Here is a 53,446-nt window from a genome sequence, read left to right on the forward strand (position 1 = left end):
AGATGTATGTCATACAACTCACCTCTTTTCCAACAACTCCGAGACACCGGTTACCAGCAACGAGCAAAGTAAATAAATGTTAATCAGCTTTCCCATCTACGGTTCAGAGACAGACTGAAGTCCCGGAGTTAACAAGACGAAATGCCAATTAAAACCTGAAACATACGTTCACCTGCATTTCTACAGGATTTACATCACAGGAGCAAGAGCAAAATACAAACAAAAATAACCCGTATCTCACCAACACAAGAACTCAGGCCAGGCACCTCCGGTTTACTCTATTAAACATCTGCACTAACAAACTATCGCGAGACCTCAAAGCGGGTGCAGTATTACAACCTGTGGAGGCAGAGAAGCACTGTGCCTCATCGATGCCCACGTTAATCAGCGTTAGACCTTAGTACGCATGCACCAACCTGCAAAACGTAATTTCAAGTAAACGGTCTCTCTCTCGCCCTGCGATTGACTGGCTACCAGTCCAGGGTGTACCCTGCCTCTTGCCCAATGATTGCTGGGATAGGCTCCAGCCACCCGCGACCCTAAACAGGATAAGCGGTATAGAAAATGGATGGATGGATGGATGGTCTCTCTCTCTCTCTGAGTCTCTGCCTCCAACGCACATTACAAGCATGAAGCCAGCGTGAAACGCTGTCCGTCCCCCTCTGTTAGCCTCCCTCTTATTGACAAATCAGCAATTTCCTTTTTTTATTTTTTAATTATGACAAATTGTATACCAACAACTGAAAGAAAAATATCTTTATAAATTTATATATACCTTAAAAATATATATATATATATATATATATATATATATATATATATATATATATATATATATATATATATATATATATATATATATATATATATACTCAATTTATCTTTTTTTTTTTTACAGCATTTTTCATTTGACATTTACATTTTCCCTTTCAAAAAGTATGACAAAATCATCACTAGTTTGGAGTGTCAAAAATTGCTCCACCAGATAAATGCAAGCCAATAAAGGACTATTAATGCTATATATTTTTCTGTCAATGTAACCATAACTCATTCAGTAGTGTCATGTGCTGACTCACCTAGCCCTCTGCTGAGTTGTGTCTTTAATCTGCTGACACCTCCCCCTGGCGCGCCGTCACACCCATCTCTGCGGAGACGGTCTACCAAATTGCCAAATTGGCAGCGCACGGCGGTGCCAATTGCACACTCCCTCAATGCTTGCCACATCTGTGGCATTTTGCTGTGAGACAAAACTGCACACTTCAGAGTGGCCTTTAATTGTGGACAGTCCAAGGCACACCTGTGCACTAATCATGGTGTCAGATCAGCATCTTGATGTGGCACACCTGTGAGGTGGGATGGATTATCTCAGCAAAGCAGAAGTGCTCACTATCACACATTTAGGCAGATTTGTGAACAACATTTGAAAGAAATGGTAGTATTGTTTATCTGGAATTAATTTTAGATCTTTGAGTACATTTCATGAAAAATGGGAGCCAAAACAAAAGTGTTGCGTTTATATTTTTGTTGAGTGTAGTTTGCTTGTCAAGTTTCAAAGCATGGCTCTACCCAACTGTTGATGAAAACCTTACCTCAGCGCATTGCATACATTAAAAAGTTGTCTTTCTTGAACCAACAATTTGTTGGTCTTTTTATTTTATTTTATTTTTATTCCCAAGATGGAGGAATGCCACAAAAATCAGTGGAATGCACCTTTAAAGTGCAAATTAACATTAATTGTATTTACCCTAGTTTCTTTTTCCCAGTTTGCTCTGTTGTCACTCTGACCTGAACCCAGTGTTTGTTGCTCTCTGTGGGTTATATAACCCAACAGTGGCTCAGCCTGGGTACAGGTCCTCTGACGAACGTCTCCAGAAACTCCAGGGTTTTGTTTGAAGGACAAACTCTGCACTCTGGGAAATGACCTCCAAAGAAACATCAACACAAGCAGCAAAACTATGAAAATAGAACATTAAGATTCAGATACTGTGGGTTGGAAACCAACACACAAGTGAAGGCTGCATGCTGTGAAGGCCTCTTGGTTTCAGAAGAGCCTTAACACCTTGATTTGTTTATCTGCTCTTACACGAAACAAGACAGCAGCCCCCTGAAAAACACCGCCCAGAAAACAAAGTTAGTTTAAGAACAACAAAAACACACAGTTTATAAAATTCAGACATCTGTGAGCACAGACAGCAGGAAATATCCCAGCTGGTAGTGATAGAATGTGTAAACTAAACATTTTCCTGCCTGGGCTCTTCGACTACGTGTCCATATTTTAAAAGAGCAGACAAAACAGAGCTCTGTTTGCTTTTCAAACGAGACAAAAGCCAGAATATTCCCTCATTACCTTCAACACAGCTTACACAACATGAGGAAACATGAGGAGCAGCAACCTGCTCCAGTCTGTTCAGTGTGTTGTTGAAGGAGCGATCACTGTGAGACAGTCCTCAAACCGTGTTCCACTGAATCTGTGGAAAGTTATTAAAAACATGTTGTAGTGTCCTGAGCCCCTCTTTTGGGAAAACATCCCGCCAGAAAATGTGATGAGTAATGACTAGAGCATGGATCAGAGTGTTTGCTCCCATTTCAAGGAGGTCTGTCTCTCTCTCTCTCTTGGCTTAAAACCGAACAGAGTCACTGCAAGTGACCCAGAATCTGGAGTTCAGGCATGCGTCACTGTCACTCTGCTCTGCACTCTGTGGCTTCTGTTCCAAAAACCAATTCTGGAGGATTCAGTGAGGTGGATCAGTTTTTAGTCGGCCTTGGTGGAAATTATTACCCCAGATAGTAATCACCAGTAAAGGAGTAGTCCGTGTAGATGACAGTGAATTGTATAAAAACTAACTTTCAGTTCAGGGAATGTTATTTTTTTATTTTACACTTTCAAACAATAGAGAATGATTACTCCAAGGATTTCTCTCATCTGTAGAATGAACAGCAGTCTGTTTCCGGAAACATCTGGACTACATTTGGACTGGCTACTGTCGAAAAAATTATTCGACAGAATTTCAGGCTAATTGTTGGGAAATGAAAGACAAAGTGTTGGGCCTTCTTTTAACAGACGAAATAGGTTTAATAATTTTATTATGAATACAGAAAATATAGAACACAGATCTATAGAGAAATTATCAGTCTATGTCATCATAAAGCTGCACACTCATCTTGACCGCAGCAGGAGTGTTCAGCTCCATTAATTCAGACAAGTTAGCATTTTTCATTCATTCATTCATTTTCCAAACCGTCTATCCTGTTCAGGGTGGCTGAACAGGATAGACGGGGTGGCTAGAGCCTATCCCAGCTGTCATTGGGCAAGAGGTGGGGTACACCCTGGACTGGTCGCCAGTCAGTCACAGGGCTGACATATGGAGACAGACAACCATTCACACACACACACTCACACCTGCGGACAATTTAGAATGACCAGTTAACCTGATGAGCATGTTTTTGGATTGTGGAAGGAAGCTGGAGTACCCAGAGGGAACCCACCATAGACTGTATCAAACATGGACATGGTCTCCCCGTCTGTCTCTGAAACGGTAAATGAAGCACATCCATCGGCCATAGCGACCATATTGGTAAGGGCAAGGGCTTTGTGTACAGTTATAGGGTACCTGTAGGTCATGTGACCCTGAACTGTGCCTCTGATTGGGCGAGCTTGTGATCTTAATATCCTCTGAACGGCCAAGTTAGTTACTTATTAAACACGGCCACAAAAACAATCATTCAATTAGTCGGTCCCAACTCAACTCGAACAATCAATAAAAAAAACATTATTAGATTTCCCATAATAAACACATAGGGCTCTAATTTGGTGGCGCAGTGCAGGGGGCGCAAGCCTGGCGCACTCTGTGCAGTGTTAATTTCGTGCTGCGCACCGCCGTGTGCTGCCAGTTTGACAATTTGGTAGACCGTCTGCGCAGAGATGGGTGTGACGGCGCACCAGGGGGAGGTGTCGGCAGATTCATGTTGGCGAAGTGATAATTTCGTGCCAAAAAAGTGCGCTGAAAGCTCGCCAGTTCCAACCTGGTCTATTCTAGGCGCAAAGCGGAGCGCACCCCACGCAGCTGTAATTTGGTGACAGGCGCACATGTGAGCACATGTCAACAAAGCCTCAGAGGCAGGTTTCCAGAGTGTCAGGCCCATTTTAATGCAATAAACAATCACAGCAATCACTATTTAATGTAACTGTCTGAACCAGCATATACATTTGTATCTATATTAACTGTCCCGTCACATCTGATGTCAGATTAAAGCCGTTTGTCATAATGGAAAGTTAACCTGACGGCAGCTGGAAGTTTGATGCACATCTTACAATTAAACAATAAACAGCCTTAACATCTGATACTGAGTATATATCTGACTTCTCTCATTTCATTTAATTCCATTAACTTTCACTGCTATGCAGATGACACTCAGCTTTACTTGTCAATGAAGCCTGAAGAAACCAACCGCCTATCTAAACTTGAAGCATGTCTCAAAGAAGTAAGGTCCTGGATGAGCAGAAACTTCTTACTGCTGAACTCAGAGAAGACTGAAGTCATTGTTCTTGGACCTAAACATCTCAGAGAAGCTTTCTTGAACAACATCGCCGCCTCTGACGACATCAGCTTGGCTTCCAGCACCACTGTCAGGAACCTGGGAGTTCTTTTGGATCAGGACCTGTCCTTTAACTCTCACATCCAACAGGTCTCAAAGATGGCATTTTTTCATCTTCGTAATATCAAGAGAATTAGACACATCTTGTCTCGGAGCGACGCTGAGAAACTGGTCCATCCTTTCGTTTCTTCTAGGCTGGACTACTGTAACTCTCTTTTATCCGGCTGTCCTAATAAGTCTATTAGGACTCTTCAGCTGGTTCAGAATGCTGCCGCTCGGGTACTGACTTGGACTGGGAGGAGAGAGCACATCTCTCCAGTGTTAGCGTCTCTACTGGTTACACTGGTTACACTGATAGAGTTGAAAATTCTTCTTTTGACTTACAAAGCGCTTAATGGCATCGGGCCATCGTATCTTAAAGACTTAATTGTTCCGTATAATCCGTCTAGGTCTTTGCGTTCTCAACATGCTGGTCTGCTTGTTGTACCTAGGGTCTCTAAAAGTAGTATGGGAGGTCGGGCCTTTAGTTATCAGGCTCCTCTTCTTTGGAATAACTTACCGGTTGAGGTCAGGGGGGCAGACACGGTCTCAACCTTTAAGAATAGACTTAAAACTTTCCTTTTTGATAAAGCTTACAGTTAGAGCTGGATCAGGTCTGAACCAGCTCTTAGTCATGCTGCTATAGGTTTAGACTGCTGGGGGGAACTGACACACAGGACTCCTGTTTCCCTCTCTATCTGTCAGTCTAACGTCTAGTCTTAATGTCCTGTTATAGTTACTGACCATACACCTCTCTGGGAGGCTCTGAGTTTGTCTTGTAGGTTCCTGGGGATCGGTGAAGAAGACGGCCTGCTGCTGTGCTCCTGTCCGACACCAGCTACTACAGCTTTGGATTTGGCCTGCTGGTTTCACCTTAACTGTCGCCACAGCGCCAAACTTCAGACTGCGTCTGTTTCTCTCTCTCTCTCTTTCTGTGTGTGTGTGTGTGTGTCTGTGTGCGTGTGTGTGTATCCCTATCCCCCCCCCCCCATTCTCTCTCTCCTCTATCTGTCTGTCTAACATGAGTCTGGTTCTGTCCGAGGTTTCTGCCTGTTAAAGGGAAGTTGTTCCTCTCCATTGTAGCTTGCTAAATGCTGCAAAGTCCTGTACTCATGGTGGATTAAGATAAGATAAGACTCCTTATCTTGTCTTGATGTTGGGTTTCTGCTAATAAAATTTTATTAACATTTACGGGTCTAGACCTGTAGATGTTTTTGTAAAGTGTCTTGAAATAACATTTGTTATGATTTGGCGCTATATAAATAAAGATTGATTGATTGATTAAAAGAAAAGAGGGAGAGAAAAGAAGAAGAAAAAGAGAAAAAATAAATGTATGTCACTCAGAATTTACCTGTGATTTCCCATATTTCTCTGTTTTAGTCTTTATTTTTAACTTGATCTAAAAAGATGGAGTACATTATTGAAAGGAGGATGAGGTGGTGACACTGGGAGAGTATACAGTATATCACCAAATGTTCTGCTATTTGGTGATGACAAACCAGGAGTGCAGGGGGATCAAAAGTATTCTGAATGGATAGGCCAGCTGTGTAACTGTCTCTTCATTTTGTACTCCTATTAATGACAAAGGAACAGATTACATCTGTCCCGGGAGCTGGCCCACACTGTGACGCTCTTCTTGTCCTCCGATGCGCCCCGCTGTCCATTCTCCTGCTGCAGGGACAGCGGCTCTGACTGTCTCCGCTACCAGGTCTTTCCAGTACACTGTTTCCGGGGTGCTGGGGATCACTCAGACCAATCAGAAGCTGCGCCTCGGCCGCAGGGCATTTAAAGGAAAGGAGAGGCGCTCATTTGATTGGGGAAAACAGCGCTCGGCTGTGTTAAACCCACTCACTGCTTTTCTCCTCCCTCTCTGCCATTTGCGCGGAGGGAGGCGTGGACGCGCTCCTCTGCGCCTTGACTGCGCTTCTCTTGGCACTGCCGGTAACTTGCAAAGTGCGCCGGTCACACCTTGTCTGTGTGGCGAAGGCCGGCGCAGATCAGGTGGGCCTGCGCTTGCGCCTGGTCTATGAAATTAGAGCCCATAAGGATAAACAACCAACAACATGTAATAATTGGGAACATCCATTCAACACACCGGACTGTCAGCTGCACTTAATATAGACAGCTACTAGACTACTTACAGTAGTCGCTACTTACGTCGTTAGCCGACGGGCTGCTAATAATGTTACATAAAGCCGGCTACCAACATACGGTACAAACTTAGGTTTGCTTGTTGTCACGTTTCAAACAACGAGGCCATGTAACTGTACCAAGAAATACCTTACCTGGTGGCATTGTATCCCGTAAAAAGTTGACTAAACTTAGAAAATTTGTTCAAGAATCCGGGCCAGAAGGTGACGAGGCACAGTTAAAACATATCCTCCCTACAGCATCTTTATGCAAACAGTATCACAAAATATTAACATTATACTGCTCTACCAAGTTGGAATATATCGGATGTAATTTTATGCAGTGATATGTCATCAACACAGGAACAATAATCCAGCAATAGATGAAAAACGCCTTGAACAGATATTTGAGAAAGATCTCTGATGTAACAAATAAAAAGGCTCAATTTGAATGTTGTCGCTCCCTGCGTCTAATCATGCATGTAAGTGTGAAGTTAAGTGCTCTGTGCTGATGCCCACAGATGTCCACTCACAGTGTCTGTGGGGAGATGAGCTTATTGAAAAGATGCGTGGTCCAGAACACATGGGGCATTAGCTCATATCCTGTCTCCCCTCTCTGGCGTAGTGTTCCTCCATAATTTTATTTATGACTTGGATATTTGGGATGATTTGTCTCTCTTGTGCCCAAACGGAGATTTAATGGGAAGATGTTAATGCTGTTGACAAGCTGAAGCACATTTTTTCACATCTTTTCTCAATCATCTCCTGCACTTTAGTGGTTTAAATTCAGGTTGTATTGAGAAAAGACTGTCTCCGTACCTATTTGACGTTATTCTGCCTCTTTTGAAGTCTTTGATTATAATCTCACACAAATCCTGAGGGATTGTGTTTGTTCTTCTGTTAAATCCAGAGGTAATTTGGCAAACTTCAGCTCATTAACCCACAACAACAACCATAACTCACTGCGGTTAAACTGCACAGACCTGCTACGTCAAGGGAAAAAAATAAATTCTTGGAAAGAAATATGAAAAAACAAAAGGAAAGAATTTGTATTTGGCTCCTGTTCAGGTCAAAGCTGTTCCTCTTACTCACTCCCTTCCTTTTCACTCTCGCCTGTTTCCCTTCCTTTCCTAACTTTCCCTCTCCCACTCCCACTGTCCCTCACACATCTGGAGGGTAGCTACAGTGGATGTGCGACTTCTCAACTGCTATGGGACAGTGTGTGTTCGGACTGGACGTCAGACTTCAGTGCCTTTCAGCAAACGTCGGACAGAAGGGGTAAAGTAGCAAACCAGAATGTTGCTTTTGCAGGAATTTTACTGCTGCATGTTTGTGGGTAGCTGTAACATTTTGTGGAGATTTGAGGGAGCTTTAAGTGTCAGCGTCATTCATCCCTGCATGATAACCCTTCAGACAAGCCAGACCACTAAACAGAGCTGTAAAGCTACTTGATGACCTCTGCTCGGCTGAGAGAGAGCAGAAACAAAAATGATGACTGTCAACAGGCTCACCATCTCTGCCAACAAACACTATCCCTCATGTTGGAGCAGTTCATGAGAGTGCTGCTGATTTTGTGTCGGTCCTCTGCAACCTCTTGATTGTATGTTTTTACTCCAGCCAGGGTCAACAACGTACAACAAGGGCTTGAAGTTGCTCAAGCTTTTATTTTTCATTTGCTGTGTTTGGATTTTCTCTGTGTGAGTGTTTGCTGAAGACTCTGTGGTGTTACAGAGGTTGGACCACCTGGAAAGCTCAGTTGATGGTGGGCTTTTAGTCTGCCTTGAGTTTGACCTTGAGGGCTTCTGTCAATAACTGCTCCCCCTGTTGGGATTGCAGATCTTTTGCTAAAGTCAGGTGGTTGCAAACAGCTGAACTGATCGTTTTTCTGTGTCTAGAGTTTCTTCTGTCTTGAGGTTACACATGTTTGTGAATGCATGTGAACAAATGATTTAAAGGTCCCATATTATGCAAAAATCACTTTATTAAGTCTTTTAGTTACACTTTTGGGTCTTTGTCTTTCCTCCCAGCCCACAAAAGGTGATATTTAATGACAAAACCTGTACTTAGTAGTGCTTGTGAATATGAAATCCTGACCTAGAACAAGCTGTTTGGAATTTCCGGGGTTTGCCGACGTCAGCGAGTCCCTTTTTTGAATAATCAGGAGCAAGTCTGACCTGATTGGTCCACCGGAGCAGATACCCCCGCCCACTCCTCTCCCCACATCTGGAGAGAAATCTCTCCAGCAGCTAGTATGGCTGTTTTTGGCTGTAAACAACCACATAGTTCCATGCATAAGCTTCCCATCTCAGAAGAAGAAAGGCTAGAGGCTAGAGTTCATTTATAAAGGGAATGTACCAGCTACACTCAGTAAAACTGTGCATGTGTGTGCTAGTCACTTCACGGCTGCCTGCTTTTCCAACTTTGGACAGTACAACAGAGGGCTAGAGAATAGACTGGTCCTGAATCCAGGCGCATTACCAACCATCCACCAACAATCCCCGAACCCTGGAAATGTGAGTATTTTAAATGCTGTGTGCTGTGGAGCAGATGTAAGAGCTTTTCCTCAGTGTCCCCCCTGTCTCTGTGTTAGCTTCAGGATGCTAACTTTAGCTGCAGTTAGCCTGTTGTTTTATCCTGTAATGTTACAGTAAACAAGCTTCGCTGTTTTCTAAACTTTGTGCACTCAGTGACGCAGAAGAGCAGGGCGGTATCAGCGGTGGCTCATTTACATATGAAGGCCACGCCCACTAAATCAGAGCGTTCTGAACAGAGGGGCTATGAGAGCCTGGAAACAATGCTGCTGTGCTTGATTTATTGGCTTTTTGGACTAAAACATGTTACTACCATTACATGAAGACATCAATGATTCATATTAAACTGCAGAAAAGGAGCAGAATATGGGACCTTTAAAACCACAGAGAGCTGGCTGTAAGAGTGATGCTAATTGTATGTTTTCTGTTTTATCAGCCCTCACAGTTGGTAAGACCTGACGCTTTACACTCAGCAAAGAGAAAGGACGGAGAGCCAGCTGAACTTGGCTTTTGTTTTGGTAGGTAAAATTTTTTTTTTAATTATTTATTCCAGTTACCTGTTTGGAGACAGCTGGGTGAAGGGTGTCATCCCTTCAGACATATTTTCCTTTATTTTTATGTGATTATATCGCAAAAACTCAACAAAAACATTACCTTTTTTATAGTCTTAAGCCCCAAAGTCCGTAGTGTCATCAATAGCTGATCTATGGTTAAGCCACGCCCCCTCCACTCACTCTGACAAACATTCAGTAACAGGCGCTATGGCAGGTGTCACAGTAGGACACATTTCACAGAATGATGTTGGGGATTTCTCCAGACAGAATGATCACAGATCATCTAAAAGTCACCAAAAGGCTCTAAAGTCCACCTTGGAGGGATAGATGAATCATTTTATTGTTGAGAAGGTCGATAAAAAGCTTCAGTTACAGACTAAATTTACAGCTCCCAGAGCAAACCTGATAAACAGCATCTGGTTAGCATCAGCATCTCAGACAACAAGATCGAGGATCAGCATTGGTCAGGACAAAAATACAACCTGTTTTATATTTTAACCATCTTTACCAAGAGTGAGTCTCTGTTAGTTTGGAGCTACAGTATTTACACTGAATCATTCAGCAGTTTGGCAACTTTTGTCATCTCAGCTTTTACTGATAAGCTAATAAAGCAAAGCTCCAGAAGCTAATGTAAATTTAACTGGAGCCTTTTGGACAACAGCTAACAATGATATACAATCACAAAAGAACAAAAATCTAGAACAAAACAGGCCAATGAATGCCCAACAAACAAAGAGACATGATGAACATCGCAGGTAGGAGCTAACGCTTGGCTAACGCTTGGCTAACGCTTGGCTAACTTTAGCTAACGCTAGAGAAAATCCCAAAGCATCCATCAGACTGCAGTGGTGGTTCAAATCTTAAAGATAACTTTATATTTCTTCACGGTGAAGTCACAATCTGATGCCTCAGATATAATGTCAGCTTACTTAGAACTGAAGAAGACATCCTCCTCCATTTGATTCACACAGAGCTGATGTTGTGGTCTACTGCACAACTTTATCCAAAGAAGACACTTTTCTCTGTTGAGATGTGTCTTAGGAAAGGGTAAAAAATACACTTCGTCACCCAGCCTCTCAGGATACTTTGTGTCACAGTTGCATATTCCCCATGAACACTGTTTGACCATTTATTAACTTAAAGTCCCAGAAAAGCCTCATAAACTGAACAAAATCTGACTTTCTGTAATGCATTTCAATGGGCGTCCAGGCAGACACTGTCTGAGTGTATGGGAATGGCTATATGGACTGTGATTGGCTCATTGCCTTGGGTCAATAATAGCTTTTTAAATCCTTTTTAGCTTTAACCAGGTTACACATACTGTATTTAAATGAATATAACTTTAACTGTCCATCTAAAAAAATAGCACAAGACCTTAAAGAGATCTTCTCAAATGACTAAAGCATTACATAAGGATTTTCTTTTTTCTTTTTATTTTATTTTTATTTTTATTAAATTAATAACCCAAAAGCTTGAGCAAAAACGTATTTCAGGGATCCTTCAGAGGATTGGTAAGTCCTCTGAATCACTGAATATCTCTGGAAGTTTCTGTGAGACTGAACTTGGCCTGCAAACACAAAAAGTCTGAACAAATAGGAAAATTCTTGTCAGTGTGTCCCATATTCAGAACAACAATGCAGACTGTCAGGGAAAAAGTCTAGTTTACGACCTGCTGAGCTGACATACTTGAGGTCAAACTGTGAGTAAATGATGTTTTATTGGTCAGAGAGATTTTATAAACTCACTCTTCGTTTGGGTCTTTTGCTAATTGTAATGAGACAACAGGATGTGACTGTTGCTGTATTCGTGGAGTGACCTAGATTAGATGATGAACACTGAGGCTGAAAAAACAAGTTTCCAGTTTGAGAAACTGGATCGTCTGGGAAGTTTGTGAAATCAGGTCTTCTAAACTCAGCGCTGGTGTCAGCTTGCTCACATTCTCCCACAGACAGTGTTATTAATAAGGAGATAACATGCTCAGTAGGACTCTCTGATCATTTGGGCTGCAAACATTTTCTTATCATCTTTGAAAACAGGTTGCAGCTGAGGCTGGAGGGATTGTCTTTAAGTATTTCACTATCTCATCAAGCAAACAAAGCTTCACAAAATATTTATTCAAAGATGACATTAAAGATATCAAACTATCGATAACCTTCTCATTGTTCATGCCTTTTCAACTTTATCAATGTGTTTGCCTACCGTTTAGAAAAATTAAACACTGTAGTTGTTTTGACCAATCAGAATTTTGGGCCTCATTAAAATATTGTGCTACTTTTGCGCCTGCTACCCCAGGCACTGACAACCCCAAGCAGATAAAAGAAAGTATTTACCATCTGCTGAAAGGGACAGTGATTCTAACAGCATTTTGACCTCTGGAGGACTTAAACAAATACTATATCTGTACAAAAAGTCAGTTTTTATTACTTTGACAAGCTGTCATTACAATAATCAGGGGTCAAATCAGCCTGAGGCTTATCCCCTGCACACATAAGTTGTATCCATATCCTTAGTGAATCAGCTCGACATATCACTGTAACAAATTACCATAGATTTACAAGGAAACGACAATAGTTAAATCCTGTCATGTTTGATAGTAATAGTAATAGAATAGTAATAGAACTTTATTTGTCATTGCATCAAGTACAACAAAATTGCAAAAGCCCTTTAGTCAGCGCAAAACAGTGCAAAGTGCAAAATAGCTGCCATGTTCAGGTGCATTGATGACGTAGAGGTAGTTGTTATATTGTAATTATATGACGACAAATGAGGAAGTGATTTGAGTCTTTGTTCAGGACCCTTACTCAGTAAAGTGCGGTGAGGTGTATAACGAGGGAGGCAGGCAGCCAGCTAAAGTTGAAGTTTCTATATGTGTGTGTTATATATACAGTGCACTGCTCACATTTGCTAATACAAACTGTTACTGGCCAGCCCTGCCCCTTTAACGCGGTGACAGTCTGTGCTGTGAGTGTGTGTGTGTGTGTGTGTGTGTGTGTGTGTGTGTGTGTGTGTGTGTGTGTGTGTGTGTGTGTGTGTGTGTGTGTGTGTGTGTGTGTGTGTGTGTGTGTGCATGTGACATAGCAGAAGAAGAGACGGTCTGAGTGCATGCATGGTGTGTGTGGGGTGGGAGTACATTATTTTGGTCTTTGTTTCCTCAATAAATGTGCGGTTGTGCACAAGGTGCTTCTTTTTTTCCTCCTCTTTAGTCTTTTCCTTCACTTTGGCCCGGACTCCTAGACACCAGTTACCAGCAACGAGCCAAGTAAATAAATGTTTATCAGCTTTCCCATCTACGGTTCAGAGACAGACTGAAGTCCCGGAGTTAACGAGACGAAATACCAATTAAAACCTGAAACATACGTTCACCTGCATTTCTACAGGATTTACATCACAGGAGCAAGAGCAAAATGCAAACAAAAATAACCCGTATCTCACCAACACAAGAACTCAGGCCAGGCACCTCCGGTATACTCTATTAAACGTCTGCACTAACAAACTATCGCGAGACCTCAAAGAGGGTGGGGCATTACAACCTGCGGAGGCAGAGAAGCGCTGTGCCTCATTGATGCCCATGTTAATCAGCGTGAGACCTTAGTATGCATGTGCCAACCTGCAAAACGTTGTGATTTCAAGTAAACGGTCTCTCTCTCTCTCGGAGTCTCTGCCTCCAACGCACATTACAAGCATGTAGCCAGCGCGAAACGCTGTCTGTCCCCTCTGTTAGCCTCCCTCTTATTGACAAATCAGCAATTTCCTTTTTTTTATTTTTTAATTATGACAAATTGTATACGAACAACTGAATAAAATATTTTCATAAAAATGTATGTAAATATATATATATATATATATATATATATATATATATATATATATATATATATATATATATATATATATATACATATATTTTCTTGTTAGCCAAGGGGAGGCACTGCCTCCCCTGCCTCCCCTGACCGCACACCACTGCCCTTACTGCTGTTGGGTAGAAACTGTCTCTGAACCTGTTTGTCCTTGTGATGATTGACCTGTACTGCCTGCCTGACGGTAACAGATTACACATGTGGTGTCCGGGGTGAGAGGGGTCCTTGGTTATTTTTCCCGCCTTTTGGAGGCAACAGGAATGGTGCAGTTCTCCCAGTGTGAGGAGAGGGCAGTCGGTGATGTTTGAATTTAATTTAACATTGTAAAAAAAAAAATTGTTGCTGTCTGTGCTTCACGTGGCACAGACTACCTGTCTTTGCTCCACATGGCATAGACCAGCTGTCCAAGGCACGGACCAGCTGTCTACTCAACAGCATGGACAGGCTGTCTGTGTTTCACCCCACATGGCACAAACTGGTTATGTGGGGTTCGTTGATAAATGAATTGCGTTGATAGGTTAGGGTTAGAAAAGGCAGCAGGTCAACGCCTTGGAGCACATACAGTCAGTCCCCCTGCTCAACACCTCAGTGTTCAGCAGGGTCTCATATACACCGTGTTTCCTCCTCACTCATGGTTACAAAACCCTGTCACAACAAAATTACTTTGCTCTAAAAGAGTGGTAAAACACTGATAGCAGGGTCACCAGTATTTAACAATTAATTCACATTCATATCCTCTAACCCAGTATACAGTATTATACCGTCAAGATAAATTACAGCACATGCTCTGTAAAATAACAGGAAATAACCATCCCAGCTGCCTGTATTTGACTGTTATCTTACTGTCATCTTACAGCGACAGTTTTTACATTTGGGTAGGGACTTACCTTTCTGTGAATCTATCATAGACAATATGCAGAGAGCACACAGCTCAACTCTGCCCCACACAGAGAAGAGATGCTAACAGCTCATCTCGATCAACATCAGGTGAAAACTGGAGTAAACTGCACAGATCTGCAGAGCTTTGTCAACGTTTTCAGTGCTTGTGTTACGTCAGGAGTTAGATGGTGATAACGTGAAAGTGATGCACAGTATTAAGTACTATTAGCACAGTTTGATAACTGGTCATGAATTGCCTTAAATCCAACATACTATTTGTTTATCTCTTGTTTTGAGATCTCCTTTTTTTCAAATAATTTTTTACCTTTGAACTCAAAACAAGGAACAGTTTGTTCTGTGATATTTGTAAAGATTAAAACCAATGGTTTTGTGTAGTAAAGTACAAAAAAATGGATAGACCAGACTGCATAGTCAGAGAAACCAAGGTGGAACGACAAATAATAAGTCTTCTCTTCAAATGTCTTATGACAAAGTCTGAGCCACTCTGAACTGCACAGAGATCCCTAAATTAAATCATCACTTCAGCCACCTTAACCTTTGTGTGAGTCAAATCCCTTAAAAGGCGTTTGTTAATGTGCGGTTTCACTATCATCTGATGATTTTTGAAAGTTCAGCTTCTCATTTGATTCTGAATCCCAGACACATCTTTTAGAACTGACTTTGGACTTAGAAAGTTTTTAAGTACTTCACTGTCCCTCTGGACTCCAGCTCTAATCCACAAATTTCCATTTGCCAATATTTTTCTACCAGTTCATCCGTGCTGGGCTCAGAGCAGGATTAGTTTCCTCACCCTCCAGGGTCTGGATTAGAAGGAGTCAGCCTCCAGCCACAGACCAGCCCACCATAAAGGAGAGATGTCTCTGAATTAGTTTCAGACTGAGGCTGAGGGAGGAGACTGCTTTCTGTGAATAAAGAGAACAAAACATGAACAAGTCCAGCTCTGGTTTAAAAAATCATCTTTTCTGGTTTTGTCTCAAGCAGCTGCTTGTTCGTCTGAGTCTTAGGTGTAAAATAAATTGAGCTTCAGAGCGAGGCAAGGGAGCTGGCAGAAAAAGAGACACTGTGGGGTGTTATAATAGAATCAGAGACTGTTATTTAGAACTGTTGGTTGAGGAATTTCAGACTTATAGCTGCAGTGGGCAGGCTGACCTGCTTTGAACTTTGATTGATGTCCTGAGCCTTGACAATAATAACTTGCCTCCTTAAACAATTGCTTTCATTTTTTCCACTTTGACTGATCACAAACAGATGTGAGAGGATGTAGACTTACTTCCTCTTCGGTCAGTCAGCTGAGTCAGCTCATGTCTTGATTGGCTTTGCTCCGGTACACAGGACTTAGGATGTTTTCACACCTACAGTGTTAGGTCGACCCAAATTTAGATCGACCTATATTTGGTCCCGTTTGGGTCGGTGTGAAACCAAAATCGGACTCTGGTGCGCACCAAACCGGTGCGGCCAGGGGAGGTGATCTTGGTTCAGCTCTGGCCGCACTCTGGTGCGCACCAGCTGTGGTGTGAAAGCAGCCGCACTGTGGTGCGATGCAACTGTCAGGCGAACTCGGTGAGTTTGACATTAGAGGGCTCCCGTGGAGTTTTGTTTGTGATGCAGGACAGCTGCGCACTCCAACATCCTTAACTACCCTTATATACTCATCTAAAAAGCAGGGCTCTCCCCTGACTCCTCACGTCAAAAACACATCGTTTTATATGGCCTATCATATAACAGGCATTAATTACCTTGTTGGTCGTCTGTATCTGTGTCTGATGAGGATCTCACGGTACATGGTAAGAATCATTATTTCTGACTTTCCTCTCGGGGATAAAAAAAAAAGTATCGGCGTCTCCAGTGCATCTGTATGCTTTTTTCAAGCCGCAGCTGCGCTTCATTTTCAAACACTTTCGTTTGCAGATGGTTATACACACAAACAATATAGAAATGAATTTTAAGCACTATAAAAACTTGGCATAGGCCTATTTGACTCTCCATCATCTCTGATTTAAGCAAACAGTTCTCTCGGCGCTTCCAGCTTCCAACTGAAAGTACGCTACACGCGCTCTAGCCGTTGTCTTCATGGAAACATGATGCTCTCAAAATACTGCGGCGTTTGGTCCCGAGTGACAAAAAGCAGTAGTGAAAGGAACCGCGCTAACTGCAAAATTGCAACAAAGTATCATTATGACATTCCAAGCCGCACCAGGGTGCGCACTATCAGGTGTGAAAACACCCTTAAACACTGCCAAGATCCTCTCGGAGTGCCCCACACTCTACAGGATTTACAAAATCACTCTTTACACATCCACAGGAAAATCAGACTTGGCATTGTTTGCAGACAGACATTGGGACTTTGCTGGCTTTGATCGTAAGGAGGAGATCAGGACAAAAATCAGCCCAATTATCCTGTAGTGTGTACCCACCTTCACACGCCGTCTACCAAAGAAGGACACATTTGGCTGTGGAAACGCAAACAGGATCAGGCTTCACTGAACTGTATCAAACTGTACTGATCCATACCATACTCCAGCTTCCTCCCACAGTCCAAAAACATGCTCATCAGGTTAATTGGTCACTCTAAGTCCATAGGTGTGAGTGTGTGTGTGAATGGTTGTCTGTCTCTGTGTCAGCCCTGTGATTGACAGGTGACCATAGGATAGGATAGGCTCCAGTCACCTGCGACCCCGAACAGGATAAGGAGTTCAGAAAATGAATGAATGAGTGTTTTTACCCCAGAGTCTCAGCTGCCCATGCTGTGATATCACAGGGCTGCAGTGTCAAGGGAATGAAAGTATAATGATTAGGGCTATGACTTTAACGCGTTAATTAGATTCATTAATCACACCACACATTGACGCATTATAAAAATCAACGCAAGATTAACTCATTGGCTGCCAGCCATTTTCAGAGCATCTTGAACGATATTTTAAGACCCAAATAATAATGTTTTCTCTGACCATGTAAACACCAAAGTTACTTAAGAAGAGTGGACTCTCTTCTTTTATGTCTTTCTTCCTGTTTTTGGTCCAAAAAATAGAAATATCAAACTTTTTTGATCGTGTTCATTTCTCCATCCTTTGATTCTCTCCATGATCTCCGTCGTTTTTACTCACGATGGCGCCGCTCTTTCTCTCTGAACTACAGCAACACATCCTCAGTTGGAGCGTGAGCTGCCCGAACTTTTCTGACTCGCAGCGTCTCTCTATGTCTCTGTCATCTACATTTCTCCTCATATCCATGCTGAGCTCTCGTCTAAAGAGCGCACCATCCACAGTAGTTTACGAGCAGGATTTTGATTGACAAGCTCCACCAGACCCCGCCTCCCTCCACTGAAAAATATAATTTACTTCTATAGACGCAGTAAACAGTAATCGAATCTCAATGGCAGGGAACACAGACATTTTAATTAATATTGTCCAGTTGAAAAAATAAAGGATTTACAAATCTTCTCTATTTCGTGTATTCATTCCATTAGTCACTCACTATAATTTTGTAATGCTCTAAATTCAAATTCTTTATGTGGGGACCTCAAGCAGATACAAGATTAAAATGTGATTAATTAGATTAATTAATTACAAATCCTGTAGATAATTAGATTATTTTTTAATCTGTGCACAAAAAAAACATCTTCTAACCAAAATAAACAGGATTTTGTTGTTTCAACTTGTGTATGAGAATATTCAATGATTTAGTCTTCTACAAAATCTGTTTCAATTGAAAAGTATTGCTTCTGATGTTGAATATTGATGTGATTAAAATGCGATTAATTACGATTAATTATTTACAAATGGCACAATTAATTAGATTAATTTTTTTAATCAAGTCCCACCACTAATAATGATACAAGGAGAAAAGTTGTAACATTGGGAGGAAAGACTTTAACATGAGAAAGGAAAGACATCTAATACTCAAGAAGAAGGATTTATGATGATGAGAAAAAAAAAGTATTTTTATCAGAAGGTTTCAATAAAAAGTTGTATGATTTTTGCTTCTTGTTAGCCTGAATGATAGACCCAAGAGGAATACCAGTGTAGAGACCAGCCTGCAGCTCAAAAAGCATTATTATTGAAACATTAAAGCTTAGTTTTGTTGATATTACACTAATATCTGGGAAAGCTCACATCTTGTTTCTTTAAGTAGCACGATCTGATCTGGTGAGCAGATTACATGAGAGTCTGTGACCATGTTGTTTCCTGCTTTCTTTGGGATATTTATCACCGTTCATGTCATTCTAACCTTTATATTTTGGCCATTTTGTGATTAGCAGTGGTACATTGTCCATCTTACTCTCCTGTTTAAAAATGAAGTCTAAATACTGGAGAAGCCCCTTCCTACATAAAGGATGCAGAGTTGTAGAGTTGGTAGTCTTTCTAGGAACTGCGTTTTCTGTGCTTCAAGTGTTTCTCTCCGCTGTCCTAATGCAGGAGACCTCCATGCTGAACATGGCCTTTCCCAAGCATTCCACCCTACGGGCCCTGAGTCTGCTGCTCTTGGCTGGGCTGTTGGTGCGCTGCCAGGCCCCTTTTGATCCAGAGGAAGAGGAGGAGGAAGAGACCAACATCACAACAATCGTGTCGAAATCGGAGGAGTTTGAGTGTCCGGCAGAGTGCAGCTGTACAGCAGAGGGGGCGGTGGACTGCGCTGGAGTGGACCTCACAGAGTTTCCCCCGGAGCTGTCGGAGAGAACTCGCCAGCTGTCTTTGCAGGTCAGAACTACACACACAGTTATAAACACTTATCTGTTTAACCATTGTGCTCAGGAATTAAACACTAAACTCTGTGTGTGTTTGCTCTTTGATGCCAGAACAACAAAATTGAGGAGATCACAGTGGAGCACATTTCTCATCTACATCAGCTTGAGACTCTGAACCTCCAGAACAACTGGCTCACATCAGATGGTAAACACTGAAACTATCTAAACATTTAAGCAGGAAGCTGTGGTTTTGTTACCTCACTCTGCTTCTTCTTTAAAATCAGACTGAGGAGTCAAACTGAAGTAATCTCTGTATGGGAAAAAGTTTTTCTGACTCAGGAATGCTTTTGAAATGGGAGCTCATGTTTGGTCAGTATCAAAAATGACCTCTGTATTATTCCACCAGCAAATCTTCCAAAAAGTTCCACCTCTGGCAGAGCAGATGCAGTTTGTTTGGCTTACTTTTAAATATTGCCCAATTCAGCGGCTCCCATTCCACCAGCCTTCGCTCTCAGCCGAGGCTCATCCAGGAAGAGTTGGGAAATCGATGGGGACGTCAGAATCAATTTACAAACCTCCAGTGATGGGAACATTTGTAATGTGGTGTTTTGTTCTAGATTAAGATCTGCCTCATACTGTGGTCTGGCACCCAAAGCTCTGTCTCAATCAGCACTAAATGAGAGTTCTCTTGATAACAGCTGTTTATCAGGTCTGAATGGTGCCAGTTGGCCATTTCCATCCGTTCACCGATACGAGCAGCTGTGGCCTCCTCTGGCTTTTGTTTATGTTGCTAATTCACTTTATTATACTCCTCAAATCTTTGAGGAAAAGGCATCCTGTCTTAGTCAAGTCCCTAATAGAGCAATTTAAGGCGTCAGTGCCTCACTGAAAAAGATGTTGGACAAGAAAACTCGAAGTGGTTCATTTGTTAATTTACAATGTTCATGTGGCAGTAAAAGACTGGACCACACACACTGCGTCACACTGCTACACCACACACTTGATGATTTACCGGACGCATCATTGGTTATAGACACTCTGAATGAAGTCACACTGCAACAATCATTGAGGAGGCAAACTGGTCCCCAAATTTGGTTTAAAATCATCCGGTTAATGCATGACCAAGGTGTTCCCATTAACAGTTAACAAGCAGAACATTTATAGGTTACTTTAACGGTTAATAAATATGTCAGTAAGAGTTGCTGATTCTTGGTCATTCTCCCCATCTAAGTGTGACATTTAACTGTAGTAACTTCTCTTTTTCTGTTGAGATGGGTCAAAGCCAATGGCAAACCGTGGCCCCAGCCACTGGGCCTTCAGTAGGACCATGGGACCACACGTGGCAATAAACAATCAAACAAAGAAATAAAAACAATAGCCAGAATCATGTGACATGGAAGTTCAGGATATTGATAGTTTTGCGGGATTACAAATTTATCATGTGCCTGAACACTGCAATACCTAACACAACTTCAAACAATTAAAAAATTAAGATATCAAATTAAAAAAACTCAACTTAAAATCAATCACTGTGCTCACAATGGGCCGCATTCACCAACAGTGTGTACGCACAAATTTGTGCTTAAATCAGTACCTTTAGTGATATACTGTATACTCTCCCTGTGTCACCTCCTCATCCTCCTTACAATAATGTACTCCATCTTTTTAGACCACGTTAAAAATAAAGACTAAAACAGAGAAATATGGGAAATAACAGGTACATCCAGAGTAACATACTTTTTTTCCCTCTCTTTTTTCTCCGTCTCTTTTCTCCTTTTTTTCTTTGAATTAAATGAAATGAGAGAAGCCAGATATAAACTCAGTATCAGATGTTAAGGCTGTTTATTGTTTAATTGTAAGATGTGCATCAAACTTCCAGCTGCCGTCAGGTTAACTTTCCATTATGACAAACGGCTTTAATCTGACATCAGATGTGACGGGACAGTTAATATAGATACAAATGTTGAGCTGGTTCAGACAGTTACATTAAATAGCGATTGCTGTGATTGTTTGTTGCATTAAAATGGGCCTGACACCCTGGAAACCTGCCTCTGAGGCTTTGTTGACATGTGCGCACATGTGCGCCTGTCACCAAATTACAGCTGCGGAGGGTGCGCTCCGCCCTGCGCCGAGGCTAGACCAGGTTGGAGCTGGTGAGCTTTCAGCGCAATTTCAAGCTTTTCTTGAAAAGACAGCCTTGAAAACAGAGTTTCAAGTAATCCAGCAACCACACAGTCTTCTCCGCTACTTTCCACCATTTCTCTTCACGTTCTGCCAACTAGATCTTCTCTTTTCTCCTCACTCACTCACTCACAGCTACAGTTAGGCGCTTATCCATTAAGTATTCCCGAATCCCCGGAAGATGACTAGAAATGATCCCGCCCACAACTTAACAAAATATGATTGGCTAAGACAGCTGTCATTGTCAAATTGTGTCCACATTCGCTTGAGTTACACAGGCATTCGTTGCAGTTACTGAAGGCCCTGCCTGCCAGAAGGTGTCGCTGATTTACCCAGATACCATCAAAAGAAAAATTGTGATTGGTCCATTTTCCATTTAGTTATATTAACCCATTGTTTGCCAGGACAAGTTTATAAAAATAATATAAAACTCATTGCTATGATTTCATCGAGTAAAATAAATAAATAAAAACAAAAACAAAATAAATCAAAATAAAATGATTATTTGGGAGTACAAAAATTCTTTTAATATTTTTTATTAGGCCTTCACTGAATACCTTGAAGGCCCAGAGGGTTCCCCTCTGGTCAAAGCCAAAGGTCCAAACTTGTAATGGTCCATTTTTTTGTTATCTGCAGCAACGAGAGACATACTAATAAAACTTTAATGACTGACACATCTGACTGACTTTACAGCAGGCATATTTCACATGAAAGGGGAACAAAACCTACAGATATCTGTCTTACTCTCCTGGACCTTGGCTCAGCATTGATACTGTTCACCATGATCTTTGAATTAGGGCTCCAGCTAACAATTAATTTAGTAATCCATGTCTCTGACAATTATATTTATATTAAAACTGATGAATTGGAAAAAAAAGGATGAGAATGCATAAAAGTAAAATTTGCAAAACCAAACATACGTTGTTGTTTTAGTTGATGACTATTGTTTGCATATTAATATAAACAAAGAAACAACATATTTGAACATAATTAAACTAACCAGATGCTACATTTATAAAGTAAATAGTAGCTGTGACATGCAAAGTAATTTTTGTCAATTAACACGCTATGTGCTTTTTCTCAGCGTGAAATACTCCCAAACTCGAGTTTTCTTTTCGCCTTTGGCCTTTCTCCAGCTCTGCCATTATTTACGTGTTAACTTGTTTCCCTCACCTGCCAGCTCGGCTTCTCCTCCGCCACGCTGATCTGTTTACGTGTGACGCATACAGCCCCGCAGCCCAGGTAATCTACACTCCAGTCAAGTAGGTGGCTAGTTACCAGCTGCTAAATAATCCAACAAAAGGGAAGAAGACAAATAAACTAAAGAGAAACTAATACAGTAATGGTGCAGCACAGTGCATAGATTATGGAGAAATGTTGTTGGTGCTTTTACTAATTGATTTTTATCGATTCCTCGTTGCAGCCCTACTTTGAATTGTTAGACTCACTGGTCGGATGACGTATCACTGTTTTTTTACATGCAGCTCAAGAAATTAGACTATGAGCTTAGTCAGCATGAGATCGGACTGTCAAAATACATGTAAGCAGCTTCGTTAAACCAAGAATGGACGAAGCATAGCTTGATTAACACACCTAGATTATGCTGTTGGATGTAGCAGGACTCGACAGGTCTCGGTACGCCTCAACTGTTTTCTCTTTGAGTGAACTGAAACCAATCGGATACACACGCAGCTTTGCTTATCAAAAAAGGACACAGCGCTACCTGTTGTAGTGGAGTGAGACGTTCTCGTAGTTTCTCCACCTACTGGGGTTGGTTCCGTGTGTCTGCCATCCCAACACAAGGCTAACAAAAAGTGGGACGGTACGGGTTGGTAATTTGGGGACCTGTCTCAGTTTTACTTGCCATATCAAGACGAACTAAAGTGAACTGCTTGGTGGAACAGGGCTTGTATTGAACCCAGTTTGGACAAACCATAGCTTGACTGACCTTGGCGGAAGTAGATGACCATGACAAATAGGATCACTGCATTCACACAATCCATGGCTCCAACAAAAAACAAACATGGCAAATATAAAATCATGAAGCGCTACAGCTGCATCCATCTTTACCATCTTCATTTGAATGTTGTTTCAAAGCAGAGTGAGAGGTTCTTGGCCAGAAATCTGGTTCCCTTTATTGCATGTATATGCAGACAAGTTAAGATCCCCTGCTGGGACTTTACGATACAGCTGTAACCTTAGTCTAAATGCTGTGTGCATGTAAATGTACTGGGTCTTAGCTTATCTCTTGGATAGAGGTTTCTCTGAGTCTGGTCTTCACATGTTTCAGACAGCTGTTCTGTCATGTGCTATGCCTCAGGGCTCTGTCCTCAGACCTGTATTATTTTCCCCACAGACAGTATAATGCCATGTGGCCATGTGTTCAAACAGTTTGAGAGGGTCTCCTTCAATCATATGTTTCTTTTTGGCCTGATAAAACTGAAACAGCTTCTCACCTGTCTGACAGCTGTACAGGACTGTATGGATAACAACTTCCTCCAGATAAACGCGGATATAACAGAGCTTCTCATTATTGCCTAAACTAAAACAAAAAAAATGTTTTTGAGGAGAGCACTCTGTACTTTTACTGAAGTATTATTTTAACACTAGTACTTTCACTTGTAATTGAGTACAATCTTACCAATGTAACAGTATTTGTACTTGGGTAAAAACTTTTAGTATTCCTTCCACCTCTGATTCCACAGGATGTAATGAACCAAGGAAGGGGAGTCTTGGCAGCTTTGTCGTTGTAACTGCTGGCTGCACCAGAATGACTAAAAAGTAGACATCTGTTCCCAGCCTTTGTAAAGCCATCTTCACCACTTAGAGCAATGTTCCCAAAAGCTTCTTAAAAACACTGGCATCAACCATGCCCAAACACATTTTTGAAGTGATTGACAAGAATGGCGGAGCTACTCATTACTGAGATTTTTTTTTCTGGTTTGGAGAGTTTTTTTTTTTTGTGTAATTTTTGGAGCAATGGTCTTAAACTTTTCATCAGATGATAAACAGCCCATTTTAGTTAACTTGATGTTTTTTTTTAATAAATTACCTTTTCAAAGTACTTTTTGTCACACTCCCCCTTATTGCTTTTGCATGTTGTAGCTCTACTTGAAGCCTCATTAAGATCCAAATGTGCAAAAGGCCAATTCTAGCAATTTTTCAACTAGTCTTAAGGTTTTGATCAGGTCTGTATATTGGCACAACAACTATACATGCATTCAATAAATAAACATCAAAAAAAAAAAAAAAACACACACCAAAAAACAGAACAAGTGGAATTATATCAGTAATTCAAGAATAACTAAAGTAATTAGTAAAAAATTTCAAATGAAAGAATAAAAAGATATTGAATACTAAAATAAATGAAATGATAAATAAAAACAATCACATGAAATACAAATTTCTTGCACTGGTAACACCCTCTTAATATCCTACATCTATATCAAATCTATTGACACTTTGTTATCTTCACTTGAAAACGACTTATCAGTGGATGAAAAGTAGAGTATTGCAAAAAGGATGAAAGCGATTTAAATCTGTCGTCTTATTCATTTCGGTTTGTACAAGCAGTTTGATTCAGACTTTGATCATAAGTCTTAAATGGATGTTACAGATACCACACTGCTATTTCAGAGCTTAAGGACTTGTGTAAAGCTCAGCAGTTCTTTAATACAGAAACAGGCTTGGTACAGTCATGGCTGAAATGTCAGTTCTTCTTCTTGCATGGCCTCTGTTTGCTGGACGCTGGGGTCTGAAAGAAGGTCGCCTGTTTGTCAACCTGTGGATTCCTTCTCCTCACAGGCCTTGAAGATGAAGGCTTCGAGATGCTGGAACAGCTGGCTTATCTGTACTTGGCAAACAACCAGGTGAGTCACACAGCAGCAGACTCTTAGATTGTCCGTTCCCGACGCTTGCAGCTCTCAAATTGGCTCACACGATGCGGCAGAAAGATGATCTGTTTGTGTCTATCTCACGTCGCTTTGACTCTGTCCCATTGTACTCTGATCCACTGACACAGTGCCAGCTGGCCCAGAGGGGTGGCAGCCTCGCCCTTTATAGTGAGTGTGTGTGTGTGTGTGTGTGTATATGTGTGCGTGCCCGCGCGTTCGTGTGTGTGTGAGCTTATGCTTGTAATCACTTCCAGTATGGCTGTGCCAGCTGGTCGGAGCTAAAATGTTACTGACCCTTTTGGACGGAGAGTGGCAGAGAGAAAGGACGGACAGATTTGTGTGTGCCTTCACAGGGATGAATAGGCAAATGGGATACGGGAAGAATAGGAGATTTTTAAGTGCTTGCTAAGCCTCAAAGACACCCATGCTGCTTTAATCCGTAGACCATGTTATAAAGGAGAGAGCTTTAAATGAACATCTAATCTCAGCAGTGCTTCCTGTGCTGCCATGTTCTCAGCAAAATAAAACGCTCTCTCTGTGATAGGAGGGACGAAGTGAGGACACGCTCCATTTTAACAGGAGGCACACGGAGAGCAGATTTTTTTGAAGTAAAATGTGCTCACTGCTCTCAAAGCCAGTATCAAAGAAAATGTTTTTTTTTTTTTTTTTTTTTTTTCCCCTTGTCCTGTTCAGCGTCACGACAACAGAATTATGGTCTGGCTGCCGTATTGTGCAGAACACATTTGCTTTTCCAAAGGGAGCCGTTAATGTATAGAGCTGCCCTTGAGTGTTAAAATAATACTCTTTATTAGTGTTTGTTTTTTTTGTTTTTTTTAAATTATATATTTATATTTTATACATAAATACACATACATATATATACATACACACACACATACGTATGTATGCACATACATATACATACGCATACATGTATCCATACAGTTTCCCTCCCGTATATTGCCAAGTTTGAAGATTACTGCTTAACCAGAACAAGGTGATATCAGGAAAGAAACAGTGAAAAAGGAAAAGATTGTAGAGAAGAGACTAGACAGGGGGGGAGAGAGAGACAACAAAACAACAGTAGAGAACAACCACAACAACTGAACAGATGACTACAGACAGGAGAAACAAATAACCAGCTACTGAGCCTGAAAGGAGACAGTATCCTGGGGTCTTTGAAGTCATAATCACAAGAAGAACCTGGAGAGATGAACTGGAGAAATCATGAGTAGCAGTGAGCACAACAATGACAATTGCAAAGAGGTACATATACGTATATAGATCTATACACAGACTCATATACTCACCTACACATATAGGGCTACAGGTGGCAGTATAGAAAATTGGGTTTGATTTGGGTCAGGTGATCATGCCAAGGAGTGATCATGCAGATGTGGCCCCGCTGCTCCCAGAGGCCAGACATGCACTGAGATAGCCCTCATCCCCGGGCGTCCCGCAGCCACAACAGAGCACAGGTCCCAGACAGACCACCATGGAGACAGCAGCACGCCAATCCAGGAGGAGGCAAGGGGGGAGCGTCCCGGGAAGGCTAGAGGCAGGCCCCCGACACTGCAGAGGGAGGACCCCAGGGGCCAGGGACTGAGGTCTGCAGGCCCCGCTAGACGCAGGGCCCCCGATCGAGTGCAGGGGGTAAGACCAGGGGTCACCTGTGCCCAAGGGCCACTCACCCCCGAGGATGGGGGGTTCGGCCAGGCACCCGGGAGGACGGACCCAGCCCAGGCCACCACCTATCACGAGTCGGTGCCGGCCCCCAGCGCACCCGGTCAGACACCAGAGACCACAGAAGTCCTCTCCCCAGAAACCCAGTATCCCCCGTACACAGCCTACTGTCCCAACCCACCCCTATCCCCCTCTCATCTTTATCACAGCTCACCAGCCCTCCACCGTGGACCCTGACACCCGCACATAAACATTCTGTCCATCCATACCCATACGTTCACACAACAGCACAACAACACCACAGCACCACAAGACGACCACACAACAATATCACAACACGGCATATATATATATATATATATATATATATATATATATATATATATATATATATATATATATATATACATATATATATATATATACATATATATATATACATATATACATATACATACATACATACATACATATATACACACACATACACATACATACATACACACATACATATACACACACACATACACATACATATATATATTCATACATATATAAATAATTTTAAAAAGAGGATTAAATAAATAAATAAATAAGTAAATAAGTAAATAAGTAGATATAAAGCCATGGGCATCCTCCGGGGCGCCGCGGGACCCCTGCTGTGCCACTCGCCCAGAACCCAAGGCAGCGGATCCCCTTTTTACCCCATGCCCCAGGGGGCATGGTAGAAACAGGGGTGTGAGAAGAGCCCCCTGCCCTACCTCCCCCGCTCTGTAGTGTGTGGATGTTTGTGATCCTAATGCAGTTAAAAAGAAAAGTTAAAATTGGGGAGTGGACGGCCTCGTAGCTCATGGGGCAGTGCCCTTCAGGTGGTTAGCTCAAAGTGCCCTGCCTACCATATACCACTTGGCCCACCCCAAGGGTCTCTGTGTGTGTTGTGTAGAGTAGTTGGTATCATGTAGGGATGTCTAAGTGTAAGTAAAATTGAGGCGCAAGTCTTATCAGGGTGTAGCAGAAGTGGTCCCTAAGGACCTCTACCACCGCACCTGACGAACGTGCACCTCAAGGTCCTAAGTGTGTGGATGCTCTAGATGAGCGGGGGAGTGAGGGCTGTGGGGCAAAGTAAGACCAGAGAGGAGAAAGCTCCCCTCTGGAGGGTGAGCCGCCCTATTGGCAGCAATAGGCACCCCTGTTCCCCGGGAAAATGAAAGAAAATGTTTTTAATGTATAAAAATGTTAAAACAGCCACCTACCAGCTCTGACATGATGAATTCAGGCACAGTAATGATCCACCAGAGTCAAAACTAAACACACTGAGGGCTCCCTGCTCTGCCAAGGTGCTTCATTTCTAACTTTTCATTTTAGAGTGGATATCCAGAGGTTTAAGAGCTCTGTACAGAAGTGTATTGCATTCACTTGAAGAAAAAAAACAACAACTCAGGTTTTTCAGAGTAATTTATTCTTCGGTTTGTTTTTTTGTGGTAATTAATTTTTTTTCTGATTAATATTTTTTTATTGGTTTGTTTTTTGTTATAATTATTATATTGGTTTGTTTTTTTGTTATAATTATTTCAGTTTTTATGAGTAATTTTTTTTGAGGTAATTAATTTTGTTTTTCTGATTAAGATTTTTTTTAATGGTTTGTTTTTTGTTATAATTATTTCTGTTTTTATGAGTTTTTTTTTCTGTTTTCAGATTCCTTTTTTCCTGTTTTTCTGAGTAATTTTTCCGGAAGTATCGAAATACTTCGAAATCCCGTGAGAACCTCCAACCTGCAGACGACTCCGGTGGATGTGTGGTGGCTCCTGTGTCCCGCACAGATCAGAGATCCTGTTCGGCACATTTATGCCTTATCCTTAACTTTCTACCGGCTTTCCAGTGTAGAAGCAATGCATTTTTAATGCCACATCTTCGTCTATTCCTTAAGTATTACATTGAACAATAGGCTTATATAAAATATAAGGATAAAGTCGAAAACATAACAAGGGTATCATACCCTGTGTGTGGCTAATACCTTACCTTTATTGACCCGGTACTGACCAGTAGAAAGTTAAGGATAAGGCATATATGTGCCGAACAGGATCTCTGATCTGTGCGGAACACAGGAGCCACCACACATCCACGGGAGTCGTCTGCAGGTTGGAGGTTCTCACAGGATTTCGAAGAAGCTCGATACTTCAGGAAAAAAAAATACTCCTACAAACAGGAGGAAAAAATTACCTCGAAAAACAGCAGTTTGAGGTTCTGGCTGAATTTCTAAGTATCTCGATACTTCAGGAAAAAATTACTCTGAAAAACAGGAAAAAAGTAATCTGAAAACAAACAAACAAAATTACTCATAAAAACAGAAATAATTTCAACAAAAAATGAACCAATAAAAAATATTTATTAGAAAAACAAAATTAATTACTACAAAAAATACTAATGAAAACAGAAATAATTATAACAAAAAAACAAACCAATAAAAAAAAATAATCAGAAAAACAAAATTAATTACCACAAAAATTTACTCATAAAAACAGAAATAGTTATAACAAAAAACAAACCAAAATAAAAATATATATATATTATAGAAAATATTATTCAGAAAAACAAAATTACTTACCACAAATAAACAAACTGAAGAATATATTACTCTGAAAAACCTGAGTTGGTTTTATTTTCTTCAAGTGAGTGCAAAACGCTTCCGTATCTGTGCTATCACTTTGTTTATGACTTCTGGTGTAAAGGTGCTGCTGTTGTTTTAGTGTTTCATGTTTTACAAACGTCATGCTCATCAGTATGAAGTCCTGGTTCTCTCTGTGGGTCTGAATTTTCCATGTTCTCTGCTTTTCTGTGAAGAACTCTTTCTTCCTGAGCTTAGCTGGGAACTAAAGACTACCAGTGGATGTGAATCAGAGTGTGTCTGCTGGTCTGTTTCTTGGTCTGAATGCTAAACAGCTTCTGCAGAGAGTGTACCGGCCCTGAGGCTAGGATTGGCCTCAGCCTTGGACAGCCAGTCCAGGGGCGTACACAGACTTTTTAGAGGGGCAGGGCCAAAAAGAACAAAAAAGCATGTACTGAGCATTTTGGCCCCCAAAAGAACAGCTCATGGTGGTTTAACCAGCCAAGGAGGCAGATTGGCACACACCACAGGTCCTATCAGTATTAAAACTGATTAGTGTGTGTGTTAAAAAAGTGTCACTCTTGCTGCAGTGCTTAGGTGTAAGGCTACAACTAATGATCATTTTTTGTGTCGACTATTCTATGAATTACTTTGTCTATTAGACGATTAGTCGCGATTATTAGGCACACTGTTTTGTTTTTGTTTTGTTTTAATAGTTTAACCTTACCTGCTAAAGTGTGCACACCTGTGAACATTTCAGTTTCAGTTTATTTCGGACAAAGAAAACAGTTGAAAATAAAAAATAGTCAAATTAGGGGTACAACATACCACAGTTGCTTATAAATATTAAATAAAACATTCAATGTGTCCGAAAAGGATTAGGAAGAAGCAAAAGCTTTTCATGTCCTACCCCCACTTACTCTCCCTCTAAATTAACCAAAATATGTTCCTTACCAACCCCCCACCCCCCACCCCCACCCCTTCACTCATCCATCCACCCACATATTAACCCATATAAACAGACACATACATAAAATATACAAATGCACATACTTGCCTTGGTATATGCATAGTTTAACGGACAATACAAGAATAAGCCATTCACTTCCAGATTAATTAACAGCTTTTAAGTTTAATTGACTCTAATTCCATAATTCTATACCTTTCAAAAATATTTTTTTTATAAGTTGACTTAAGTTGATGGACACGTTTACTCATTTTTGTTTGTTCATCCAGACCATTCCATAATTTCACCCCACAGACAATGCACATACTTCTTAGGGTAGAGTAGATAATCGGTTGCTTAAAATTGTACAACCCCCTGCTTAAATCACACCCTCCCTCCCTTTCCATGAACCATTTATTTACGTTACCAGGTAGTAATTTATGTTTCGCTTTATAAATAATCTATACAGTTTTAGTTTTACCAGATCCATAAATTCAAAAATTTTTGACTTTAAAAAAAGCTGATTGGTGTGATCATTGTAACTCACTTTGTGCACGATTCTTATTGCTTTTTTTTGTAATGTGCACATCTTCTGTAGGGTGCTTTTGTAGGTGTTTCCCCACACCTCCACACAATACATTAAATATGGTAGTACCAGTGAACAATACAGCAGTGGTAATGCTCTCTCATTCAGCATGTGCTTGACCCAACAGTTCTTGCCAGTTTGGAACAAATGTATGTGATGTGGCTTTTCCAACAAAGTTTATGGTCAAGTATTACACCCAGCAATTTGATATCATACACCCGCCCAACCATTACATTGTCAGTCATCAGTTCAGCTTTTATATTCTTTTTCCGACTACCAAATAACATGAATTTTTTTTTTTTTTTCAAAATTCAATGACAGTTTGTTTCTGTTGAACCATGATTTCAATTTACTGAGTTCTTGCCTGACTATATCCATCAGTTGCTGCAAATCATCACTAGTACAGAAAATATTTGTGTCATCTGCAAAAACAACAGGTCTTAATATGTCTGATACATTGCATATGTCATTTATGTACATCATGAACAGTTTTGGTCCTAATACTGACCCCTGTGGTACTCCTTAAGTAATGTTTAATACATGTGACTTGAAGTCATGCAGCTGCACAAACAGATGTCTGTTTTTGATGTAGCTCCTTAACCAGTCTAAAACAACTCCTCTTATACCATTGTTATGGCATTGTTCCATCTCCCTGAGCAAAATGTCATGAGCTATTGTGTCGAATGCTTTCTTTAAGTCAATGACATCAAAAGCAAATCAAAATGATAGCACATGAAACATGAATTTGGAAAATTATAAGTATATTTTCAAGAAAATCCATTTGGATCACAGTGAAAACAAAATAAAACACACTGAGTAATATAAACTTGTGTGCAAACAAAAGTGCAAGTAGTCTTCAGTGTATAAACAACTCAAAATTGTAGCAGTTCACCTTGCAAGTTACAAATAACTGAAGGATGGCTTTCTTTAAAGTGACTGGTATGTCCATAAAAGTAAAAAAAAAAAAAAAAAAAAAAAAAAAAAAAACAGTGCATCCAAGGTCCAAAGGTACAAAAAAAGTTTCTTGTAAAAAAAAAAAAAAAAAAAAAAAAAAAAAAAAAAAATCAACCTTCCTGCCATAACAGCTGAACAGTAGATTACAATTTCTTTAAATTACAGTGCAAGAATGTGAGCATGTCAACATGTTCAGGTGTGAGGCTGGCTCTCTTCTTTGAGACAATGTTTCCAGCAGCTGGGAAGAGACGCCAGAAGTTGCTGGAATGCACATAAATGACTTGGCTAATGATGCAAAAAATTGATATTTTGCCTTATTTATGTTCCACCAAGTAAGGGGACTCTCTGACTTTGGGAGAGGCTGCTCTCCAAAGTACATCAACACCTGGTTTGTGATGGCTTGGTCGTTTGATTCCTGTTCTTTATTAGTTTCACTGTCACTGTCTGTTGAGGGGTCAAACCCAAGCAGTGAATCAGCAGCTGAAACCCTCAGCCAAGGAAATGGCATTGTCCTTTTCACTGGCTTGAAGTTTCTTTAGACTGTCATGCATGGACTGGAGTGCCAAAGCTTGAACCTGACTTTGAACACTAAACCTTTCCTCGAGTGTAAGGGATTTCAGTTTCTTAAACCGAGGGTCTAATGCAGCTCCAATGATCTGTCTGCTTGGATTATCACCTGTGACTGTGATTTCTTTAGCCCAGCGTGCATTGGTCTCCTCTGAAGCAACTGCCTGAAAAGCTGTGTCATAACTGATCTGAGTGTCCTTTAAAAGCCCTCCGACCAAAGGAGGCAGCGCAGACACAGTCACATAACTCTCACCACTGAGAAAGACAGTGGCACATTCAAAAAGCCAGAAGACCTTTAGCCAGTTCATCCTGCAGGGCCCACTGATCTGGTTTCAGATCGAGGTATTGCTTCTGGCTCTGTGTTACTGTTGGGTAGGCAGTACTGCAGTTAGGGGCCATCTCTGCTCCAGCAGATTGGTCACCATGTAAAAAAGTGCTATTCCATTGGGTTGAGACATCCTGGATGAATTTATGCTCCAGGGTCCCCATCTGCTGCTGTTTGGTTTTCAGTTTGCTTGATGCCAGTTCACTTATTCTGAAGTGCTCCACAAGACACACTGCTCCAAGTGTTTTTGTTATCCGAGTTTGCTTCAGGGCATGATTAACCACCAACTACAAAGTGTGTCCTGCACAGTGGACTGACATCCATACTTTTTGTTTAAAATGTTTGCTGCCAGGACAATATAAGATCCATTGTCATGGAGGATTCCCACAATCTTGTTAGCAGGGATCTCAAATCTTGCTAAAGCCTCCTCAATCCATGAAGCAATATTGGGTCCAGTGTGTCGTTCTCCCAGCGGCATGGTGGTAAGGCAAAAGCCTGTGAGCTCCCACTCATCATTTATAAAGTGACAAATAATGCTAAGATATGCTTCTGTAGCAACGCTGGTTCATGCATCGCCTGTCAGGGCAATCTTGCTGTTGGTTAATTTGAGAGCACTTGTGATTTCATGTACAGTTTCCTCATATTTCCCTTCCAACATTTTGGTAGAATGTGACCTACTGGGCAAAGTGTTGCCTGGATGGAAGGTCTGGATCATCTGCTTGAAGCCTTCATCCTCTACCAAAGACAATGGTCTCATGTCCATGACCATCATGTTGAGGATGCTTTCTGTGAAGACCTCAGCAATTTGGGGGGTGCATGAGCCTGTCCTCACAACAAAGAAATGTGAAATAAATAAATTATGGAAAACAGTTTTCAATACATTGAGCAAACATCATCTTCCTCCATATTTAATCTTACCAAGTATTATCGACATACTCCACATCTGTTTAATTAGTTGACATTAAGTAATAATAATAATAATAATAACTTTATTTATATAGCACCTTTTAAAAACACAAGTTTACAAAGTGCTTTAACATAAACATAAACACAAAAGGACAAAAAGTACAAAAACAAAACACACGGTTCAAGACGCACTTGTGGAGAAAGACATCATGTATGAGGGCAACAGGAAGCATAGTCAGGGACCCAGACGATACAGGAACCATACAACGTAATGCTCGGTCCCAGAAGAGATCAAAATTGTCAATAAAATAAAAGTTGAGGGTGGGGCAGGTGAGTTGAAGCCAGGTGTGGAGGCTGAGTAGCCTGCTAAAACGTTCTGCTCCACGACCAAGAGTGGGGATCGGGCCAGAGATAATAACTGTCTTTCCAGTGTCCTTAAGAACGTTAAAAAGCAAGGTAAAATCACTCTTTGTGACTTCGGACTGCTTTTTGGAGGTGTCATTAGAGCCGACGTGCACCACGATCTTCGAGACAGAGGAGGGGAGGGAGGGGAGTAAATGGAGGAGTTTGTCCAGAATAACGGGAACGGTGGCACCAGGAAAAGAGTGAGTAATGGCGTTAAAAAACCTGATGTACCTGGTTATGGAGTCTCCGATGATCAACGTGGTGGGGGGGGGGAGAGGACGAGGAGAAGAGCGCAATGAAGGGTATGGATATAAAGCCCTCCAGCAGCTTGTCCTCTTCCCGGACATCCTTTTGCACACGGCAGAGTTTTTCCTCCAGCCGTGAGTTTTCTCTTTTGCATTCCACACACACAGCCATTTAGAGATTTTAAGAGCTTTTAGACCCACTCTTCCGGGTCTTGTTGGCGCCGAGGTGACGAGCCGCAGAAATTTTGTACTAAAATCAGCCGAAATGATTGTTCTTGTGGCTGAGAACTGAGGCCCAGTTTAAAATGTATCAAATCCAGCTAAAAGGTTAAAACAAGGTTAAACAAAAAACTATAAAAACTCGTTAAAAGTCTAGCTTTCCAGGAGAACATCTGGCGGGAGGAACAGACGCTAACGCATGCGCTGATACCGCCCCACTCTTCCGCGTCACAGATGTGACGTAAGTGGGGATTTACAGATCAGAACACAAGTATTAACAGTAAAAAGAAAACTTAATGCTTTAGAAAATAGACATGACTCTTCAAGCTGCTACATCATCATGGTTTGACCTCTAACATAAACTTATTGAACTGATAACTGAAGCATTCAAAAGACAAAGAGAAGGAGTGCTAATCTGGACTTGGCAGAGTTTGTTTGAGGTGCTCTTTGGAAAGGAATTGAAGGTCCTTGAAACAAAAAGAAGAGACTCCAAGGCACTCTCTTTATACTAATAAAATGCCTTTATTATGTTGGCATGGTCATGTGGACCTTAAAAACAAACTTTGACGCGTTTTGGCGTCAAGAATCATCAGGAAGTCATGCAAACAGATGTCAGGCTGTAATAGGCCCTTTTAAAGGGGTGCTCACCCAATCAGAAACTGCCACATGGACTTAAAGGCAGGGTCTGCAGGTAGTGTCAACCAGCAGACCCACCAGCAGATGGTGTTATTCAGGCCAATAGGCTTCGAAAAAGTTTCCATCCCCAGAAAAAAAAAAGAATGGGGTCCCTCTCTGTCCATTGTTTTATCTGGGTTGCCTTCACCGGTGTCTCTGCCAACAGCTCCAAAGAAAACACGGTCTCTGGAGGCGTATACGTGGCTACTGGTGTCTCAAGTAACAGGAATCAACTCAGTACATCGGCATTTGCATTGTCTTTACCAGCCCTGTACACTATAGTGTACTGATAGGCTGACAATGAGAGCACCCAGCGCTGGATCCTGGCTGAGGCCAGCGATGGAATTCATTTGGTATCACTGAGCAGGCTCATCAGTGGCAGCTGTCAGGGTACATGAAGCAAAACCAACAGGCTTCTCTGAATTGTCCTCCATTATGTGTATGTGTTACGATAGAACAGCCCCAACTCCATAGTGTGAAGCATCACAAGAGAGAGTGATCTCCTTACAGGGGTCGTAGTGGACCAGCACTTTAACAGAGTGGAACTCTTTTACTTCCTTGAAGGCTTCCTTCTGCTCTTTACTCCACTGCCTCTTTGTAGCAGCCCTTGGCATCAATGATCGCACTGAGAATTCGACTGGTGCACACTCTTCTTTATTAATCCATTTTGGCACCGTGAAACTATAAATACATCAATTCATGTTAATATTTAATTCATTTTTACATTTTCTTTCAATAATACGATATCAAAATACATCACAAAAAGGTAAACACACACACACACACACACACACACACACACACACACACACACACACACACACACACACACACCTCCATAAACACATTTAAATTGCACAACCCCAACTTCCAAAACATTGCACCATCCCAACATACAAAATCTTGCCACGTCCTGACACACATAAAAAACGAACTTGAAAGCGACATACCTCGCTTCACCTGCCAAGAGTGCAAACTTTTATAAGAGACCATCATCCAGTTAAGAACCCGACTCTTCCCGACATATTGTGCTGCTCCGCAAAATAAGAGCATATTTGAGTTTTCCCCGACCGAACACCAAAGAAACTTTCTTAAATGAAACACTTCACATACCGTGTTGCTGTGGTTCTCTGAACGCAAGGAAAGCCTAATCAGTTTGATGCAAACCCGGTGTGTGAAAGCTTTGCCCTTTAAATCCGTTCCGTTCAGGCTACTCAACCAGGAACATGAATAGATACATTTTATTTGGCTCCGGTGGCCACTTACACTCTTTGTATCAGTGTGAAGCAGCTTGTACAATGGGGCCAGGAACCTTTGAGAGGTCAGGTAGGAATTTCCTGCAATAATTCACCATCTCTAAAAGTGACCTCAATTCAGTGATACTCTTTGGACTCGGAGCCTCATTGATTGCTTTTACCTTATCTTACAGAGGGCACAGTCTCTTGGCTGTGTACTTGGGTCCAAGATAGGACACACTTGGGGCCAGGAAAACACATTTACCGCGCTTCAATCTCAGCCCTGCATCCCACAACCTCTGTAACACCTGCTACAAGTTAGCCAGATGCTCCTGCTCTGTGGCCCCAGTGATCAAAATGTCGTCTAGATCAGTGTTTCCCAACCCTGGTCCTGGAGACCCCCTGCCCTGCATGTTTCAGATTTTACCCCACTCTGGCACATCTGATTCAAATGAATGGCTCGTTATCAGGCTTGAGCAGAGCTTGATGACGAGCTGATCAATACTGCTCTCATATCATTATCGTCTCTCTTTTTTCAATTCCTAAATCACTGAAGACTTTTGTTAGTGTTTTTGGTTTCGAGTTTTGAAGTTTTTGAGTTTAGTTTAGGGGCTGTTTACATGACGAAGGAAAAAAAGTATTGTTGTGGTCCAGCCTTGCGTCTACACAGAAACAGCTTTTTAGGCAACCTAAAACACAAACTAAATCCCAGAGTGGATTTTTTCCTGAAATGCTGCCGCCACCGTTGCCTTGTTAACAGTAAGCCGGAGTTTTCAGTGGAAACACTGATGTCACGCTCCGTTCATCCAACAGTCCAACAGTACCAGTGTTGAAATCGTCGCGGTCTACCATGTTGTGCTTGTGTTGCTGAATCTTCTGACTGTCTTTCAACAAAATGTGCATCTGTTGCTCCACTTCTGCACTTAGCATTCACCAATACACCAGATGATTGGACCAACTCTACTTCAGTGGAGATCTACCAAAAGCCAGTTCTGGACAGGACAGTTATGGCGCCACTTACAGGCCTGGCATGCTTACTAAAGCGTTTTCTGTCCCTCAGCGTTTCCGTGTGAACGCAGATTTTTATCACTGCGTCTAAGCGTTTTTGGATGAAACCTGGGGTGCTTCTCAAAGCTCCAAAGTTCCATCCTCGCCTCCTCCACTCACCTCCTCCACTTGCGTCTTAGTCCCGCCCACCAGAGATGCATGCCAGAGACGCGAGGAAACGAAGAGAGGAGAGAGGAGACGAGGAGGTTCATTTTATGAGCATTGAGATGTCCTCTCCTCCGGAGCGTCACATGAAGCGACGTATTTTAGTGATGACGGCGTCACAGCTGGATAAACCGGTCTGAACGCACGAGACAAACTCAACTAAGGAAAATAATGTAAACAACAGGGCGCTCAACCGCAGAAAATTCATATTCACTTTTAGATCACTTTAACATGAATATGTTCATGAATGAAAATGAAAAATGTCACGTTTTCCCAGGCCCAGATTGATAGTTTTTAATTCTTATATTGGGGCCACTTTGTGTTCATAAATAATGTGTTTATTCTGCTATAAGCACTGCTTAGCGCACTGGTGGGACAGGAGGAGAGAGAAGTGGAGCTGTCTGCAGCGGTGCCTTTCATCCATTACGCGCACGCAGAGGGACAGAGGTGAAACTGTTACTGTATCAGCCAATAATGGCATGATCTCACACCAATCACTGATAAAACAACAGTTTGCTACTTTATGAAAATGGCGTGGTTATGTGTTATTTTTAAAGGCATTATTGAACTGTCTCGAGTGGGCCAGTGGAGTGCGCAGTCAGCTGACCCGGAGCCTTTCAGTTTCACTTTAAGCCTTGTTGTCTGCTGTCCGGTCTCTGGGGCTCTTTCTAATTGTCTGTTGTCATCCTCAGTGAGAATGAATGTTGTAATCATCCAGATAAATATCAAACATGTTTGAAAATTATCGGGGCGGCTCCGACGAGTCTGTGAGACGATCGTGGGGCTAAAGATTCATCTGTCAACCGCTCATACTAGAAGATAATCTTTGCCGAACGTCGGGGCTGATTTTAGTCTCCGACCAGATTTCTTACCTGATAGTGGGGAGGACCAAATCTGGGTTAAATCGGGGCGAGAATCCTGTAGTGTGAGCCAGACTTTACACTTATACAGCTTATCTTGCTCCATGGAGCCCACGTTTCACACATGTGGACAGCTGACGCTCTGATACATCACAAGGGGGCGTGTCTGTCAGTGAAAAGACTTCTGCGAAGCCTGCACTTGTGTTTCCTCGATTATGCCTCCTCCAGCTCAGTCTCCTCTCTCCTCTCTCCTCCGAGCACATTTGGCGCTTTGGAATGTCCTCCAATATGGCTGCTCACAAAGTACTTCCGGTGTCGCGGAGGAGAGAGGAGAGAGGAGACTGCATTTTGGCACATTGGGAAGCACCCATAGTCATGTAAACAGGGCCTGATTGCCCCTCGTGTGTTTCACCTGAGTCTTGTTTCACACCTGTGTTTGATTGCTCCCCAGTCTATAGTGTCTGTGTTTCTTAAGTTCTCTATCAGTTCATTGTAGCATGTCACTGTTCACTGTGCTTGTGTGTATCTGCTGTCACGTGTATCCTCAAGCTTCTTGGTTTTCTTCACGAGTTTTCTAGAGTTTTGGTTATTGTTTCCTTTATTGGAGATTTGGTTTTGAGTTTTGGATTCAAGTTTAGTTTAAAACAAGAAAATCTGCATTTGTTTTCTGTCTTTCTGGATTTTTGACACACAACACTGTTCCTATTGTGGTTAACAAATCAAAACTGTTGGTTTGTCTTTTTTATGTTGTTTTTTTTTTAGTTTTGGCTAATGTTGAATTCTTGCTCCATTTTTGGAACTAATTTTTGTGACACTGTCGTCTCCTTTTTTTGTTACAGCTCATCGCAGCACCTATGGTTCTGCCTCCTTCTTTGGTTAGCGCTGACTTTGCTGCCAACCAAATTACAAAGATCTACCCGTTTACGTTTGGCCACAAGCCCAAACTAAGGTACGTCGACGTGTGTGAGTAAATTCACTCATGGTCAGTGAGTTATGTTCAGTTACGTATGGTGATTTCCCTGGATTTTGTCACAGGTCGGTGTATCTGCACAACAACAAGCTGACAGATGCTGGACTTCCAGAAAACATGTTCAATGTTTCTGACAACCTGGAGATCCTCACCATGTCCAGCAACTTCCTGAGGGTCGTACCGAGGAACCTGCCACGCTCACTTTACCGCCTGCATCTGAAGGTCAGTCAGCATCCAGCCAGCAGAGTGATGCTCTTTTCTGTCACGGATATGGTGATTTTAATAAAATGAGGTTTACTTGTATTTTTACAGAGCAACAAGCTGGAGAAAATCCCAGCAGGGGCCTTTAACAACTTGTCAAACCTCAGGGAGCTGTATCTCCAGAACAACCTCCTCAGTAATGAGGGCATGGACAACGAGACTTTCAGGTTGATAAAAACCCTCTCAAATCTCCAGGGCTTAACCATCAAACATCCATATATCAGAGCCAAGAGTACAAACAAACCTGTTTTCAAGTGTGCTCCCCTGGAGGCACACACTCCGCAAGCACCACGGCTGCAGCATCAGATAAAGCATGCTCTGCGCGTACTGTGCAATATGAGAAAAAGTGATTGAATAACTTCCTCTGTGTGTTTTCTGACAGCTCGCTGAGCAGTCTAGAGTGCCTGGACCTGTCGAATAACAACCTGAGCGTCGTCCCCAAGGGGCTACCTCGCAATCTTGTGCTGCTGCACCTGGAGAAGAATGCCATCCGCAGCATCCCCGGAGATGCTCTCACGTCTGTGCGAAACCTTGAGTATCTGCTCCTCCATAATAACAAACTCCGCTCACGTTCCATTCACCCTGCTGCATTCCAGGTACGTTTGCTTTACACTTCAAATCCTGCAGGAAAACAGACTGGAGATGGAAACATGTCAGACTCTGTCTGCGTCTGACTTTTTAAACTCAGGGTCATCACCAGCAGATCGCCTGTTGATGTGTTTAACTGCGTTTCCTCAGGGCTTGAAGAAGCTGCACACTCTCCACATGTACAACAACTTGCTGGAGCGGGTTCCAAGGGGTTTACCTCGCAGGGCCAAGACCCTAATGCTGCTTCACAACTCCATTGCAGAAATTGGACGCAATGACTTGTCTCTACTGTACACGCTCACTGAGCTCAACCTGAGCTACAACAAATTGACCAGCCCCAGGGTGCACCGGGATTCTTTCAGGAAGCTGCGCGTTCTGGAAACCCTGGATCTGTCGGGAAACAGCCTCTACTCGATGCCCATGGGTCTCCCTCGTAGCCTGCAGGTGCTGGAAATCAAGAACAACCAGCTGAACTCCATCCCAGATGGTGCCCTGACAGGGATGGAGAAACTGCAGAAGCTGGTCCTGAGTGAGAATCAGCTGAAGCTGAATTCAGTCTACCAGGGGGCCTGGATGGAGCTCAGCGCGCTCAAAGTGAGTGGGCTGAGGGGGATAAATGAGTAGATATTGTCTGCTGTGGGAGCAAGAGCTTCAAAGTGATACTCCGGGATGGAACAAGTTGGGTCCTATCACAAGGTTTAGAGCAGAAATTACCCCTACAGCAGTGTTTTTGTGCAGCAGAAGCCCAGAGCACTCGCACCAAACACCCCCTCCCTGCTCCTCTGCTGGTTTCCTCTGCACTCAGACGGGACCATATTTTACTTGACCAAAAACACAAATAAACAGACTCCCACCGAAAAAATCTGATATCGGTCTTCATTCAAAGTGAACGTCAGGTCGTCCTCACTCTCATAATCACTCATCTTTACTTTGGTATTGTATAATTCGTCCTGGCAGACTACCTGCGTTTGTTTATATCTGGCACGCTGCGCGCGGACTGATACACTAAGCAGCAATCGCCTCGTAGCCAGCTGTGGCTCTGCAGCGGAGGTAGCACCGTTTTACGACACGATGAGAACTAGAGCCTTATTTAGCGGTGTTTTTGTGTGAAAGTAACGCGCTGAAATTTCTCTAAATAAAGAGTGAATGCAGACCGATATCAGATTTTTTGGTGGGAGTCCGTTTATTTGTGTTTTTGGTCAAGTAAAATATGGCCCCGTCTGAGTGCAGAGGAAACCAGCAGAGGAGCAGGGAGGGGGTGTTTGGTTCGTGCTCTCTGGGCGTCTGCTGCACAAAAACACTGCTGTAGGGGTAATTTCTGCCCTAAACCTTGTGATAGGAGCCAACTTGTTCCATCCCAGAGTATCACTTTAAAGGACATTTGGACATTTGCAGTGTGGAGATTGAAACCTGTGCTGTAGCTTTTGTCAGTGCAGAAGTTAAACTGAATTACCACATATGTCTGTTTTTCATTCTGTATGTTGTAACTGTAGACACTCGACCTGTCGGGGAACCAGCTGTCACACATCCCCTCTGACCTGCCCGAGTCCCTGGAGTACCTTTACCTGCAGAGTAACCGCATCTCCTCTGTTCCTGCTTCAGTGTTTGAGGGAACTCCAAACATCAAAGGCATCTTCCTTCGGTGAGAGTTACTATCCTGTTGTTATCGTCGCAGCAGTTTTATTATTGGTTTCTTTCTTTCCTTTATCATCTGCAGAAGCAGTGTTTACCTCTATCCATTTAGACAAGTCAGTGTTTTACTAAATGTGTTTAGTGTTTACACTAAATTCAGCCTGTTAGCAGCATCAAAATGTTTGGTTGTTCTGTTGTCAGTTGTCAGAAAGGATACTATATAACAGAGGCAACGTCTATCAAGGTTGGACGGTTACAGAGCAACCAGTGTTTTGGAGTTAATAGCGACCATGCTAACTGGTGACCCTCAGGGGTCCATTGCACAAAGCAGGTTTGATAAAAACTCTGAGTCTGTTAACAGTAAAATAGGGGAAACTCTGGGTTTTGGGTTTCAGACAGGGAGGTTAACCAAACCTGGGAAAGAGGGTTAAGCCAAGCCTGTTTCACAAAGAGGTGTAACTAAAACTCTGTGTCTATTACTCTGGCAACTGAGCCTCTGGATCTAACCTGGTCAAGAGCAGGTTTTTCTCACTGAACTTTGAGTTTTTCTCTGTCTCCGTCCTCTTTCAGAGCCACACACCATTTCATTTCCTCAGACATTCAGTCAGCAGCAAGTTTTGACTTAGATTTGTTTAGCCATCTGTCATTCAAAAAGGAAAAAAACATAAAACAAAATCAGAGCTAGTTGTTCATCAGACACAGTAGGTTCTACAGACCTTTTTCTCTGACATGGCATGTTCTTTTGTCAACCAACCATGGATGAAGGAGCTCCATTACTGCCCAGAGAATTAAAAATATGTCAGGAGTTGATCATCAGACCGCACATGGACTCGCATTTCCAGACAGTTACCTTATTAAGCGGTACAGTTTCACATCTCAGTCAATCGTCTACATACACAACTTAATCCATCCTTACATTTGAAACATCACTGCTCATAGTCATGCGCTCACTCACAGCAGATATTGTGTGCACTGTGTTTCTTTGTAAACAGATTTTTTTTTTGTATAACATCGGAGATGCTGAGCTAAATAAGGCAACTGTACGCAGAGCGTAAAAGTGCGCCTCACCATGAAACGGCTTCTGCCAGTCTTTGTGGTTTCCCTTTCTTTCTGTTGGCTGAGTAGAAGTTGGTGTTAATTTAAATGGGCTTAGTTATTTAACAGAATATGATATTGATGAGAAAGCCATTAGTGTGTGTGAAAAAAGCATTATTTTTGGAATAAAACTAAAGCACAGCCAAACAGCCACTTAATCATTACTCTGCAATGTAAAGACTGTTAAAAATGAGGTACCCCCATGAGATTAGGCTGAGATTTTACATGCTTGAACAATGTTTTTTTAATATTTACAACACAAATCTTACACCGTGTGCATATTTCTCCCTCTCAACGTCATAAATTTAGTTCAGACCTTTCTCCACTATGCCCCAAGTGTAAAACGGATGCGGGTACCCTTACACATTGCTATTGGTCCTGTAGAAAAATCCAACATTTTTTGAATGTTGTAAAATGTGAAATAGATAAGATGCTGTCTGTTTCTGTTACTACTGAATGTAATCCACTGAACATGTTGCTTGGAATGACAGATGTCACAATAATCGGAAAATATAAAAGACAACTCTATAAGATGCTCACATTTTGTGCAAGGAAATGTATCCTTCTGAAGTGGATCTTGGACAAAGCACCGACTAAAACTCAATGGCATCAGACAGTGCTTGAATATATAACCCTGGACTATTTAACAAATTTGTTACATAGCAAAGATGAAGTGTTCCATAGCATTTAGGACCCCTTTATGTCATACATTGGTCTGGACATTTCAGCCTTTTTCTATAGAGGCATAATGTAAACTCTTGATGCTGTCATAGTTTTATTATTTACTATTATTTTATTTTATTTTATATATATATATATATATATATATATATATATATATATATATATATATATATATATATATATATATATATATATATATATATTGACGGACTGAGTTTTTTACCTCCATCTGACTTGTGCCAGAATGTTCTGTTCTGTTTTGTTGTTTCTTTTCTATAAACAAAAACAATAAATATACTTGGCAAAAAAAAAAAAAAAAATATATATATATATATATATATATATATATATATATATATATATATATATATATATATATATATATATATATATTAACAACACAATCTTTATTAAGTCAGTCTTAAAAAAACACTCAAGAAGGAATTTTGAGGAGAAGTAGAAAACCTTAGCAGTAAGAAGTACATCAATAATCAAAAAAATAATATTAGTTTACAAATGCAACTAGTGAGTCTCTCAGAGACTGTTTAAAGCAAAATGTTTCCTGTTTAATCAATAACTCATCATTCTCCTGCGCAGCCCACGTGTAATGACAAATCCAAAGTAAATCTCAACCAAAATAATCCCCCAGTCTCAGTCTTTTTCAGTTGTATAAAAGTTCCAAACTAACGAAAATAATCTACGTGTCCTTTTTTTAAGCTATTTTAAACTGTCTTTGACTCAGCTTTTGGTCCTTGACACACACAATGCAAAACGCCATGAAATCCACAAGGAAACGAAAGATAAATCAACACAGAAAAAATGCCCAAAACCAAAAATACTTGATCGATCAACAAAAACACTGGTATACCAGGAAAGAAAAAGAGACAAAAGAATCAAAATCCCACAGGATCCTGGGAACTTAAATCCAGACCTAAAACCTTTCAGCTCCTGGCACATATTTTATCCTCAGCTGCTGCTGTTAAATAAATTAAACCAATATGAAACAATTCAAGCAGCTCTAATGTTACTGAGATCGCAAAGGCTACATTTAGGCCAACGCATCAACCCGAGCAGCAATGTTCTCCCATTCTGTCTCTCCCTCTCTTGCAGCTGCTGCTGTGTTGTTCTTTTTTTCTAATAACAGGCTCGGACTCTTCATATGAGCGCATTACATTTTCTTTGAATGGTGTGAAAAAAGCATCCCTCTTCCTCTCTGTTGTCATGGTGTATCATTGAATCGGGGCTCCATTGATGATGGCTTTTTATGTTCGGGCTGCACACACTGAACTCCAGGTTAACATACTCCAGGTTGATTAAACTAACTCAAATCAGCTTTTCTGAAACTGAAAACTCAGAGTTTTCTATCTCAAAGTAGATCAACTCATAATTCAGAATTAGACACAGAGTTTATTGAAACTGCTTTGTGAAACGGACCCCAGCTGAAGGTATTTGTGATTAACAGCCAAGAGTCACCAGTTAACAGGGTCACACCTTACACTGAAACACCAGCAACATCTGCAGGTGTGTAAATAAATGTGCCATCTGTCACAAACCTGGCTCAAAAGAGTGTGACAAAAGAGGGAGACCACACATAGTCTGTAATGATTTGCATTATACTTTAATAAGATAAATAAATGACTAGGAGATTGGGATCAGTATATGTAAAATCAGTGTGTGCAGTGTAAAATGTGTGCAGTGTTAAGTGTGTGTGTGTGTGTGTGTGTGAGCATGTAGCCAATGCAGATCAATCCTGCAACAGAAAATACAAACACAGATGAAGGCAATCTGCAGGGGCCTGTACTACGAAGCTGGATTAGCTCTTAGAGAGATAACTTCCTGGATAAGTTTCGGGTTTTCCGTACTACGAATGTGGATCTCTTTTTATCCAGACACGTTGCCCCGGTAACTGATGCTGAATGCCAAACCTGGTCCGGAGAGGGTTAAGTTCCAGGATAAGAGCTCACGGGGTGTGACAAACCGCCCGCTGACCAATCAGTTCTCTCAGGCAGGCATACGAGACTGCTCAGTCACCAATTTGCTCAGCTGGAGTGAAGTCCTCCGGCATGGGACCGCCCCCTGTCTTTTTGGCCCAATATTTTTCTCATGGGCTGTGAACAAACAATATCTTACTGATCATCATAACTGAGACATTGTCAGGGAAAAGTAGAAATGTGTGCAAATGGAATCTTTCATACTGACCACTTTGAAGGATGTTTTTATATTTATTCTTTATTTGCTCCCACGTCCTTTTTCCCCCACTGCTATTGCATCTACAATACAAACTGCCTATAATGAACTTTTCCTTGGGATTTATAGGAGAGTGGACTCTTTCTAATTATGAGGTCGGATATGATGCTGATCACACACACTGACTGATAACATGAATGAATAAGGACCTAACTGCCCGTGTCGTCACATCATGAGATAGGTCTATTGATATCAGCATTTTGGAAATTTACGCATTCACAGAGTCGGCCATTTTTTGCCAGCAATCCCACCGGCTTCTTGCGACCGCAGTCGTGTTGCTGCTGGCCTGGATAATACTGCGGTACTCCTCGTATTTTTGTAGGATTATTTGCTGCTCCTCTGCTGTAAAGTAGGCTGCTCTCTTCTCCGTTGTGGAAAATGCTCCGGGGCTGTTAGCCACGCCCATTTCATGTGTGCGCGCTCAGATCCCAGCTGGATTCACTTATCGAGTTGATAACGAGCTTCATAGTACAGCAGATCTGGATAACGGAGATCAGGTGAAGTTCAGCGAGTTGTCGCTGAGTTACCCTGGATAACTTAATCCAGGTTCATACTACAGGCCCCAGGTTTGACGATAAACAAGCAATAATAACTGCTGATATTCAAAATACAGATTTGACTTTTTTTTTTTAATGAAAAAATTGGTTTGGGGCCAAGGTTCTGACCAAACATGGACTCAATATTGAGAGGAAATAATAAGTGAAGCTATGATGATTAACAGAAAGAGTTATTAGGATCACAGTAAAATTAGGGAATATGATGAAATGAACCAGTCAATTACCCCTGAAAAACTCAACTATTAATATTCTGATCTGATGCAGTTCTCTGGATGTAGTTTTCTGGTTCTTTTAATATAAACCTGGTCTCAGACTCAGCAGTCTGTGTGCTCTTTTTGCTTAAGGAGGGTTTTTGATTTACTGACACATGTTTACGTCCTGGTCTGTCGCAGTCTGGTAAGTGTCCACAGATAATACAGTCATGAGCAGAGTGTGACAGCCGTGTGTTTAATTTCCTATGCCGGTCCTCACTGGATTTCTTCTCTAAAAAGGTCTGTCCACCTAATATCTGTCCACTTGCTGATCTCTTCTATCCACTCACTGCCGTCTCACAAACCTGGGAGCCATTTCCCATCCGTCAAAGTGAGGATATTAAGTTAAAAAATATGATTTTTTGGTGGTTAACTCCCCCACGTCGGTTGACAAACCATTACACTCCGCAGTGATTCTGCATTCAAGTTGCGCACGCCTCCACTGTTTTTGATAAACAAATAATCCCTCTTTTGGTTTTCCCTTTTAACAAAGAAAAAAACATCAAATCCAAGGGAGACTCACTGTGATCTTCCTCGGGGCTTGGTTTTAAACTGGTTGGTGGTCTTTAAAAAACATGTTCTTGCCATTTGGATTGAGTACACTCAGGAAATGATTGTGTAACTTTGACTGGCTATTACTGAGTCTGCTCTGTGGGTCTCTAAGGGACGGCTCTAATCAGACAGACAAGTCTTTCTACTTTTGACAAACATATTTTTATAATTAGCTCAGAGTCTGAAGGAAAAGAAGTGTTTGTCTTCCCTCTTTCTAGTTTAACTGTCATCAAACTGTATTCAGACAGAAAGTGACGTGTGGCCACAGAAGTTCATTTAAAGTTTGCTCAGACAAAAATTCATCAGGAACTCTGCTTCTGTCACACGAGTCCTCACACACACATACACACACCTTCTGTTAAGTCCCATCTCACAAACTTTGATTCTCATCGATCTTCAGCATTCAAGGTCCCCAACCATCAGTTCTTCCCATTTAAGCTTCACAAGGGATCGATGAAGTGTGTCAGCAGTGAGGGTCTCTCAGTCCTGGTTGTCATAGCTGCACAGACACAAAGCACCAGCACAAACACAGTTTTCTTCTTTCTTCTCTTGTGCTGATGTTTCAAACCTGCCTTCTCTGTGTTGACCCTGAGCCTTTTTGTTTACATCACACAGACTGTAAAGGCCTGTTTCCACAAGATGAAAGTAAAGAAATGAACAGGGTTACTTGCCTGAATAAGGAAAAAAATAAAATAAACTAAATGAGATAAAAAATCAAAATGACAATATATTAAGTCACAATTAAGAGATTAAAAAAGGTTAAGATACTAAATTACAGGGTATTCTAAACCATAAAACAAATTTATGACAAAATTGTTATTTTTAATCCTGATGTTAGATAAACCAGCTGTGGAGACAGAAGGGTGCCCGTGATTATTTTTTAGGGGTGCTATCAGGAACATCAGAGGTCTTCCAGCACCCCTTAAAAGTATCTACAAGTGCCCAAGGCCAGTGGTGTTGACTCACATTTAAGTAACTAATTTCAAATAACCACACAGCCAATCAACTGTGGAGGCCTGCAGTTACAGTTGTTAGGTAGTAACATGTTTAGGAGGGACAAAAAGTTTCAATGTGCCACCTACAGTGCAGGCTTTAATGTGTGTGATAGCAAAGTGAAACCAGTTCAGACTACATTCTATACAAGATATGTTCAGATATTGATAGAGCTTCTGGGAATGTCCTTTCCCATCTCTGCAGTGGGTCTGAATAAAGAGACCACTTACAGCTGGTTAGCTTAGCTTAGCTTGGCTTGAAAACAGAGGTAAACAGCTGTGCTTTGGTGTGAGAGCTGTTCCAGTAGATGGAGGGTAATACCAGCCAAGGAAAGCCAGCTGGTCTAACACAGGATGATGAACCATGATACCCCATTCATCACCACTGTAAACAGAACAAAATTGGTTCATTATAACTTTTCTGAAGCAAACAGGAAGACAAAACCTGTCTCACATTCCGTATAGTATCCTGCTCTTATCACATATGCACGTCTGGAAATTTCTACAGAGCTTCAGGACAGCTTTAATCTAATTCTACAAGAGGGCTAAGAAGAAATGATATTTAAAGAGGGGGGTATTCTGCTTTTCCACAGTTTAAACATAGCTCTAAAGGTAGTCTGCAGGATTTTCCTAATAAATTACTAAAAATATAATCAACTTTTTCAGGAATAACCCTGCTCAATCATAACTTCTGGCCTCTATAGTCCAGGCATGGAGTAATGCACAGGCTCACCTTGGCTGCAGCCTAATTGTAGCTTTGAAAAAGTATTATTGAAATAAAGAATTTTTGTTTTTCTTACAGAGGGAATTGATGATTTAAGACACCGACACCCAAAAAGCATGTGTTAACATTTTATTAAACTAAATATTCATCACATCTGTCAACAATGCCTGCCTCTCCTACAACATTAACAGCCCACCAATGTTCCATGTACCTGTGGCTAACCAGGTTTTACAGCCTTGATAAGATAACTAAATCTACAAATGAAAAAAAAAAGGAAGGAAGGAAGGAAGGAAATATATAATTTTATCAATTAATTCTGTGTGAATGGATTCATTTAACTGCCAACATTTCAGTTAAATATACCTGCTTGATATGTTAGAAGACATTGGCAGACAACAAAAATGATGATGTTTGGAAAGCTATCAATAGATGTTATCAAATCTAAGTGTCCTTTGAGTAATATTTGCAAATTTTGAAATTTCAGTTATTATTTGCACATTTCTTTAAATTTCTTTTTTTCCTTTTCTTTCTTTTTGTTTTTATTTCGCAGATTTGCAAATTTTGGAAATTTAAAACATTCTTATACTTCCTATTGTAAAAAAAAATGTACATTTTTAAAATAGCATTTATTTTGTTTCTCAATTTTTGAATTTTTAATAACTTTTAAGGTGAAATATTTTTGCAAAATTTTTAAATAAATGGACTTTTTGCAATTTTTTAAAATAAAAAGTCAAGTTTTTGCAATTTTTTTAATTCTTGCAATTCTTTTGAAATTTTGCAAATTTCTGAAATGTCAAATATTTTTGGATTTTTTTAAAAGAAATTTAATTTTTGCAAATTTGGTTCGAATTAAAAATATTGATGATTTTTGAAATTTTCAAAATCCTAAATATTGTTTGAAATTTTTGAAATTTCTAAATTTTAGATTTTTTTTGTATATTTTACAAACTTAGACATCACATGCACATATTCATAAAAGGTCCTTTTTAGATAATTATTAACTAGATATGACTATGTATAGAATTCTATCCACTGCATAGTCTTTATTGTGAAGACAAAGTAGATTTTGTGGATCTGGAGTGACTTTTATCCAGGTGAGACAAAGTGGCTCTTATGAAAGCAGAGGTTGCAGACCCCTGCACTTTGACCTCCAGGGTTGGCTCCAGTGTCTGCTGGCACTTTGTCACTTAAAGTTTTCTGGTCACACAGAAGAGCGCCATCATTTCTGTATCCAGGCCAATTCAGATGAAGTCAAAGGGAGAGTGAACGTTCAAACCTTGTTGTTATCTTTTCACTATGTCGTTGAATCTGCCAACCTGATTTTTGTTTACTTGTTCCAGGGTGTTGGAAGGGAAGTTTTATCTCAGCTCAGAGACCCAGTCCCACTGTCAGACTGAGCTTTAGTTTGCAGAGTTCTGCAAACTATCTCATCATTAGCAGAGATCCCTCTTTGCTGTTTTCCACACAGTGCGGCTCTAAGCAGCCGTCGTACTGTTTTAGCTTCAGTTTTGTCATTCCACACAAAGTTTAAAGCTTTGTTTTCGTCTTTTGTGGTATAACCTCAACTACTCTGCTCATTGTCTTTTTGTTGTTTCATTTAAAGACTGCCATATCTTTAGTTTTGTTGTTGTTCACACACACAGACACACACTCACACTCACACACACACACACGACCTAAGCTAATTTGCGTTGCTTTTATTAGTGGGGGAATTTAAAAAGCCCTTTTGCGTGTACGCAATAGTAATCTGTATCGCATGTTTGCTGCTGTTAAATTTGATTGCTAACACGAAAGCGCTTTCACCAGTGGTGTTTTCTCCCGGAGGCCAAGGGAAGCCCTGCTTCCTCTCTTTTTTTCTGACTGTTGTTGTGAATTAATGAAAATACTTTTTAACAGTTTCAATAATTCTTCTGTGTTTGGTCACTGTCCTCTCTTCCTTATTTCTCTCCTCTATTTATTGAGCATTTTACAATGTGTAAAACAACGTCCTCATAAATGTTCTGTGGCGAATGCGTGGTGAAAATACGATACTGCACGCTGTTGTCCGCAAGGAAGCCAAGCTGAGTTGGCGTCCCTTGGTGAAAAAAAACAGTAATGATTAACCAATCAGATGAGGCTTGGGTCATGACACTGCTCACCTGTGATTGGCCAAGACTGTGTCAAGGGAAGCCACCCTGTCTTTGGCCTCAAACCAATCAAATCACAGTATCACAGTATCACAGCTCAGTATCGTCGTCATCATCATCAAGCCACTGAATGAGATCAGGGAGATTAGCACGTTAGCAGTTTGCATGAAGTGGCCGCTTGTGCGTTTGAGTCGGCGGCTGAGTGAATTAATACAATGTTTAAGCTAAGTCAAGAGGCCAACGTATGTGTGTGAATGAGTGACTGAGGGTGGGAGAGTGAAAGGGCGTGTGTGGGTGTTCAAAGTAAGTAAAATGAGAGCTCTCTGGGCGCTCTAACAGGTCATTCCGTTACATGAAATAGTGATATACAAACTGCAACATAGTCTTTTATGTACCATTCTTCCTAAAACTCATACAGATTAGAGGCTTTGTCTCACTTGGCTTCCTCAAAAAAAATCCCCACGCCACGCCACTGCTTTTCACTGAGAGACAAGAGCAGATCACGGGTGTTTCAAACGTGCATTGGTGTTCAGAGGGTGAAATACCAGTGACTGTTTCTGATTGGGTTTATTCGTGGTGTCGTGTCTGATCCTTCTGATGGATATAGATTTATACATGTCTGTTAACTTTCTCCACAGAACATTAGGAATCATGATCTAAGTCTGGAAATGAATTCACACACCTCCATCTCTTCACTCATTCTAAGGTTTAACCGCCTGTCTGTGGATGCCGTGGACGAGAGCTCTTTCGCACACCTGTCCAATTTACAAGTGTTGGACATCGGCACAGGAAACAGCAACCTTCCCTTTAGAAAAGACGATCTGGATGGAGAGAAAATGGAAGAGGAGCAGGACACATAAGCCCCGCTCAGTTAGAGCGACACTGGACTGCAGAGTGTGGTGGACAGGAAGGGTTTGAAGACTGCAACGAGCCTGTGAATGTCATTAATGTCATTAATGTATTGTGCTGAGAGTTACATGTTTCTGGTGCAGGATACCGGAGGAGTATTTTCCATGATTTGGGCTGGTTTGTGTTCTCTATCTTTCTATGCAAGCTAATAGTTGACTGTGTTTTTTTTTTTTATCCAGATGTGTTTTTGTGCTGCATTCAGAGCAATAACAAAGTTTAATGTGAATTTTCTATCTAAATATTTCCGATAAAAAACTTAAGCAGAGTGAAAAAACAAAGGTGTTTCTGTCTCTGTGATTTTCATTTCCTTTGATGGTGGCCTTGAATCCCTGCCTCAAACCAGGGGTGCAGCTACCTTCTTTCTGGGGGGTATGCAGAGCCCCCCCCCCCCCCCCCCCCCCCACACACACACACACACACACACACACACATTAAAAGTATGTATATAGAATAGAATAGAATAGAATAGAATAGAATAGAATAGAATAGAATAGAAAATACTTTATTTATCCCTGAGGGGAAATTCAGGAGTCACAGCAGCATTTAAGAAAACAAAAGTAAGAAAGTGTATAGAAAGTGCAGAAAGGTCCACAAGAAAATAGATGATGACAGCCCGTCCACCACTCTCCAGCCCAGCCAGTCTCCACCTCCACAGGGTCCAGGACTGAGCCTCCCCAGCAGTCTGTTCAGTCTCTGTCTCCTGGATCCTGTCTGCTCACAGCAGGCGAAGCTCCTCCAATGTGGCGCCGGCGTCCGATGTCAGCTCCGTCAGCCACGTCCGTGAACAGCACGATGCCACTCTGCCCTCCAGCAGCCCCTCTGCCGCTGGGCTGGCACGGCTAGCCCGTCCATCCCACTGGAGATAGATCCCACGTTCCCAACAACGACGGATGGAAGGACAGGTCCACGTTGTCACCTCCCAGCTCACACCCGAGAACCAGCACGTCGTCCTCACCTCCTCCTCCTCACCTTAAGGGAAATCATCGAGCCTTATGCTAGTTAGCATTGACGTGCTACAGGCTGCTAACAGCTAGTTTCACATGTAAACAATGCAGCCATGGTTACATGTGG

General features: G+C 41.4%; 1 protein-coding gene across 1 annotated transcript; it reads left to right on the forward strand.

Moving 5' to 3' along the window:
- The first annotated feature begins 7,891 nt into the window (after positions 1 to 7,891).
- podn (podocan) lies at positions 7,892 to 52,652 on the forward strand. The gene is made up of 12 exons (XM_074669248.1): positions 7,892 to 8,042; positions 9,732 to 9,813; positions 19,022 to 19,303; positions 19,402 to 19,495; positions 25,276 to 25,340; positions 39,627 to 39,736; positions 39,823 to 39,979; positions 40,070 to 40,185; positions 40,401 to 40,614; positions 40,757 to 41,200; positions 42,100 to 42,248; positions 52,173 to 52,652. Exons 3-12 carry the CDS (start codon positions 19,031 to 19,033, stop codon positions 52,324 to 52,326), a joined length of 1,776 nt encoding a protein of 591 aa, XP_074525349.1. The 5' UTR covers positions 7,892 to 8,042; positions 9,732 to 9,813; positions 19,022 to 19,030; the 3' UTR covers positions 52,327 to 52,652.
- The last annotated feature ends 794 nt before the right edge of the window (positions 52,653 to 53,446 follow it).

Source organism: Halichoeres trimaculatus, unplaced genomic scaffold (genome assembly GCF_033239565.1).
Source record: "Halichoeres trimaculatus isolate MK-OKI-2021-1 unplaced genomic scaffold, fHalTri1.1 fHalTri1_scaffold_4, whole genome shotgun sequence".
NCBI lineage: Eukaryota > Metazoa > Chordata > Actinopteri > Labriformes > Labridae > Halichoeres > Halichoeres trimaculatus.

Excerpts from the sequence above, each read along its gene's own strand:
- podn (XM_074669248.1), top strand. The coding sequence starts at position 19,031 with ATGCTGAACATGGCCTTTCCCAAGCATTCCACCCTACGGGCCCTGAGT. Across the intron at positions 39,737-39,822 it reads GGCCACAAGCCCAAACTAAG|GTCGGTGTATCTGCACAACA; the intron begins GTACGTCGACGT and ends ATTTTGTCACAG. Across the intron at positions 41,201-42,099 it reads TGGAGCTCAGCGCGCTCAAA|ACACTCGACCTGTCGGGGAA; the intron begins GTGAGTGGGCTG and ends TTGTAACTGTAG.